Source organism: Megascapheus bottae, chromosome 13 (assembly GCF_031878675.1).
Source record: "Megascapheus bottae isolate mThoBot1 chromosome 13, mThoBot2.hap1, whole genome shotgun sequence".
Lineage (NCBI taxonomy): Eukaryota > Metazoa > Chordata > Mammalia > Rodentia > Geomyidae > Megascapheus > Megascapheus bottae.
The window spans coordinates 56,613,314-56,674,261 of NC_143521.1; the positions used below are offsets into that span (position 1 = coordinate 56,613,314).

Consider the following 60,948-nt stretch of genomic DNA (forward strand, 5'->3'; position numbering starts at 1 on the left):
TCAAGAAACCATGAATATGAGAACCAGGTGAAGATCTCAGTGGCCCAGGTCCCCCAGTGAGCCTTATACTTGTCCCTAGTGTCCAGTGAATAAAATGGAATACTTCCCCAGAGAATATATATGATCCCTTATCCAGGCCATTCCAAATGCTATGGCTTGGGAACACACACACACATACCTGTCAGGAAGAGTTGCCCTTGAAACAAAGTTACCTACGAAACAGCAGCATCTAGCAAATCAAGGTCAAAGCATGACTTCAGTCATGTGTCCACAAGAAACTCAGCTGATGGAGTAAACTACTGCCACACAGGGGGCAAAGTCAAAGCTGAACACTTCCTCGTGAATTTCAGAATGTTATTCTATATTCCTGGGTAGAATCTCTGGGATCAGCAAAACATGGGTTTCACATCTATGGCTGAGATTGGCCAAAAAGGAAAGGTGACAATCTTGAGAATAGTAAATGCAGCATGCTTTCCAGAATTCTCTGCAGTCCAGAACATGGAAGCAAAGAAGTTTCTCATTCACCAAAGACCACCCATGGTTAGTTCTTACAACAAAATGGCTTTTATCAGAGACCAAGGCCCAAGAACAGCCTTCATCTCATGTAAATTCTAAGCTCAACAAAATAAAGCTTATAGGAAATGGGATCCCAAAGACTTCATATCAAGATGACTAGCTGCATTTCATCTCTGCACATTTAGGTATTATACACATGTACATGTGTGGAATCTAAATCTCTATCATATCTGAATTGTTTCAAGTTAAATATAGTAGAAGAAATGTACAGCATACAATTTACAATGATTCCTTGTCATAAGTGGATCTAGTTTGACATCTCCAGATCACAATACCACCTACTTTTTGGGGTACTGATCTTAAGGCTTGAGATAAATACCTACAATGATAAATGGTTGGTCTACAAGTGGTGATTGAGGAAATTGGAGATGGGCACATGGCTGAGGTCAAGGGTGGAAAGTCATTTTCTTAATGCGGGGGTTGGGGGGTTGCTATAGTGAGCATGGAGCACTACTCCCTATTGAATATAGCCAGAAAGTTGGCCTTTGGTTAGAATTCTGGGCTTCCCCAGGCCACTGTCTCCATCTTCATTTGTAGAAGGAGAGAAGTTGTAGGCTGAGGCTGGAATAGGTGAGTACCAGAAAAATTTAACATGAGCTGCCAGGTCTGAGATGGAAGGGGTCCTAAGACTGAAGATAAGCCAAGAGGGTGGGTATGACAAGGAAAATGTTTTCTAGAGCCACTCAGTCATCAGGGTTCACATGGCACTTAGTGCCAGGAAATCCCACCAGGTAGAGCTAGTGCTTGAACCCAGAGGACACATTTTAGACACTCAAGAAAGGCACCAGAGTCTACAAAGTAGGGATATTGGACCACGCATCTCCTGAGCTCTGCTCAGAGAGTTCTATCCCTTTCAGGGTAGCTTCTGCTCTGGATCAGATGAGGCCATTCCTGACAGAGCTGGAAAGCCCTTGGCTCAGCCCGTGGTCTGTGCTCACCCAGTATTTCCTCCTGTGGAGACAGACATACGTCAAATGGCATCCAGAAGATTGAACTGGCCTCAGACCATATGCTAGAAACATCCGAACAGAGGCAACTCACAAGACCCTCTGGATTAAACGCTTTCACAGGACCAAAATAATTCCTCATTTGCATAATAAGAAATTATGCTCCTGAGTAAACATTGGTCCTGAATTTCCCGAAGGTTGTGTTTGCCAAAGTCCCACTGTAGTAATGTAGCCTGAAGCTCAGGGCTCAAAGCCATTCTCCTGCCTCAGGTTCCCAAGGACCTGGGACTGGATATCCCCAGCATCACACCCGGCAACCTGGCAGACCTTCATCTAAATTCACTTGAGCCATCAGAAGCCTCCCCCTCTAGCTACAGCTAAGGCTACTTTACAGCCATCAGGATTGTAAGGAATAGTTTTGTTAGAAAAATACACTCTAGTAGGCTTTGAATAGTCACTTCAAGCATTCCTGACCACTAAGACAATTAGAAAAACCCTGGTTTCTGAAATACTGAGAAGTATAACTCCAGAAGGCAGGCATGGCACAATGGCACTTGCCCATAGAGCAACACACAATAATATCCAAGTGGGAACTGCGCAAGCTGAGAAGTTGCCAGCAGCTTCTTCCACTACTGCCACATGGCGCATGACACTACCCTTGCCAGGTCAATAAGCCTCTTTCCGCATAGGAAATCTAGCCAAGTGTTCAAAAGTGTCCTAAGTTCCTTCGGGCTTCTCTCAAAACACTCACACACCTAAGGGGTGTCACATGCCCCCCTAAACACTACACCTAAGGGCGTCACATGTCCCTGTGTCAAGTCATGGGGAAAACTTCAAAGAAGCTGCCCTGAAGGCCAGCAGTGCAGAGTGAAAGCTCTTGCTTTGAGCTGAAGGTGAGCTTAGCTCACTGTCAGACATGAACCCAGACTCAAAAGAAAAAGAAAGCCACAGGGTTGTGGCCCTCAAGCCTTTCACTGGAAACCCAGGCACAGAAATCATGGACAAGTTGCCAGTTCCCCAGCCCATGATAGGCGGGATAAATATGACCTTGGGAAGTCACCATCGACAGTGCAAATATAGAGGAAATTATATGAAAGCTCATCCTGTGAGGTAAACATCCCCTACAAAAACTCAAGTATTCTTCGTTGAGCAAAAAAAAGGAGGTTAACTCTAGGAGCAGAAGCAAGGTTCCCTTTTAAAATCATATGAATTTGAGGCACATAGAAGGGAACACAGCCACCTCAAGTTCATGGGTACGGATGTAGACATCAGGGGACTTCTTGTCATCAAGGAAACAGTGATCACGGATTCAAATTGAAGGAGGCTTGAAAAAGCCAAAAACTACAGAAAAGTTATGCTACCACATTCCATGTTGAATTCTAGTCCACTGTGTTCTGTCACCCTGGGACCTGCAAGTCACCTTTCAGCCAGAAACTATTCTGACTGCACCAACACTAGAGGATAAGTTTATTGGTGCATTTTCAAAGCCTAACTGGCCTTTAGCTAGAAGAGGAAAAATTTCTAGACCCTCACAAACTTGGAAACCAGGTGTTTCCAACATGCACAAGTCACCTGCATAAGGGCAAGGATTCCCAGCTGCTGGGCACATACATTTATTCCCCCTAAACTGAAAAGGCAAACTATAAAAATTGGCATAGAGCCCTCATGCTCTCCAGGGTTTACCTAAACTCACTTCTATTTTCTTTGGGACTCCCCGGGCATCTGACCAAAGCTATATGGCTTTTTCTCATTACTCCATATAATTTTCCAATTATTCTATCATCCAAGTTCTTTTTTTCCATATATTCTTATTGTAATTAATACAAGGGTTACATTAGATTCACCAGATAGAAGGTACATTATTGACATAAGAAACGGTATCAGTATTTGTGATGGTCCCCATTTCCCTTCACCCCTCCCCCTGCACAACTTGATTTACCCCCTTCCGTCTATTTCAAATAACCAATTAACCATATATAAAATATATCATATTTTATCAATATGAGATAACCAACGTACAGTAAATGAGATGAGAGATAACATAGTACTTTAAGGACAACAATCATTATATGGTTTTTGTTTCTTTATCCTGAAGGTCCTTACAGTTAGTGTCATACCATATGGCCTTATTTATCTAGATTTGGTTGTAGTGTGAATCTCTGATCAAATGTTTCAAATGCCAGCTAATGGGAACAAGATAACAGCTTTACCTCTAGGAAAGCATCAATGCTGCTGTCCTACAACGAAATGGTTAGCCTCTTCCCACACACTGGCAAAGTTTTAGAGAGAACTGGAGTTACCATAGCATCTACATAATGGCATTCTATCAAGCCCAAACATTTGTAGCAGCTTCTTAAAGCATGGAGCCCAAAAAAGAATGTGGAGTCCAAGAATCTCAGTACTGGGATGGACAAACTGGTTCTTTTCAGTAAGAGTGGAATTGCCCAGTAAGAGTGGATTGTCTGTCCTGAGACCATGACAAATTTTAGGACTGAATTATTACATAATCATCTGGGAAGAGTATTAAATCCTACAACTCAATTCTGCAACCAGTGCTAGAACAGCAAGGTAAGGCATTCTGCCTGTCTCCACAACATCTACACAAAGTGTCCCAGAAGAACCTTCTGTGGTATACACTGCTGCCTTCAAGGATTCACAAATACAAAATCAGACTTGGTAATGAAAACTGCTCCCTGCTACATTCTGCAGCCCACACAGACCTCTGCGCCATCTAGAAATCAAACAGGGGACCAAGTCACTCATCTGTCAGAGGCTGGACCCAGATCTAAGCTCTGCTGATTCCCATTAGATGCATTTTCTGTGCTGAGATTTGTGTCTTATTGCCTCCCTCCCTGAACTGGTGGCAAACCAGTACTGACCAAGGCTTCTGTCTGTCATGGGGCTTGCTCTCAGGGCCTGAACACTGTCTCTGACCTCTGTGGGCTCAAAGCTAGCCCTCTTAACACATTGAGTCACAGCACCACTTCAACTATGGCTTCTTTAAGAGCATTTCAAACTCTAAGCTGAAGTAGACTCTGCAGTTTTCCTTATGCTCCACTGTACTTGGAAAATCATTTTCATGCTGGGTATCAATCCAATCAAGTACTGGGTCTTGTTATCTTGGCAGAAGGAGATACCTTTTACAACTCCCGATGGGTGCTTTCCTGTAAATCCTGTCAACATGCTGGATTTCAAAGATTAAACGGCCTCCTCAATCAGCCAACTTCACTGGCCAATACTGGTTCAGGATAACAAGACAGTTCCTTGCTACAAATTCAGAGAACCATGTCCTCTCCACTCAGGTTTGTATGAAATGGTCTTGAGCCACCCCAAAGCTGAATGGACTACCCCTACAAGGTGCAATTATCTTCTACCATACAGTAAGACATACCTCTTCCAACAGTAGTGGTCACAGACCTGTGAGTAGGACACTGAAGACCCCATGCCCATACTAGGATCCATCTTCAGCAAAAAACTGGAGCCTGACCAAGGCTTTGCTTTCCATGAAACATATCAGGGCCCAGAAACACCCAGAACACAAGTCTCCTCAGTTGTCCTCCATCCTTCAGTGGTGGTAGCTATTTTGCTTTTTAGTCCCATCACAATGTCAAGTCTCATGAGCTTCTGTGCCCAGCAATACTGAGAGCTAAAAGTTTGGAGTAGCAACCACATCAAGGGAAGTTCGGATGTCATCATGGCTGTGAACCTCCAAAGCAGACTGAGACCATAGATCCACCTGGGTAGTTTGGTCTGAGGAAGAGGCTGGCCTGATGATACAGCTGGCTAAGAGCTGGCTAAGATAATGTTCCCTGTTTCAAATATAGCCTACACCTAGAATGCTGGGTGAGTCCAATGGAGCCCATCACTGGCCCTGTGCTCAAAAAGCATCCACATGCTCAAAGACAGAAAGATACAGAAAGGTCCTAGATTTCAAACCTACAACCACATGTGACATGCAGAGTGGGGAAAAGAGCTCCAAGATATTCTGGATCCTAGAAACCCAGATTTGTATGAAGAATGAACCATGTTCTGCTTGGCAACATGGAGAACAGTTACAGCAAGCAGCCTAACAATCCACAAGCCAAGCCCTAACCCAGTGACAGGAAACTCAAGAAGCACACTGCAGCCTCAACAGAAGCAGCACAGAGAACAAACCTCGTAAGAGAAAGACATTCTAGCATTGACTGGCTCAATAGCAAACCACCAAGACAGCAAGAAATGAGCATGAATTTCACCCTTCTGAAAGGGCTGCTTTTACCTCAGCCATCTATAGCAAGTTACAGGACACGGCCAACTGTACCTAGAAACTGTGTCCTATCAGTTCAGTCCAACAGTCTGACAAATGACCAATGCACCCAAGCTTACACCTACAACCACCAGGTGATTACCTATTTCTCTTATTACCGGGCACGGTAGCTTATTCTGGTTCAAATTGGATGGAATTGTTCAGACCAGTATGTGTCGAAAACACTCAGGAACGTGCACAACTCTTGGCTTGTTGTAGGCCTCTAACAATGAGGCACAGACCCAAAGGCACGAAGGGAACCCTTCATAACATTTGAACTTCATGGCTCATTCTCATAGCCTGAGATCCAAATACATGCTCCTGTAGGGCGATTTAGGCCACACACCTTGCAGGGGCAGGGAGTATTATACTAGCTCCTGTAATAATTAAGCCCTTTCCAGCAATGAGTGCCCACACTGACCTGTTATGCAGCACCAAATGCTAACCAAGCAGTACTTCCCTCAGCATGGCTGAGGAAACAAAGACTTAGCCTATCTCCTGATGAACTAGGTGGCTAAAAATGGCCCACCACCATCTAATGCAGATCCCCGAAGCCGGTTGCCTGTGATATCTGCCCCTTGGCAAAATGCCAAACTCCAGAAGAGTTAGACTTGTGAAGCTGGCTTAGGCAAGGTAGTTAAAGAAAAGCTTTTTTTAACCAGTCCTGAGACTTGAACTCAGGACCAGAGTGCTATCCTTGGGCTTTCTCAAGGGTAGAGCTCTACCACTTGAGCCACAGAACCATTTCCAGCCTTTTTTTCCTATGTATGTGGTACCAAGGAATTGAATCTGGATCTTGGTGCATGCTAGACAAGAACTCTACCACTAGGCCAAACTCCTGGGCCAGAGAAGTTCCCTTTATTAAGAAGTTTTCATATAGCTGATTCAGACAATAAAGCACAATGTCTCCAGACAAAAGTATCTAGACATGAGCAAAATTAGCCCCTACAAGGATATGAAAGTCATGGGCATTCAGACTCCTGAGCATTCAGACCTGAGGACAAGTTTTTATCCATGTCCCACCCTGGAAACCATGACATTGAGTAACAAGTTTTAGGAGAAGTAGCAGTGAAGGGGAAACCAGAACCAGAAATGAGTCCCAGGCCCAGCTAGAGAACAGGATTTCCAAGGGACCAAAGCATCTTCTGTGGAAAAACTGGAACATCCTCTAGAATATTCTGCACCCTCCCCTTCCTAAAGTCATGGAGGAAATGCTTCCATTCTAGCACCCCATCAAGAGAGTAGAGCTGTGGCATATCTTACTACAGAGCTGCTCTGGAAGCTCACTCAGTTCTGACAACCTCCACCCCTTACCACTTAGATGTCTACAGACATGTTTTGTCACAATGGAATATACCTCCCTTCTGCAGAAGATGCTAATTCAACTCTAATGCTCAGCACAGGTCCCAGTGGTGGTGAAGGATCATGCAGCAGAAGACATCCCAACTAATGAGGTAGGTAGAAGGGTCCTGACACACTTTCTCAGAAAGCCAAATACTCTGAAGTCTTTGCTGTGTAGGGCCAAAGGCAATGCCTCCAGGTTTAAGAGGTCATTGTGGGTAGAGTTCTCTGGAAATAAAAGCCACATCTCTACCTTAGAACATTCAACTTCGGTCAAAGTTTTCTACACCCTGTAAAGACAACCTCCGTAAGTGCTATAGATTCCCTTGCCATGTCAAGAATGAGAATCGTCTGCCGAGTTCCCAACTCCTTTGTTTTGTGACTGTAAAAAGCTCAAGTAGCCTCTGCCAAGGAAGACTATCAGTCCTAACTTGAACCTGTTCCTAGGCCAAAGTCATTTAGTCATTTAGAGCAATCAGCTTTATTTCCTTAAAGCAGAGCTACTTTGAAACAACAGCAGCCATCAAGGGAGCTCACTCAGTTTGATGAAGCTGAATGCCCTCTTGGCTGACAGATTAAACTATAGACTGCTGTGCTCTGGACACTGCGATGTTGCTCCCCGTTCTCCTCCAAATGTATACAATGCAGTGTCCATACAGAGATGCTTTGAAAGCTAGGATGAAGGACCATCTTTCCCATCAAGATTTCCACCTGGGCTACACCTAAGTTAAGACAATACTCAGACCCTGGAATGCAAGCTCTGCAGTCTCTATTCCAACCTGACAGGTTTGTCCACAGATGAGAAACCCTTTGAATCAAGATGTTCTGTTCAACAGTGAGAAACTCTTATGCTTCATAGTTTAAGCACACAGGAAATTAAGGAATACTTCAGTGGTCATTTCCAAGGGAAACTATTTGATTGCTTTATAGAGAATTTCAAGAAGCTAACATGGTCATGAGACTCATACTGCAACACATTATACATTAGATGCTCGAGGATATCCTGAAAATACAATAGCCAGGGTGCCATCAGCAACTAGAAATCTTCATTCTGAGCCGAGGTCACTCGAGTCTGGAGGGCTGGTCAACCACATGCATGGAGTTTAGAAGTTGTAATAGAAGCATGTTTTCCTCTCCTGGAAAGAAAATAGAAAAGATTGCCAAAAGCCTCACCTCCCACTATAGAGAAATAGCAAGCCGTTTATAGAACGACAAGAGGTAGAAACAAACTGGATGACTTCCACCATGTAAGCATTGCTTTACTCTGCAAGTCAGCCAGCGCTTCCCCACTCCTTGACTGCTCATGAGTCTTCTGTTAACTTAAGACGAGAAATTGATTCTGTGCAAAATAAGGAAACTGAAGGGCAAAAACAGAGGTAGAAGTTATTAGCAAGTAACTTCCAGGGAGGAAGTGGGTATGCTCTCTGCTTAAAACAGCATGCCTTCTTACAAGCAGGTAACCATACCACAGCTGAACTACGTCCTCTTATGAAATCGTCTACTTCTTTAGTTGCCAAGTCACTGCACTTCTAAGTGTGACTGAGGACAGAGTGAAGAGGTTGGATCCCAAGACACAAAGTAATGTCCATACTCTGAGGAAGCAGTGCCATCAAGCCATTTCAAGAAATGTTCATTCACCAAATATGGTCATAACTTTACTAGGTACCTTCTGGAACACATTCATAAAACAAATTCACCAAGTACATGGAAAAATTACAGCCATCTCCCATGTCTTCTTCAATCCAGAAATGTTCCACTCTTCTGTCACGACCCTGCCTTAAAAGCCATTACAATGTCCTCAGGATACCCTTGCATCTTCCAACTGGTGACACCTCAGCTTCTATTACGGAGGTTCTGACTCATGGGAAAAAGTGAGCACCCTGCACAAAATCAGAAAGAACTGCTCCCTTCACTGCCATGGATCTTTGATAAACAGACTGAGAAACAGGACAGCATCCATGTGGGCCTCCTGCAGTGCAGAAGGCACTTGTAATGCAGAAAAATCTGATGAGGATTTGCTCACTCTAAGGGCATGAACAACTCGACAGGACACTGCTCTCTGGGCACAGCTGAACAGACTCAGTTCCACTGGAAGGATACTCTTCTTTAGGCCCAAGAAACCCATATGCTGCACAAAATGCTCCCGTTGGCAACATCAGACGCATGGAGATACACAAGAGCAAGGAGAAGTTCTGGTGCATTTTGTACTTCACATGAATGCCAGTCTGACCTTGTTGCTAACGACAATCTGAATCTCACAGAAATCATGGGTAATTCAGCTGTAGTATACAAGGACAATTTCCAGATGCCTAGCGTTTATGAAGAACCTGAAAAGAACCATGGCCTTCTCAAAACACCATACCCAAAGCAGAGTTCTCTAGCAGTCACTCAAGACCTAAGACCTCACAGAAACATTTCCTGACCTAAACCACAGAATCCAGCAGTTCCAAGAGCCAGTACTCCCATCTCTACTAGGGCAATGATCACGTCCATCTTTCCAGTCAGCCACAGTCAGCTCCCCCCCCCCCCCAGGATACAGAAAGGACATAGCCCTCTTGCCAGCCAGCTTCAGCACGAGAGTAAGTCCTTTGAAAATAAACAGAGGCCAGAGTATGCCTGGCTATGAGAAACCACTGCCTAGAATGCTTCATTAGAGAAGAGCCTGTATGATTATTTCTTAATGAATAGTGAAGCCCACAGATCTCTTTGGTGCTTGCATAGGCTTTCTGCTTTGATCCTTTCATGTGTGATCATGCCACAGTAATGGCTCAGCAGTTCAAGATATCCAGATAATCTTCTAGATAAGATCAGAGTCTAGATACACAGACCAAGTTATAAACCAATAGCCAGGCTTGACTCCTATTATCCTCAGTGGTACACACTGACCTACCATTGCTAATCAGAACATGGGCTGAACATAGGAAAGCTGAGTATCAGCTCCACATAATACCACATGCGGCAAGCATAGAAAATGCAGTTTCTAAAAAAGCATCTGTGTCTACACAGAATCTGTTTGACCAAGGATGGGCCTCACGGGCTCAGTACCCACTCAAAACCTAATGCTCAAGTCAAAACCACAAATGTCTGTTGTGAGACAAGCCACATCACTCGCCCAAACAATACAAAAATATCTGGAAGAACGATAATCTGGTAACTGCTATGGGTTTACTAGCTCTTTCAAGGGAAGGTAACAGGTTAATATTTACTTCCCAAAAGTAGGCAATGGAACTGTAAGAAGTAAATACAATTAATCCTGTGCTTTCTGATCACCTGCCACTTTCACTCTCACCTGAAGAAAGTCCTTGAAATCAGTGACCCGCCATCTCTGGTTCCCCTCTAATATCCTAATAAAGGTTTCTGCCTACAGCTCCTCATACACCACGGAAGCAATCAAACTATTTGTGTTCAAGAACAAAAATGTCCTGCTCCAAGTACTAGCTATTTGGTGGTAGCCTTTACTTCCTCCACCTCTTCACATTGCTTCAGGTAGTCATTACTGAAGGTCAGATTCTGAATCGAGAAACACTTGGTCTTGACTGAACTCATCTGTTAGATACCACCGGGTGAAATAAAGAACATGTGTTTGAACACCAAAATTTCCCTATTCAAGACCATGTGGCTTAGGGTATGAACCCAACTGAAGGAGCTCTGCAAGGAATATTGACAGCTTTGATGAGGGAAGTATCTTAGAATTCTAGGCAAGTTGGAAATACAGGGTCATGGGTAAAAACAGCAGCAAAGCATCCAAGTGCCAGTCATAAAAGTCAAACAGGCCCCTGAAACATCACTCAACTAGGCTCTGTGGCTTGTGACGCTCTTTATACCATACCAGGAAAGTAGAAACTGCCAGTATGTGAGGCGGTTTAGTTCACAGATGCTGATAAATGCCCTATAGTGCATGTAGAGGATACAGTACCATAATGAAGATCCAGCCCAAACACGTCAGTATATAAAAGAGCATCGAATCCTGCTAAGTTGGTATTTGCACCTTGTTCATATACATTGGAATGTTAGATGTGTGCATACTGAGTCTAAGTGGGGCCAGCTTGTCCTCAGTGCCATCTTGGTGGATGGAGTCTTTCTAGAAAACTCTGGAGGCTGATTTCCTCACCACAACCCCCAGGTGATAGCACCTGAATTCCTGGAGGTAGAGGGGACAGACTTTCACAATAGGATCCCAGAACTACCAGACCTCTGCTATGAGTTTGAAAGGCTCAATCTTCGACCTCTTAGTGATCTTGCTCCCTAACCATGACCCTCTTGAACCTCTCCATCCCTTCCACCTTTATGCCATGCCTCGAGTCTCCTGACTCCTCAGGTCACTGTGCATCCCTCTTCAACACTCCCTCAGAGTTCATCTGGCCTGCTGAGATTGTGTTCTTTTCTACCCCTTCCTCCCTTTTTGGCTCAGTTTCCTACCTTTTTGGATCAGTTTCCTCATAGTATTAAGTGCACTGGATGCTGCAAGTTCTTGGGGGACATGGGGGACATGTTGCTGGCTTTCTAATGAAGACACAGAACCTCTCAAAACGTGGGTTCTCTATCCCCAAATCCAATTTCCATGAAACAGAAGGATGAATAGAAATACAGCTAAGGATTTGTAAATTTCTTCATTTGGAAAACTCCCACCCCCACCCCTGCCACCATTAAAGTCATTCTCCACAGAGTGAACAAGTAGCTAAATACAGCCATTCTCCACAGTGAACAAGTAGCTAAAGTCAGCCATTTTACCAGTATTTTCTCATTCTTCCTGTGAATTATACACAATTTGCTCTGCTATCACAGGTGTGCAAGATTAGAGTATATGACTGCTGATGGCTACCCTGCAGTTGTCTCTGGAGCTTCCACCACATTCCACTCATTTGTATTAATTTCATTATACACCATCTCCCTACACATTCTAACTTTTAGCCTCCAAACAAAGGTACATTGCCGTGATTACTACCCGGTGAAATTGCCATAATTTACCATCTAGGCTTTTCCAATGCTTAAGGGAAAGGAGGATGCAGTGTTAATGAATTCACTCTTAGTAACACATTTACCTTTATCTTTGCCCAGGGGAAGTTTTTGAATCGTGGTTCCTATGCCAAGCTTTGAGTTAATACTTTGAGAATATTAAATTCTAGAGAAAATTGTTCTTAATGTCACAACTAATATCTGCTTAGTGCACACCACCAGTCTGGGGGTAGAGAGAAGCCCAAGTGATGGGTCCAAGATCCTGTGAGTCAACTGTCCTGCCTATTTATTACCCTTGTCTCCACGAGGAGACGGGAGTAGCCCACATTTCTGAAGGATCTCAGCTTAGTAAGAGGAACATGGTAGTTCACACTGGATCAAGACTACTGGAGGAAGGAAAAGCACATCAGGCAACACTTCCTAGGGTCATCCTCAAACCCATCCAAAAGAAAGTGCCCCAGAGCCCTTAGCCCATTGCTTTCTGGTTCCCAGCTTGGCATCTGGCCAAGGGAGCCCTTTGGTACCACCTGGTGGCCATGGGTAAAATACCAGCGAAGTAGACACTGGAGAAACACAGCTTACATCCTTCCCTATGAACCCATGTTCTCAAGTAAGCACATTTAGGAGGATCCTGTGGACAGACCGGAACTTCCTGAGGATCCAGCAGCAAGAGTCATCTGAACTCATTTGTATGCTCTTTGACAACTGCTTCCCAGACTGCGTAGGTGAAGCAGCTTTGGCAGTCTAAAAGCTAGTCTAATGTACCATGTGAAATCTATGCAATCTCTAGAAGAGATTGTCCCTCTCTGCTACAGCTTAACTTGATGCCTCCATCACGGTCTTCATGACTTGTTCCAATGTAGAAGAGATAAATTTCGGGGTACCCAGAATCCAAATTCCCAGGCCAGAAGCACTCAGATCTGATCACAACCTCCCTCATTGACCCAAAGAGCTGTATTAAGCATCAAGAGACCTCAATCTCGAAGTTAGCCTATAGCATCTAGTAGCAATTCAGATTTTAAGCTCTTTACAACCCAGTCTCCCAGAAAGGCAGGCACAGACAGTACCCCAATGAGAAGCAGCTGGACTGCGTGGGGCCATATACAAGATATTACATAGAAGCCAGGCCCCAACCTCTGAAAGCAGGTCCTCTCTGAAAGCATTGCCCTCTTCCCCATCTGCAGAAGTATGCATACAAGAAACAAAGCATCTGCTCATCACAACTGTTCCCACTGTCACTGAATATACTAACCACGTTATTCAGGTGACATTTCTGACAAAGCTTTTGTTAACTAGAGCTAAGCAAGTCAACAAGTGTATTGCACTACTTTACAGCATGTCTTTGTCTCCAAGAATTCCTCAGACTCTTAAAATGCATTGTGTCATGCCGACAACAGCAACCACTATGTTTCCTGGATAAAAGTCTGACTTAAACATGTGAAAGGGTATCAATGTATGTGAATTAATGCACCTTCTATCTGGCAAATATCATGTAACCCTTTTACTAATTACAATAAAAAAAATAAAATATAAAAAAAAAGTCTGACTTAAATAACAGGACTTGTGGAAGCACCGCCATTTTCGTGTTCATTCAAAGAATAAGACTGAGTAAAGTTCATCTGGTTTCACAACAAAGCTGACAGTATTCCAGGAATAGCTGGAATGCCCTTTTTACACACTAAAGTCTACCCACAATAAGAGAAGCAGGAAAATCTGAATGAAAAAACCAGTCACTTAAGGTGGTGAACGTGTCACATTCACTGCCATGTAGCATGAAATATAATTCAACAGACAAGGTTGTGCTGCTTAAAGGCCTACTACAGCTAAGCTGAAGGATTTCATGATGTATTCTTCAATCCTCATCCCACTCCTTGAAGTCCAGAGCAGCAGATCTGCACGACCACACATTGCCTTGATGAAGCTATGGAAAGCTCAGTGACCCTCAAGTTGATCCTGTAATTAAGTCCAAATAGAAGTTCTCATGAGTCTTAGTATGTGGCTGACAAGCAATGTAGAAGGCAGTCTACATCACGCTGGCATGTGACTACAGAAGTCTGCATGTTGAGCCAAGAACAAGAGGGTGTTCTACAGCCAAAATACATTCTATCAACTACCTGGACTGCCTGCCTTTCCCTTCTGGGGCTCACCTATTGGGGCCCCTGAAGACAACTCTTTGCACAGTTCTACCATACAGTGCTCCTGTTGGGAAGGGCTTATGCATCAGCTATGTAAGGGAAAGCAGTCACCGGTGACTGGAGGAACTCTTCAGAAGTGATAAGGGAACCACATAGAGAGGGCTCAGCAGCAAGTCGCAGGAACATCCCCACTTCTGCTCAGGCAAACCCTGTACCACAAACGAACTTCTCAAGGGCAGTCAGCTGAGCACAGTCCATTTTCCAGAGAGATTAAGGGAGCCTGGGGCTCCCTTCCTGATGTCCCCTGCGGTGTCAGAATCACCTTCCTCTCCCTATAGAATCCTGGGGTTTCTAGGAAGCACCCCATATACATGAGTTTTGAGATGGGGGCATCCCAGTGCCTCTCACCTGTAAACATTCATAAAATGATCTTAAGATAAACATTCCTAAGATGACCATAGTCCTCGACAGGAAGACAGGATACTTAATTTGTGTGGTTGGGCGTGCTTTTGGAATGACAGTCTACTGCCTTGAGCCCCTCACATAACAAGGACAACTTTGACATTGGCCAGGCGAGAAAAGAAGTTTGGGTTCATCGCACAAGGCACCTAAAACAGGAAATGGCCTTCACAGCCCAGGAGGTCCCCTCTTCCACAAGGAATACCCACAGCCCAGGGGAGCACTTTATGAGATTCTGTCTTCAGCATTGGGGTGGTTCACAGCCAGCGTACAACCACAACTCTACCTGCAACTCTGGATGAATTCTAGTGATTGATTTAAAGACTATCCAAAGAGTTCCAACAGAACTCCCAATTTGTTCAAAGCCACAAATGTTAGACATAAAACAATCTTTGTACTAAGTCCTTACTGGGTTAAAACCAAAGTTATCTTCTTCCGCCTACAGGACTTAAGTGATCACTGAAGCAAACAAGGAATTCAGTAGGGAGACTGTTTACCAACTGTCATGAGACAGTCATGATTGTTCCAAGAAAACAGGCCATGGATTTCTTCTAAGCAAATGTCTCACATGCAACACATCTGCTCAAAGATTCACTTCATAAACAAATCTACAACTGTTTTCTGATTACACCTGGATTTGTGGAGATCCACTCGGCAACAGTAACCCCTTCCCAATATGAAATATTCATCCCAGTTCCTCCATGGTCTTAGTCAGGGCCCTTGAGACTATGACTTTGAGTGAGCATACCCATCCTGTGGACTCCTCTCCTTCCCCCAGCTAAGGACACACAAGGCTGGATGCTGGCCTGCTGGCCTGCATATCCCAGTCTTTTTATCTATCTCCCTGAGCCACCAGCCACTCACACCAGTGCCTTCCAGCATCCCAGTGTTCCTCTTGTCTCCATTATTCCATCCATCCATCCATCCTACAATGATTTCTGTAGCAACTCTGATCATGTAAATCTTATCCACATCATGGTTGACATTCCAACACCTTTTCTCAGTGCCATGAGCAGTTCCCTTATGCTCTGCTTCAGCCATGCCCAGCCCCAATCCAATTTCTGCATGAGCATTCCTTCAGGCTAGCTTCATCTTTCTGCCAGTCACATCATGTCCTCAGTTCTTTTACTGCGCTCTTTCCTCAGCACTGAGATCTCTCCTTTGGAGTCGTGTCTCCCAGACAGCCGAGGGACATTCCCCATAGTTCCATAGCAGCTCCAGCATCCACACACACCCGTATCAAGAAAATACAGCATCTGAGTCTTACACCAGTATGCTAGAAGACAAACACTTTAACTCCTGTGCTAAACTAGCTTTACTCAGTGGAATGAAAGCCTGCCATAAAGCCTCCGAATCTTTCCTATTGCACCTGATCTTTTAGTGGATGAGAACACTTTTTGTCTAGAGGGTCCCCTCTGCTTAGTATGCTGAATTATGATGCTCTAACATGTTTAAATGGCACTTTGAGTGCTGCAAGAGGAGGATTCTTAATTCATGAATGAAATTCAGTGACAGAGTCTGCCATTCAACATCTATATGTCAGGTGGATGGAAGAATAGGACTGATTGCACACTCCATGCTGCCTCCAGAGCTTCTGGGCCAAGTGGGAGGGTGGACCCTCTCCAACAAGCCTGAGGCTCGAACTGCAGCCATCTCCTTTACTCCTCCAGGAGGCCATTCACCTGGAGAAACTTAGCTCTACCAAAAGGCCAACAGCAAGGATTCCAAGGAGACTGGCTTCATGCCTACACTGACGAAGCCAAGATCTTTGCTTTCTAAAGACACGTTGAGAAGGTTTTTGTGCTGGGCTTCACCTCAGGGCCTGGGAGTCTCCACTCCATTTCTGGCTTTTTCTTTTGTTTTTGGTATTAAGAGTCTGTCCGACTTTCCTGCTCCACGGGGCTGGCACTTCCTTCTTGGGATTTCATCCTCCTGAGCTGACGGGATCAGGGGCATAGACAGCCATGCCCTGATCTGAGGTCCTCCCCAGGGCACACCCTCCTGGAAGGAAGTTGAGGGTGGGTTCCTCTAGTCCTGTAGATAAAGAGCAGCAGCATCAGGACGGCATTCACTCTGTGCTGCCTGCTGGAGAAGGCGGCAAGGAGCCAGCAGGTGAGGCCAAGAGACGACCTAGACGAATACAGCCGGTCCTGTGGCCAGCAGTGGTGGACACGTATGGCGCCATAGTCCTGTCAGGGCCCAAGGATGCTACTTCCCGGATCCAGGGAGGATGAGCAGGGAGGACAAGAGGAGGAAGCTAGAGGTGGGGAGCAGCGCCAGCTGGGCAGCGCTCCTGCCACCCTAGATGGAGGGAAAGGACATTAACCCCACACCCCTCGGTCAATGTCCTCAGCCCTGTGGTGTCTTGACCCAGCCGGGAGGCCCACATGGGCAGCCTGAGCTGGCCTACAACGGGAAGAGGGATCGCTGGAATGGCCATGACCTGGACGAACACATCAAAACCACACACGAGGACCCTGTGTACACCTGTCCAGGCGGACACTGAAATCCCAGCAACTCCGAGAACTACTGGCCGTGGGGAACCTGAGGGACCAGCCCGCTCTCCCGAAGGCCGGGGATAAGGCGAGGCCCCAGTTCCCCTGGGCAGGACCAAGATCAAGCCGTGCAGGCCCTGGATGTACTTGACAGAGACTGGACTCCAGGAGAGCAGAAAGCAGGCCTTCTGCCCAGCATCTGGGGGTGCCTCCCCCAGTTGTTCCAGGACTGACAAGAACCACGTGGATTACCCAAGGATGGGGCAGTGACCAGCACCAGGTATGGACTGGAAAGGATCCACGCTCTCCTCCTGCACCTGCATGGGAGAGGCCAGGAGGACTGCCCACCCTGGGCAGGGTGTGATAAGCCTGGAGACTGTGGGAGAGCCAGCCAGGAAAGCACAGACGCTGGTGGAGATGCACCAAGGAGAACTGTAGGGGCATAAGGGCAGGAAGATAAAGCAAAAGCACCCTCAGAGAGCTCCCAACAGAGATGGAGAGAAGGCTTAGGAGACTCTGGAAAGGGCCCTGGCAGCTGTGCAGCCCTGCAAGTGCCAGCTCCAGGAGACCAGGCAGATGGAGGAGAGAAATTGGCCCTGCAACAGCATGGACCAAACTCCACAGCCCACAGCCATGGAGGAGGCAATGGAGGCCAGAAGACCTCATGGCCTTCTTCCTTGGACAGCAGTAACTTGTCACAGAAGGTCGTCCAGGATTCAGCATTCTCCCTCCCCTTCCCATAATTTTAAACATAGCAATGATCCGTATTTTAAACATTATGATCCATTCTTGCTGCTTATGAAAGCTTTTCAAAAATGTGTCATTTCACTCCTTTCCACAGTAAGAAACAAGGAATTGGAGGTGGTGTAGAAAGCAGGCTTGGGGTCCTATGGGTATCTTTTCAGAGTCGAGGGTAGTGATTCCTGCTTATCATCCCAGTACTACAGACCCTGAGGGAAGATTCAAAGTTCAAAGCCAGCCTGTGATTCATAGGAAGACTTCATCTCAAACTCAAAACAAATGTTTGTACTGATCAGCTACATTTCTGGCTTTCTATCCACTAGTAACATTCTGAAGGCAGATCAACCTTCCCTTTCAGTAGGGATTTTGCCCATCCTAGAGATGGAACTAAGGGCCTGGGCACTATCCTTGAGCTTTCTTAAGGCTAAAACTCTTACCACTTGAGCCACAGAACCACTTACAGCTTTTTTTTTTGTATGTGGTATCAGGAAATCAAGCCTATGGATTTGTGCATGAGAGGCAAACACTACCACTAGGCCACACGCTGGGCCCACATTCTTTAGTAATAACTAGTCATTTCCCAATTACTTAGTATTTTTACTGAGATTTTACTGTTCTGAAACTAAGTACACTTAGTCTTTCGTTCACCACAAGGAAGTTGATACAAGAGGCAAATAACATCTATCCTACAAATCTGAAATCCTAAGTCTAGTGTTCCTTTGGCTGCCAAATGCATTTCCTTTATCTTCATTCAGGAACTAAGTTAGCCTTGACTGGATAACCAGCTGTCTTTACCTTCAGTCAGTATTGCATGCAGCATTAACCCCACCGTATTACCCAGGTGCATAGACAACAGGTGAAACACCAGTTATGTGGGGACATGCTTGAAGCAGGTAAGGCAATCTCACCAAAGCCTGGCTGTAAACTTCTGGAATGCCCTCACCTTCCCAGACTTAATGGCATTTTCCATAACCTCAGGCTTCACAAGACAAACATCAATCCCCCCCCCCCCAGCAAAGATTGCTGCTTCAGGCCATTTCACAATAAAGACTACTTTCCTGGTGAGATGAGTCCTGTCTGTTCTTTCCCCTCTATTTTCCTGACTGGTAAACACTAGGTCTTTTTGATTTCTGTTGACTAGCTGAGAGGTAACATTGAAAAGTCTCCACACTATTAGAGAACTGTTTACTGGGAAAATTTGTGGGGTCATTAGGGCCTGAACTTGGCCTCGTGTTTACTGTGTTTACTATGCCAACCCCAATGGTTGCCTCCAACCCAAGAGGAGTTTCTCATCCCCTCCTCCTTTTGGAGTGTATGGTCAATTCATGTATACAGGGACATCAAGCTTTGGCTCCTCATCACTCTCTCCTCCCACATAGGAAGGTGTTTACAATACTATTGCTTTGTGATTGCCTTTCTGTAACTCCTGTTATCAAACTATTTCACAAAATTATACATTATCCAGTGCACCTCATCTCACAGCCAGCAGGTGTCACTTTGAAAATTTTACAAAGAACATTTTACAAAGGACAAAATAAGAGGTCCCTTGATCAAGTTACAGAGGTAGCTTCTAGGGAATTTGTCACTGGTTTTGTCATGATCCTCAAGCCTCTTCTCAGATCTTTGCAAGTATTGATGGAGTGTGATAAAGACACTAGCTTTAGCGACTTTGTCCTATCTGAGAGGAATCGCCAATGAACACGGCAGCCCCACTCCCCCTGCCTCATGATCATGAATCACTGGCTCTCAGGGTTCAGTACTTTCCATCTAGATGCCAATTCCAAAAACTTCCAAGCAGCCTAAAGCCTTTGCAGGATGCACAGATTCACATGCAATACCAGAGATTGCATGCCCAAGGCAGACAAGCAGTAACTGCTAAATTAAGGCTTGAAGCATCCAAGAGCTGAGACACTCAGTTGAGCAAACATTGGCAGGAATAGGTTCAACAACACCCTGTTCCCTGCTGACCAGTCCCACTTCATACATGGGAAGGTAAAAGTGTCCTGTGTCCATTTCCTACCTGAGGCACCTTTGAGGGTGGCCATTGCTCTACACCTTGCAAACAGATTGAGAAATCTACCTGTGCCCACATGTCAGCTTCCCTGGGGCCACCCTATGATTATGAAATACACCTTGCTCTGCTTAGTTGGCAGTTACTACACAAATTTCCTCGAAAATAAGCTTATCAGCATAGGAAAGAACTTTGCAGTATTAATTCACATTCTATTCCTTAATAGTCCCCCAAAACCATAATGGCATAGAAGTTGCCTTCAATAGCAAAGTGAGAAAACTTGCATCCTTGGGGATAAGGTATTGCGGAGTCTTCACCTTAGGATAGCGTAAGCCACCTTTGCAGTCTGTACACACTTGGTGGTGTCCTGAAAATGCTGTAGCAAGATGTCACTCAGTTCAATGTGCCACAGACTGTAGGCCAAATGGACAAAAGTCACCTGACTGAGGTCAGAGGAGCTACATGCTTAGTGTACAACTTCTCATCTGAATATTGTGACCTATTTTCGCTGTAAGGCACTTTGTTCCTAACTCATGACCAGTAGGCATGTTCCCCAACATGAAGAAAGTGAAAAGAAAATGCTGGACAATTCCAGGAAGAGAAATTATCCCCATTTTTTTTCTCCAGACTTTTTAAACTAGAGGTGAAGGAGTAAAGAGGAGCCTACTTCTTTGAGATGGATGAAGCCGTATCAGAGAGATCTCAGCCCAACAGCTCTGGGGGATCGTTTCTACAAAGCCTATCCTTCAAGTCATGGAGTTAGAGAACATGGGAAAATCTGATGGTACCAAATACAACCACTTGCCTAGTGGATCAAGCCACCCTTTGCTTCCCCTCAACATGGGGTTCAACAGAGGATCAAGAACACAAAGTCCCTTCAACATAAGGCACCTAGAGTATCAGGAGTCTATGAGGGGCCTTGGGCCAAGAAGAGGACAACCACCTGACATTCACCTATGAACTTCAACCGTGGAAAAAGCAACTCTCAACATGTGGTCCTCTGTTTTCCATTACCAGCATTTCTATGGTTCTTGCATTCAGCTTATAACTGCCACGCTGTGGTTTGGGGCCATGCAGTCTCTAGATCTGAGAAATCAGGAGCCCTGAGGGGCCTCTCAGAACTGAGCTCTTCCAGTAGCCAGGATGAAAAGCCACAACCTGGGGCAGCCTGCACATCCTCCAAGAAGGGGAAGAAGTGGGCTCGTCAGGACCGGCAGGCAGTCAGTTCAAAGGAGGCAGCAGGGCCTGGACTTCCATTCCTTGGCTCTGGTTTGTGGAGGTGGGTACCACGGAGCCAAGCAAGAGCAGATCTGCAGACAGAGGCCCCACAAAGGCAAGAGGAGACCGAGATTCCTGGGACAGACTTCCCAGCTTGCAGCAATAGAGGTGAGTCCTTCCAGGAACAGAGCGGTGATCGAGGCTGAGGTCCAGGGGTTCCAGCCTTTTGCTCAGAGGCAGTTGAGCAGCGAGACTTCCAAGGTAGAGGGGGTTCCACATTCTTCTCAGGCAGTGGTGAGTAGATGGGAATTCCTCCCGAGCACAGAGGGGTCCAAGGGTGAGGCCCAGAGGTTCCAGCCTTTTCTCAGGCAGTTTGAAGGTCAGGTGACCTCCCAGGAAAATAGGGGTCCTAGCCTCTCATCTCCATCCCAACTGCATGGAGATAGAGCAGCCTCCTATACATTTTGTACCACCAGCCTCTGGACACACAGTAGTTCAGTCCCACAGTCCAAGATCCAGCTCACTCCAAATGAAGGAAAAGGCTCTTTTGGCTATTTTAAAGCTTACCCATTGACTAAGGTGCTGTTCAAGCCTTCTACACATGTTCAAATGGCTACAGTGGGTGCTTAATAATTCTCTCCCTGTAAAATCAGGAATTTCAATGGAGGGTCATCCTGCAATGGCTCCTTTAGTGAACTTTTAGTTGCACAGTATAGCTCCCCAAAGACATTCTTTAGATATAATCTAAAGGTTCATATGGAACAAGAAAAGACCTAGAATAGCCAAAACAATTCTAGGCAAAAAGAGCAATGCTGGTGGTATTACAATACCAGACTTCAAACTCTACTGTAGAGCCATAGTAAGAAAAACCGCTTGGTATTGGCACAAGAACAGATCAGTGGAACAGAATAGAAGACCCAGAAATAGAACCACATACCTAGAGTCAACTTGTATTTGACAAAGGAGCCAAAAGATATACAGTGGAACAAACAGCCTATTCAATTATTGGTGCTGGCAAAACTGGGCAGCCACATGCACAAAACTAAAAGTTGACCCTAGCCTTTCGCCATGCACAAGCATTAACTCAAAGTGGATCGAAGACCTCAGTCAGACCAGAAACCGTGAAACTGCTACATGATAAAGTAGGAGAGACACTGGAACTCATAAGCATAGGCAAAAGATTCCTGAACAGAATCCCAGGGTCACTACAGATTGGAGACTCGATAAATGGGACTACCTAAAAATAAAAATTTCTGTACAGATAAAAACATAGTCGCAAAAGTAGAGAGACAGCCAACCAACTGGGAAAAGATATTCCCCAACAATCATCTGACAAATTCTTAATATCCAGTATCTACAGGGAACTCAAACTAATTCCCCCCAAACCCAATAAACCATTCACTAAATGGGCAAGAGAACAAGAGATTAAAACGGCAGAAAAGCATATGAGAAAATGTTCATCTATAGTCATAAAGGAAATGCAAATAAAAACCCTAAGATACCACCTTACCCCAACAAGAATGGATAAGATTTTGAACTCAATGACAGTTGCTGGTGGGGTTGTGGAGAAAAAGGAACCCTACTGCACTGCTGGTGGGAATGCAGACTAGTTCAGCCACTCTGGAAAGCAGAGTGGAGGTTTCTTAAAGAACTGAAAATAGACCTTCCCTACAATCCCGCCATACCACTTCTGGGCATCTATCCTGAACATCATGACCCAAGACATTATAAGGACACCTGCTCAGCTATGTTCATCTCTGCACTATTCACAATAACCAGGCGATGGAAACAACCCAGATGCCCTACTGCAGATGAATGGATACAGAAAATGTGGTATATATACACAATGGAATTCTACATAGCCAACAGACAAGATAAAATGGCATTCACAGGGAAATGGATGAATCTAGAGCGAATCATGTTGAGTGAGACAAGTCAAGACCTAAGGAACAAAAAGCGCATGGTATCCTTAATATATGGCTATTAAATCCAAAGACAAGAGCGAGGACTCAATAACTGCATACACAAAGCTATGGACTTGGTAATGGAAATACAAACTATATAGACATAAAACCCTATGACTCTATAGACATTTCTTAAACATGTTTCTATGACATAGAAACCCTTAGTATTTAGAACTTCAAAATTAGGCTAAGTCCCAGTGATTGTAAATAGAGATTCCCTCCTTGTAAAAAATCAAGTTTAACAAGTGTTCATCATAGTTTAAGTAACCTTAATTCTTTTAAAAAAAAAAAACCCTAGTGGTACAAGAGATTGAAGCAGTATAGAACACAGGCTTAGGTCTCAAAGTCTATCGAATAAGCTTTGTTAGCTTCAACCAGTTAGGTCTCCACTAAATCTTACTCTTCACATAATACTCAGCTGGCTATGAATGACAAGGTGAACTATAATCAGCTGTGCTTCCTCAACAGTGACAGTCTTGAATTGCCACTAAAGTTGTACTTTTACTGCAGTAAATGCACTTATCCTCAAAACCAACTTATGTGGGTGGCTCCTTAACCTTCAGAATTAGAAGTCTGTAGCACTGGTGGCAGGTGTTGGGAGATTCACTTGTTTTCATAAGCCAATTCCCTGGTGAGTTGCTTAACTGAAAAGGTTTACAGAGAAGCCCTGGGCGGGATTCAGCAAACACTTCCATCAGGCCTAAAAAACATTTCCACAAAGAGCTTGTTCAAGAGGAAAATGTTTTCTGCAGGATCTAGAATCAGAGAGGACATGAACAGAAATGGTAAGGGTGACCAGCAGGAGGAGCTCCCCTGAGGAGCAGCACTCACACCTTGTTCCCCATTCTGGCGGGGGAGTGGTGGGGAGAGCAGACCCTGCTATTTCTCCTTTTGGTTCCTCCCTGAAGCTTCCAAGACCACAGATCTGTCACACAATTCTCACCTATTCCGTTGGCATGAGCAACTAAGTCAGAGGACAAGTTAGGTTTCTGCAGACGACATCTGACAAAGCACTTGGGCATCTAAAGCAAACCTAGGAGATGCATGCATTGCCAATTGTCTCAAGATTCCAAATCAGCTTCAAATTGCCTATTTTGTGTTCAGTGTTGGAACACACGCGATTTTTTTGCTTTGGAATCAAGGCCTGAGAAAAGGGTCCTGCATTCCTCGCAACAAACATGTGACATACACTAAATTTAAGTGACTAGCTTTAGACTGGGGTATCAAGAATAGGCTGGGAAGGAAAAGCACAGGAGACACCAATCAGGAGTCAAGCTTTAGAGGCCTTCATGGTCAGACAGGAGCTCTGTAGCACAGCTGGAGACTTTAGGGTTCAGACCGCTCTGGCTATCAGGAGGGCCTGGTGGTGATGTAATTAAATTGGTCAGGACAATGAAGGTCAGAGGAGTTGGAGCTGGCAATGTCTGGGCTCAAACTAGATACCAAATGTGGGCTTTCAATGTGACTGGATTTGGCAAAGACTTGAACATCGGTGCAGTGTGGGGTAGAAGGCTAAATGCACAGACGAATCTTCTGATGAATATACAAATGGGCAATTCTACTGGTAAAACAACTTGATTGTCCACTTTCTATAATCCTAATTCTCCTGGTTTAAAGTCAGTTTTAAGTTGAAGGTAGCTACGTTTCTGGCCAGTTCAATTAGAAACAGACATTAAAATGGGACATCAAGGAAGTCAGCAGTAAGGGAGAAGATACTGTGTGGTTTCACTTGGCTGGCCTTAAGACAGCTAGTTACAAAAAAAAATGTCCATCAGTGGATTAAAGGATGTTGAAGTCAACTGACTGAGTTACATGGAGTCTAAAGAACTCAAGAGTAGGCTGGCTTCAGCCAGCTTCAAGCCCCACAGATGAGACCATTCAACTAAGACTGCCCCTCAGGACAGAGCCTGAGGAATAGGCTGGCAGACCTTCCACGAACTGTGACTGTTCTGCTAGCTGCCTTATTTGTTTTAGGTACAAGTGTTTTCTTTTAGGTATTTTACTTCTGACAGCTGTCTGCCCTTTTGACCCAAACACTAAGGTAGGAAGTTGAGCTGAAAGTTAAAGCCATAGGGAGTTGAGCTGAAAGTTAAAGCCATAATGCCCAGAATCCTGCCAAAGATTGAGAAACCTGTTTTGTCACTTCCGGTAGCTCCAACAAAGCTTGATGTACACCCATGAAGCTGGTGCCATATGGTTCCTTCCAAGTCCTGTCACAAGAACAAGTATAGTAGTAGCACTTTTCTCTAACAGTCTCACCAAGGCCAAAGTCCTTATTTGTCAGTGGTGGAAAATACATCCCTTCCCCTGCTACACTTGTATAACTCATTCTGTACAGCGATTTAAGCTTTTTGCTACTGTCCTCAGTTCATAGATCTTCATGTTATCTCTGGAATGGGTTGTGGTGTCATTCAATGCTCAGGGTAAAAGGGAAGTTCACTAAGAAAGTAGGAATGCTGATGTCTAGGGGTTTCTAATTTCAACTGTGAAGATGAGGAGAGATGACTGCCCAGTCTCATTGAGAAATAGGAAATAAAAACAGGTCAACTTTTTTTTATACTAGTAGGTAGGTAATTCAGAGGCTCTGAAGGCAGCAGCTGTGTGCAGCCCTTTCATGTTGGTAAGCCAGAATGAGAAAGGAGAGGTGATTCATGGAGGGCAGGCAAATTTGACCCAACACCTGGGACCTACCACATAGCTCAAGGATAGTCTAAGAACTAGTTTTACTTTGTTGAACACGTAGCTCATTTGGGTTTAAACTACAACCCACAGAAGACCACCAGGGCTTCCACTAAGTTAAATCATGCACCCTACAGGAATCACATGGTCCACACCCCAGCTGAGCCTAGGGAAAGGCAGAGGGAAAGCTTTCTTCTGCAGACTAGGTGACAGCCCAGGGAGCCAGTCACTCTTGACATGTCAGTTAGAATATGGAGTTAACAGAATATTCTAGGCCAGACAGTGGGAGAAGTTGAGGCTAAGCTCTCCCAGGCACCCCACACTCCAGGTTTCCCTCTTGGGTTTCAGGCAGCTTTTCAGGAAGCCTGCCACAGGCGTCTCAGGGCTCTCATCCCCTGCCTGCCTGGGTCCACTGGGGAAGGCCTTCCCACCCTGCCTAGCTTAGGAAGAAGCCCACTTCCCCCCGACACCCCGTTTTCTTAGCACCCCCATACCCTTTGCTTCTAGATTGCTTTTCTCCAGAAAAAAAAGAAGTTTAGAGAAAGACAGAAGACCTGGCACCTGGAAAAGCTTCTTTCTAACAGGTTTGCTTCCAAGGAAAGGAGGCTTCCGAGGTGGGGTGGAAGGAGCAGTACTTGTTTTTCGTAAAAATGCGAGGCCAAGGCCCGGGCCGACCCCGCTGGGTGGAAACCGGCTCCCGGAAACCTCGGAAAAGTCTCCCGCACCCCCTACACGGCAGCCGGGAGACGGGGAGACCGGGAGGCAGAGTGAGGGCGACTCGGGAAGGCAGCGCCGGAGTCCCGGGGCTGCGCGCGCGCCTTTTCACCGCGCGGGGATCCTCGTCACTTCCGGGGCGTGGCCGCTGCGGCGAGGGGGCGTGGCCGCGGCGACGGAGGGGGCGGGGCCGCGCCGGCGACGGGGGCGGGGCCGCGCAGGCTCGCGGGGCCGCAGCCGCCGAGCCCAGAGCTTGACTATATATGGTCAAAGCTGGGGGGCGAGCCGCGTCGGGGCCGCGCTTCCGGGTTCGAGCGTCCGCCGCGGCAGCGCGCGTCGGCGAGGCGCGAGCCGGCCTCCGAGCCCCGGCCTCGCACCGCCCCCCGCCCCCCCTCCGCCGCCCGGCACGCCCGGCGCCGTCTTCCGCGCAGTCCTCCCCCGCCCCCCAGTCCGCACCCTCCGGCTCGGCCTCAGCCAGGACTGTTGGGAGCGCGGCGCGGTAACAAGTGGGCGAGGATGCCGTACGAGATCAGTGAGTGTCCCGGGGGCCCGGGTGGGGGCAGTGGCCGGGATCGCCCGGCCCGGGGCCGCCCGGGCGTCGTGGGCGCTGCGGGCCGGGCCTGGCCGGGATGCGGATCAGGAAGTGGCGTCCGGGCCGGCGCTGCCACCGGAGGCAACAGGTGACCGGCCCGGGGTGGGGTGGGGGGCGGGGGCCCCGGGCGGCCGGGCTGGCGCTGCGCCTCACGCGCCCCCCGCCCCGGGCCGCGGTCGTGTCTCCGCAGAGAAGGTGTTCGCCAGCCTCCCCCAGGTGGAGAGGGGCGTCTCCAAGATCCTCGGCGGCGACCCCAAGGGCAACCATTTCCTCTACACCAACGGCAAATGCGTCATCCTGAGGAACATCGACGTGAGTACCCCCGCTCCTCGTCCAGGGGGGACCCCGACCACCCCGCGCCCCACGATCCGGGCGGCCTGGGAAGGGTGAGAAGCCCGCCCTGCGCCGCCCCCCTCTCCCCTCCGACACCTGGACAGTCGTCGTGTGGTCTCCACGTCCAGGCCTTCCTTTTTTTTTTTTTTTCCCTTGTGGGGAAACTGAGGCTTGAAGGAGTTGAGTCTCTAGATTTGGAGACACCAGACAGACCCGGTTCCGTGGCTGCTTGATCATGGGGTGAGAAGTGACTTGGGTTTCTCTGGAGATCACATTTCTCTGGGGGGTGGGGCGGGGAAGATGGTGAGGTGATGGCTTCCCCCCCCACACACACACACACCCCTACTTCCCCAGACCAAATGAATGAGTCGGTTGTCGTCAAGACCCCGCCATGCCTGGCATCTTATCTGTGGAGGCCTGGTGGGAAAACACTCGAGGCTCCGTCATATTAGTGCCTGAGATTTGCCTGTATGCGGGGCAGAGCCAGTTATGAACACACCCAGCACTCTGGACTCTAGCCCTGATCTTCCCCTATGGATCTGTGCCACAGAGCGGAAACGGGAACCGGTTTATTGCTTTGAATCATTCTCTACAGTCACTGTACCAGGCAGAAGCTTTCCAGAGCCAGCGTCTTGGGAAATCCCTGCCACTTCATGTTATTTACCCTGGAATGATTGAAATGACCCCCCCCACACACACACACACTTGATTGTCATTACCCTCTCCCCTTACCAGGATGGTTCTTGTTTTGTTGTTGTCATTGTCGTTTCCCTTTTTGAGGATAGGAGAGGGGCGGAAGCTGGAAGTGGCTGGACTGCTGGTGGGTGCTTCTGTACTGTGCTTGGGAAAGGGCTGGTATTCACATCCTCACAGGGATGCCTGCTTTGGTTCTAGTCTGCAAGAAGCGTTCTTGGGTTGAGATTCCTTCCTGGAATCCTCACAGCTGGTTGAGGGCATACAGGAGTGTTGGGACTCAATGTCCTTGTGTATAAAACGACAGATCCCACCCTGGTTTGTAGTTTTGTTAGCTCTGTTCCTGTGTCTGAGTAAGCTAGACATTTCTGGGGAAAAAGGACTGAATTTCTGCCCTGCCAAGAATTGACTGCTGGGCCCTTCACTTGGTGGGGAGACAGGTGCAAACCTCCTTGGTGGTGATAACTTGCTAGACACATGGATTCCTAGAAGGCTCATCCAGCAGCCTCCTACAACTGGGAAAACATCACTAAGGGCTTAAACAGTGGAGGACCTGGTTTTTCCCTGACAAGGTCTCCTGCCATTGCAGTCTCCATTGGCTTCCAGCTGGAGGCACTGCATGGAGTACCTGTTCTGTCTGGTGTGGTGCCAGCTTCTTCCACCACAGTGGCCTGATACTCTCAGGGGACCCTTGTTCATCATGGTGAAGGGGACTGGTTTCACCAGTAGACATGCATCCCTTTGCAGAAAATACTAGCTGACTCATGGAGCTCAATCTGCTCTCTTTTGAGCTCTCCATTCTTGCTTGCTCTTTCCTCAGACCCAGGCACACATGCTTCCCTGAAGCTCCACCCTGCCACATAGCCCTCCTAGGACCTGTTGTGTCCTTCCGTAGATACTCTTTCCTCAAGTGTCTGCAAGGCTTGCTCCTTTTCTTCAGATACCACCTTATTAGAGGGGTTTCTGCTAAATGAATAGCCTAGCCCTTTTGGTTGCATAGTGCTAATTGAATGAAAAACAAGCTGACATGCATGCGGCTGCCATTCCAAGTATGCACTAGTTCTGCCTTTTCTTCCTAGCTGGACATTGGTCAGCTCCATTTAAAGCAAACTTTCCCCTAGGTCATTCCCCGCTTGTCTTCATGCAAGAAGGAGGCCTGGCATGTGTTAGCTACTTGAGATGTGGATCACAATGCCACTAAGGTTATACTGCCTGAGGAAAGAAGATGTAGAATGCATAGAATGAAGCTTCTTCCATGTAGCCCAGGCTAGCCTGGAATTCATGGTCCACTTGTGTCACTTCGTTGAGTTTGGGGATTATAGGTCTGCCCCACTTTGCTGCACGTAAATTTTACATTACGCACTGTTAAATTCACTGAAGTACATTCTTACAACTTCCTTTTGGGAGATACCTGTGTCATATATTTCGCTGACTTGGATGTTTTGTGAACTCGGCAGAAAAGCAACTTGTAAGCTTATAGCAAAGGGATGTTTCTTTCCTTTTCCCGTCAGGACATTGCACTTCCCGTTGCTTCTCTAAAAGAGGAAATTGTCTATAGGTCATGCATGCGATGGAGGCCATTGCAGACTAGTCCAGGAAAAAGCATCAGGAGTAAAACTGTGTGTGGTTGCTTCAGGGAAGTTAACCTTGGGCAGAGTTCCTGCATGCAGGGGCATATGGAAAATACCCAGGTCCTAGATCATGGAGCTAAAACTTAGATTTGGGAACCTTAGGTCTACAAAATTGAATTTCAGGGACTAAAAAAACTTACTTTTTTTGATTGTAGGGCATGAACTCAGGGCTCGTGCCCACTGTCCCTGAACTTTTTTTGCTCGAGCCTAGTGCTCTGCCAGTTTGAGCCACAGCATCACTTCGGGGGTTTTTTGTTTTGTTTGCTGGTGGTTAATTGGGGATGTGAGTCTTATGACCTTTTCTGTTGGGGTTAGCTTTGAACTGTGGTCCTCAGATCTGTCTCCTGAGCAGGTAGGGTTACAGGCATGAGCTACGATCACCCTCTAAGGGATAAAATATGTTTTATCTGTTTGATGTTGCCAAATATGTACAGGTGTATACTTGGATTTTGCGGGTGGCTCACCTATAATCCTAGTGAGATTTGAGGATTGGGACTCTCAAAGCCAGTCTGGACAGGAAAGGTCCATGAGACTCTTATTTTCAATTAACTACTCACAAAAACCTGGAAGTGGTTGCTGTATAATTCAACTGGAAGAGTACTAGCCTTGAGTACAAAGAGGCTCAAGGATAGCACCTAGGCCCTGAGTTAAAGGCCCAGGATTGGCCAAAATAAAAGGAGGGGTGGGGGTGGGGGAGAGAGGGGGAATTTGACTCTGAACAGAGAGTAGACCAGTTCAGAGAAGATAACACCAATTCTCATGTGGTACTGTCTGCTGCCAGCCTCAAGTGCAAAGATCCCTTCTACATCCCTGCAGGTGGACATGGAAGTTGGGGGCAGGGCTTGAGGCCTACTGAGGTATTTATTCTAGCCTGGTAAATCCTTGCTCCCATGTCCAGCCTGTAGATACTGGTTAAGAGGCCCTACTGCATGGATGGAGTTCACTGCCGTGGTGATACAAACTGCACACCAGAAGGGCATGGTGTACTGGATCAGCTGGACAGTCAGAAGCCCACACCCTTCAGCCTGACCACAGTGCACATGAGGGGGAAGTAGAGGGGCCATAGTAGCCTTTATCACAGGACAATCAGTGACTAGGAGGGTCAGAGAAAGAGCAGCAGTAAGGTAGTAGTGGCTGAGGCCTTGTGGATGAGGCATGAGTGTGTGGCCCAGGCAGCCCTGCGGGGCTCTGATCTGGTCTCCCTGGCCACTGGTAGGTAGACAACCCTATAGCATTCGAGATTTGAGTCCAGGAAGTCAATTAGGAAACTACTTGGAGATGAATGCCTCTCATCGGTTGGTACAGTCATTCCTTGGTTCTGGATGTGTCCAGCACACATCCATTAAGCCAAGATCTTCTGAACTATACTCGGAAGCCACAGGGCCAAGACGTCCATCTTGGTGGGGAGGGTTGCCCCCACCCTTAAAACCCCTGCAGGATACTGACCATGCTTGAAGATGTATTACTAGTATCTAGTGGAGAGAAGCCAGAGATGTGGCGTAGCACATCCAGTGACATAATTATCCAGCCCAAATGTCACTAGTGCTGGCTTTGGGAATTCTGGTAAATAACCTTGTGCATTGGATTGAGTACTTTCAAGAATATCCTGGGTGTTTGGGGAACAAGGAGAGAACCGTATGTCCTGCAAAAGGGAAGCAGTGGTACATTTCCACACCACTAGACCATGTAGAGTGGTATTCTGATCCACCCTACACTCAATACAGTGTGGTCTTGGGGGATGTGTCATTCCCCAGGACACGGCAGATGTGATGGGAGTCCAGACAGGAAACAGCCCTGGGTTCTTCTCAGCCCTGCTGTTGATGTACTGGGAGGCTTTGATGTACTTCTTCCTTCCCCTGTTAGGAGAGATGAGGGAAGGTTATCTGCTCTCTGTGAGCTTGAGGCCAGTAGAAGAGATGGTCCTGCCTCCACACACCTAGGGTTCTTGGGGTTTGGGATAGGTCTGCTTTGCTGATCCATGCATGAATCCCAGCAGGCGTTCACTGGTGGACCCCCAGGGCAAGCTGTGGGTGGCTGAAGGCCTCTGGGTTTAGCAAGCATGTAAGCTCTGGTCTGGAAGAGCTCCCTGGGGTCTTGACGGGGGGGGGGGGGGGGGGGGATTGGCGCTAGTCACCAGTGAACAGAAGGACCTTGCCTGCTGTGCACTGGCTCAGCCATCCCAGAATCTCCTCTGGCACCCCTGTACTTGGAAGCAGTGTCCTACACAGATAGACAGTGGGGAGCACTTCTCTGCTACCAGGGGAGCCTCTGCAACTAAAGTGCACACGACCTCCCACCCCCACCCCCTAGCAGCACCACATTAGCTGCCAAAACATTCGGTTTGAGCACCTCGCAACTTTCTAGCATGTTCCAACATGTTCACTCAGGGCTAGGAGCTGAGGTAAGAAGGCTAAATCCCAGACTGTCATAGATAGCCTAGGACCTGACCTCACCCCTTCCTTACCTGGAAGGGTAGAGAGCATGGCGCTGCAGCGGCATTTGCACACCGCCCTGGGTGGTGTAGGTGTGTAGCTCCTTGGCCGGAAGCCTTTTTGCAGATGTTGGTCTCCTCTCTGGCAGGACATACCTCCTCTCAGGGAGGGGGGTGTTTGTTGAGCTCTCCTGTGTGACAAAGCTCCCACAAGAGAGTACTGGTTCCTGGGTGCACAAGACAAGAGTGGCGGGGTGTCATGTGTAAACGATGGTGGTATGATGGAGGGATTGGTTTGGTGATGATGGCTGTCCCCGTTGCAAAGGTGGTGGGTGGAAGATGGGCAGGCCAGAGGGGAGAGAGCCAGGGCTTCCTGCTTTCAGCCTGGAGACCTCCTCTGCCTGAGCTGGACCTGCCTGCAACAGCGCCGGAAGTGGGGGAAGGGGGGAGAAAAGCCTCCTGCCTGGATGACCCTGCTGTTTTGAATGGTGGAGTGCAGTTGGGCCCTTCCCTCTGCAGTAACTACCCTTGTGCTACTCCTGAAATTGGTTCCTTCCGGTCTCTTTCTCCTCATTCCAGAGCTCTTCCTTAAGATAGTGAGGGAGCGGCCAGGAGAGGGCCCCACGGGGGATGTGATGTCAGCAGGTCTGGGAGATAAGGCGCCCGGACTGCCCAGGGCTCCACTGGGCCAGACAGGCTTCTCATATTCCTAGTGGAGTAGCAGCTCCCGCCTGTCTGAGTGGAGTGGGGAGGAGCTACGCTGACTCAGATGTAAGTCATTATCTGTAATTTGGAGTCTCTCACCCGATGGCTGACCTAGTTGTATTTAGAGTACAAACGAGAGTGAGAGAGAGTGATTCATCCATCCCAGCACAGGATTTGCCCTTCTGGGCTTTACACACTGCTTACAGATCCCTGACCATGTAGGGGAAGGAATTTCAGGGGCAGCATTTCCTCCCTTGTCCTGCCCGGTCATTTTCCATCCTGGGGTCACTTCTGCAGACTCGCTTGCCTCTGGGAAGGCAACGTGACCTCTGGGAGGTGGTTACCTTCCTTCAGAGCCAGTGAGGTCCAGTGGGGTGGGTGTCAGTTGCAGGATAGGGCTGGCTTGCCCAGGGTGTGTGAATGCAGGGCTCTCAACCAGCTTCCGGGCAGTACTTGTTGTGTGTCTGTGTCTGCCGGTCCACCTGGTACTGTGAGGGAACTTGACCATGTCAGAACCTCTCAGTGAAGGGTGGGTTGGCTTCAGTGGGTATGACTTGGATACAGCTATATAACTTGGATTTTTTTTTTTTACATTTTAAAAAATGTTTTAACTTTATAATCTTGTGTCTTTTTTATTTTATTTTAATATATAGAGGGGTTACAGTTACACTCGCCAGATAGAAGGTACATTCTTTCTCACACATTGACACCCTTTCTCATGTTTTTGTTCCCATTTCCCTCCCTCCAATCTTTTTCCCCTCCTATTTCAAATAAACATATATTATGGGTGTGTGTGTGTGTGTGTGTGTGTGTGTGTGTGTGTATATATATTATACCAGGTAACAAAGTCAGATGCTGTAACAATATGTGATTAATCAAAGGGCAGCACAAGAGAAGAGGGGGGAAAAACATAGTACATTAAGAACAACAGTCACTCATAATTAAGCTCCTCTTTCCATTTCCTTGAGGTCCATTAATTTGGCCTCATCCTATATGGCCTTAGGTCTCCAGGGTTTGAGCTACTGTAATCCTCTGCTAGGAGAGTCCTAGGTTTGTACTAATTATTACCAGTAAAGGAAACCATTGAGCCTATGTTCCTTTGGGTTTGGCTTACTTCACTTAATATGATTTTTTTCTAAGTGATGTCATTCTTTCTGATGGCAGCATAGAATTCCATTGTGTATAAATACCACATCTTTTGATCCAATCATCTACTGAGGCTCATTTTGATTGGTTCTATATCTTTGCTATGGTAAATAGTGCTGCCATGAACATCGTTGCGCTAGTGGCTTTAGTATGTCCTTGTTTCTGAACCATTGGGTAAATGCCAAGTAGTGGAATTGCTGGGTCATAGGGAAGCTCTATGTTTAGTCTTTTGAGGAACTGCCATACTGCTTTCCATAGTGGTTGAACGAGTTTGCACTCCCACCAACAGTGTAGTAGTGATCCCTCCTGGCCACATCCCCTCCAGCATCTGTTGTTATTGGATTTCTTGATCATGGCCATTCTAACTGGAGTGAGGTGGAATCTTAAGAGTTGTTATGATTTACATTTCTTTTAGGGCCAGAGATGTTAAGCATTTCTTCATGTGTCTATAGGCCATTTTTGTTTCTTCTTTAGAGAAGACTCTGTTTAAGTCTTTGGCCCATCTTTTAATGGAATGGTTGTTTCTCTGAAGATTTGTTTTGGAGAGATTCGATTTTTTGAGCTATAGATGTATTTTAGATATGAGGCCTTGGTCTGTATATGCTTAGTGAAAATCTTCTCCCACTCTGTAGGCTTTCTATTTAACGTGCTAGCTATGTCCTTTGCCCAGAAGCTCTGCAATTCAGTGCAGCCCCATTTGTCCAAACTCTCTTTAATTCGTTGTGTTTCTGGGTCTTTATTAAGAAAGTTTCGACCTGGAAGAAGGGAAAACCAAGACGGGTGGGGGGGTGGGAGGGGGGTAATGGGTACCAAGACATGTGAAAGAGTATCAATGTATGTGAATTAATGCACCTTCTATCTGGCAAATATCATGTAACCCTTTTATTAATTACAATAAAAAATTTAAAAAAAAAGAAAGTTTCGACCTGTGCCAAGGAGGCCTAGTGTATCTCCTATTCCTTCTTGTAAAGTTTTTAGGCTGTCTGATTTTACCTCCAGGTCTTTGATCCATTTGGAATTAATCTTGGTGCAGGGTGATATAGAAGGATCCAACTTTAGTTTTCTGTAGGTGCTTAACCAGCTCTGCCAGCACCACTTGTTGAAGAGGCTATCTTCCTTCCATTCTGGGTTTTTGGGTTTTTTTTGTTTTTTTTTGGCTCCCTGATCAAATATTAGGTGGCCATAGGTCTGTGGATTGATTTCTGGGTCTTCAGTTCTATTCCATTGACACTCAGGCCTATTCTTGTGCCAGTGCCAAGCTGTTTTAGTTACGGTAGCTTTGTAATAGAGTCTAAAGTTTGGTATTGAAATTCCTCCTGGGCTGTTCTTTCTGCTAAGAATTGTTTTTGCTATCCGGGGTCTTTTATTATTCCATATGAAACTTTGGATTGCCTCTTCTATTTCCTTAAAGAATGACATTGGGATATTGATGGGTATTGCATTGAATTTGTAGATAGCTCTTGGCAAGATTGTCATTTTCATGATGTTAATTCTTCCAATCCAGGAGCACAGGAGGTTTTTCCATTTCTTCAGTTCTGCTTTAATTTCCTTTTTCAGGTTTTTAAAGTTTTCATCATTCTATAAGTTGGATTTTTGAAACTATACCTATGTCATAACCGTGGGTACAATTCTGGCAAAATTCCCTTGAGTCCAGACGGCCCTTAGGCCATCAGCAGGCGTGCTGCCTCTCTGCACCAGGCCACAACAGCTACTGATCTGTCACCGAGGTCCTCTTCTCTAGAACTTAAGGGAGCCACGCAGTGTGCTCTTTCCAGTGCTTTTGCATGATGACCCAGAGCTTTTGAGATTCATTCTTGTTGCCTATTTGCAGTTTGTTCTTGTTGCTGAGTAGGTAGGTGTACTCTCCTTGTCCAGTTTCTCTGTTCCCACAGTTGATGGCTTGGTGCTATCCTGGATTCAAGCCTCCTTGTGGCCCCTTGTGGACTAGCTTTCATGTCTCCGGGAGGTACCTGGCAATGGGATCCTTCTTGACACCTGTGTTCACCTTTGACATAACCGATGATTGTTTCCAGCTCTCCCCGTGTCACATTTGTGCCGCACAAGGCAGGCATCTCTGCATCCTCCATCCTTTACCAACACACTAGTGCTGTCACTCTTTCTGTGACTCTCAGCCCGCATGGTTTTGATTTACATTTTCCTAAAGCTAAATGTTGCTGAGTGCTGTGCAGAGGGTTATTTGTCATTTTATAATGTCTATTTTGCATACTCCATCTTCCTAATTTTTTAGCCATTTTTTCAAGATAAGTTAATGTGTAAATCACATATGATAATATTGTGTTAATTCTTCGAGATGAAAGACTGGAGAATTTTTCCTTCCCCTAAACCATTTATTGAGCACTTTGCTGGCTGGAGAGATGAGTTCACAGAAGCAGGAGGTAGACAAGAATTTGAGGGACTGCATTTGCCACTGGATGCTGTGGCTGCCTGAGAAACACAATAAATAACTCCTTAGAATGGTCCTGTGAGGCTCCAGTGCTGGTGGATAGATCAGAGGACTTAGGACAGGTTGGCGAAAGGAGCAGCGTGCAGACAGGCTGCACAGGCCATGCCATGAGCTAGCTAACGTTGATGGGTCTTAGTCTGTGGAAGGAGGGCAGCCTAGATCCTCTGAAAATTCCCGCTGGTTCAGAGGGAGACAAGGGGCTGCAAGCAGCCTGTGCAGGGTGGGGTTCTGGAAAGCTGAGCAGCCCTCCCACACCCCCCTGCTGTGTCCTAACCCTGAGCCTGAGCGCCTCCGCCTAATGAAAGCTGACAGCAGGAACACGAGAATAGACAGTCGCATCTGTATTTCTTCCCAAAAGAAAGCTTGACTGTGGGGACCATTGAATGTGGAGGCAGTGCGGGGGGAGGCGGGGTTTCCACTTTTAGTAAATGACAAGCACAGTCCTCACTGCTGAGGGACGAGGTGATCCTAGTTCCAAAAGCAGCTCCATTCTTGCCACAAAGGCCCCTCATCCTCCTGGCCTTTGATCTGTGTGTTTCTGACAAGCCCCCGGCCCTTGCCTGCTCTGTTCATGAGCCTCAGAGCTGCCTGGGGGAGCCAGCTCTGGAGGAGACACAGCTGAGACACACACAGGAGGAAAGGAATTTCGTGGCTTTTTTTTAAGTCAGTCTTTTGGTTCCTCTGTATCTTCCACAAATAACACGAGCCCTGTCGTGTGGAAAATGCAAGAAGGCAGACAAAGAGAAGGTTGGTGAAAGTCTACCATCCAGGGGAAGGGATGGAGACAGAAGAGGGCATGGATCCTCTGACAATTCGCTGAAGCATTGGTGTGCTCCGTTTCTCCCCTGCTGTGGATTGGGGACGGGCAGCAGGTTGCCGCCTATTCACTGTGCGCTCTTTTTCACCCCCCGCAGAACCCAGCCATTGCGGACATCTACACAGAGCACGCCCATCAGGTGGTGGTGGCCAAGTATGCGCCCAGTGGATTCTACGTCGCTTCTGGAGGTACCTAAGTGAGCCCCGCTCCAGGACTTGTGTGGTGTGGGGCCCAAGTGGCCTCAGGGGTGGGCCCAGCTGGGCTCTGCTAGCTTAGAAAGATGGGGGGGGGGTGGCAGGTTGGGAGCAAGGAGAATTCAGATCTTTAGTTGGAGCTGACAAGGGAAATAGAAGCCACCAGAATGCCTCATTGCAGGCCTAGCTAGCCTTCATTCCGGAAAGTACACTTTTCAGTTTACATGTTCCAGAAGGTTCCAACTTGCAGGTCAGCAAGAATGTCCTGTGAGGCTAGCCAGAGCCTCCAGTGGCTGAACCTTGGTGGGGGGGGGGGTGTTTGTGTGCATGTGGGCAAGCTTGCTGTGTTTTGTGTCACCCGTATTTTGCTGCTCCTTTCCTGCCTGGATCGTATTGTGCATGAGCACTGGCCTTTGCCCCCAGCCCAGGCTTTCTGTGTGGCTCAGCGGGAAGTGGGGGCCAGGGAGGGTGTGTGAGGTTCTGTAGATTTGTAGGAGCAGTATTCACACAGCTCTCAGAGGTAGAATTTAGCTGTTTACAGATGAGAAAAAGAAGCATAGGAGGTAGAGTGATGCATATGCATCTCATTCGCTTGTTCAATCATTTATTCATGCACACACTCAAAGAGTATCTGTGGTCTGCCTCAGTCCTGTCTCCAGGCCCAGGGAAGGTGGTGTGAATGGGCTGATGTGACCTCGGCATCTCCAGAGGAAACAGGGACTGGATGCTGGAGAACTGCTCAGCAGGAGGAAAAGCATCTTTATCTCTGTGTCCCCATCTCTGTCTGCACCAGGGTTTGCTCCCTGGGGCTGTAGGTCTGGAAATTAGTGGACCTAGTCCAGCTCAAAAGAGCTCACCCCTTCCTAGTTGTCCTCTTCTGCAAACCAAGACTTCCTGCACCTCCCTTACGGGGACCGGGGAGGGACCGATGAAGGGATGTATCTGCAGTGCCCAGCAGGACTTGACACTAAACGACCCTGTTATTAGTCACAAATGAGAGAGGAGCCCTGTGCTAATGGATCCAGAATAGTGGCTACACCGGGACACCACACCACGGCTGGCAGCCAACCACGGATGTGAGGGCTGGGCCGGAATGCAGCACATAGTAGGCAGTTAGTGGTGATTGTGCTTAGATTTGCTCCAGATGCATATGTGAAACTTGCTCGTATCCCATGATTTGTTTTAGCCCTGTGATTTGGGTTGCTTCTTTGCCCCCACTTAACCAACAAAAGGTCTCTTCATTAAGGCTCCAAGATTTGATCCAGGTGTGTTTCTAAACTGCTTAAAACAGAGCTGGTCACTCTGAGAATTGTCTTCTCAAGAGAGCGAGTGGCTGGCAGGGGCATCCCTCAGCCTGGCATTGCTCCTTGCCTACCAGCCTGGCTGAGAGCCTAAGGCCCAGGCCTGGCACCTCTATCTCCAGGGGACCGTTGAACAGGACAGAAATCGATGGCCTTCAGTTCTGGTGCATAAATAAGGGACCGTCCGTATGACGTTTTCCTCTCAGAAGCACCCTGATTCTGGAGCTCGTGGGTGGAGATCACATTTTCACATTTCTATTCCATTTCTTTGAGGAGAGCAAAGTGATTATTAAGGGTTACAATGGAACATTGCTCTGGAGATAAAAGCCCTGGGCTAAAAATAGTATGGAGGGTAGTGTCTGGAGTGAGGAAAAGGAGGGGAGAAGAGGCTTGTGACTGCCTAGCGGGGCAAGGGTCCCTGTGTCCTCGGGAGCTCTCCACCGTGATCCGCCTCTCCCCAGGGTTCTGGGGTGACAGCTCCTGAAGGACAGAACCGTGTGGCTGGGAGATGTCTAATCTCAGTGTGAACACGTGGGAGGTTGGGAGTGACCTCAGTTCAGAGGTCATTTCCAGGGCACCTCGGTTCTCTTTCAGCAATATTGGTGTTGAGCTCATCTGCCCACTCGGTCCCTTGGGCCCACGGCAGGGACTCCCGGATGCCTTAGGGACACATCAGGAGCTAAGGGGTAGGCAGAACTCCTGATCTGGCTGTGCAGCCAGCGGAGGCTTCATCGTGGAAGGGCTATTAGTGCCCAGAGATGAAGGCTAGAAGGCTCCTGGGCCGGTCAGGATGACACAGCAGTCGGGTATGAGCCTAGGTCTCCTCTCTCTGCTTTGTCCCATGGTGTTCACTGAGCAGCTGTGTGTGCCCTACTTGTGTGGGGGGAAGCAGACACGGAATGGCTGCTTCCATGTGGTAGTAGATGGGAGCTTCCCAGGAGGGAGCCCCTCCCCTCATCACTATCCCAGCACTGCAGAAGTTCTCTTCAGCTGCTGTGCCTCAACAGATCATTGAAGATGTCTTTCTTTGTCTGCTTCCCCACTCTGCTTGATAGGTGCTTGGTCCCACCCTGAAGCTTGGCACCCAGTGGGTGGGCCTAGGGTTAATGTTGGCAAATGCCACAGGACTTGACTGATCAGATCAGGTTGAGGCTTCGTTGCTAGTCCCCAGACCTCTGTATCATTCCTGTCCCACCTTCTGGGAAAAAAAATAGTAATAATCCAGTGGGCTGGATGGAGGAGACTGATGGTCTGGTAGTCAGAGAAGATTAAAAACAAGTGGATGCCAATCTAAGAATGGTGGTGGAAATGACACAGTAACAGTGGGTCAGTGAGCCAGAGGGGCTGGCAAATCTGGTCCCTACCTTTGTCTAAGAAGGTAGGCAGTCTCCACTTTGCCCCGTGTGCCTTGTTGGCTTCTCCGCGTGGTGGGGCCTGGGCACTGATGGACCTCATGACAGTGGGTTTGCGTGCATGAGCACATGTGAGGTGTCTGTGCTGGGGGCTCGTCCTGCACATGGTGCCCTTCTCTGACACTGCACCCCCTTGCTGGCCTCTGTCTGGAGAGGAGACCTAAGTGGCATGGATGTCTGGAACACACGTTGGCAGCATGTCAGACCATCTTCCTGGACTTCACCCAGAGTTGACAGGGGCCGTTCCCCACCCAGGTGGTGCTGTTCATGGGGTCCCCTCCAGCCAGGACAATCACGGGAGCAGTCCTTATGCACCCCGCTCTGTCTAGACCCTGTTTGCACAGGGAAAGGGGGCTGTAGCTTCAAGTGCTTACTGTGCATGGGACTAGCCTGTGCCTTTGCCCATGTGACTCCGTTCTGTCCCCAGAGCAGCATGCTGTGATGGCACTATTCTTTCGCCTTTCACAGGGTTAAGCCACATGAGGCTACATGGCTTTTTGGAGGTCCTCAAAGGCCAGGTTTGGCCCCTGGCCACCTCCTCCTGATCCTAGTTGTGGCTGCACTGCCCCCACCTCTGTCCTCTCTTGGTCCTGTTCTGCTCTGCCCAGAAAATGAAAGGTACTTTTGGCTGCCACCCGTTACTGGCTTTGTCCAGTGCTGAGTGAAGTGGCCCAGGGTCTTCTGGAGAAGCTCTGTGGCTCTGCTTAGGGCGGGCAGAGCTTTCAGTCCGTAGAACCCAGGAGAAATCCTCCCTGTTACTCCCACAGGCACAGCTAGTTTGGCAGGGGTGTGTAGAGGCTGTACTTGCTGGCAGGATCTGGCGGGGAGGCCCCATCCCCGTCTTGACAGTTGGTTGGCAGTGCTCCAGCAAGAACAGAAAAGGACTGCCATGTTCGGTTTCTGCTCTTCCTTCGCAACACCCACCCCATCACCTCCCAAGAGCATCTTACTCAGCCGGCTGTGTGTGCGGAACCACGTGTGGCGTGTGACGCCGAGCGCTGCCTGATGGCAGTAGCTATACAGGACCCAGGTCTGCAGAGTGCAGGTGGCTGTCGCAGCTTCTCCAGAGGCCACTCCTGATAAGTGGGCTCTGTACCACTGTCCCCACCTCCCCACACACAGACACACACAAGTGAGAGTTAAGGAGGTGGCCCAAGACCCACATACCATGTCACTGTCCTGCAAGTCATAAAACAAGATTGCTTTATAGCCTCTTGGGACTTGGCCATCGCTTGTTCCGGGCTTTTCCAGTGCCTGTCCAGTGTGCAGGTGAGATGCAGGGCCCCATAGCAGCTCTGGTTTAAAACTGGCTGAGGGTTGACCTACCCTCCTGAATGCCAGGAAGCCACTGCTAAAGGGTCCGTCGTACTGCCCTGGCCCCATCAAGATAGGCGGCTTTTCCTAACATCGTGTGTCGTGTCCCATAGATATTTCTGGGAAGCTGAGGATCTGGGATACCACGCAGAAGGAACACCTTTTAAAATATGAGTATCAGCCTTTCGCCGGGAAGATCAAGGACATTGCCTGGACTGAGGACAGTAAAAGAATTGCCGTGGTCGGGGAAGGACGGGAAAAGTGAGTTGCCTTAGCCCCTCCCTATCCTGGCTCCCTCCCGGGTGGGAGGGGGCTGCAGTGACACCCATGCTTGCTTACACTGGTGGGCACGAGACCACCCTTCCCAGATGTGTGGCTAGCTGGAGCTTGGTCCTTGCACAGCCACATATGTGGCCCTGGGCCACATGTGAAGGAGATGCCACATCACAGTGAGACATTTCTCTTTTCCTGAGTTTCTCTCTTGGAATTCCTACTGTCATGCCCACACCCCAGGTGTCAGGAATGGGGCAAGAGAAGTGAATGTCCCTAGCTGGACCATCTTCCAAGGTCCCTTAACTCAGCATAGAGGCCCAGGGATACCGAGCAGTCAGCAGGAAGGATAGCTGCCCTCGGGCTGATGAGCATCAGGTCAGCACTGCGTGGGCAGAGTTCCTGCCACAGCCACCCGCCCCTAAGCACTTGAACTTAACAGCTTGTCTATTTCTCTTATTCAGAGATTCTTACTAGCTGGCTTTTTGAGTCCTCAGCGCTTAATTTCTTTCTTTTTTTCCTTCCTCTCCCCCCACCCCCAGTAGGAAACACTAACTGGAACAAAAGGGTTTCATTGAGTGCCAGCTGAGAGCAAGGTAGCTCCTTACAAGTAAGAGACAGCAACTGGCATATTTCCTGGTCCCTCCCTACGGAACAGTGGGGAAGTGATAAAGCCATAAAGAAACTCCTCCAGTGGCGGCTTCCTGGGGCGCCTTTGTGTGGGAGGCCTTCTGGCAGCAGGCCTCGCAGACTTGGACTTCTAGTTCTTCCCCTTCCCCAAGGCACTTGAGTTGCTCTACCCAGCATCACTCACTTTCAAACATGTTTGTTCAGCGTCCTGATTCAGGCTACACGGACACCGCACCTATTCTTAGCGCTCCTGGAAGCTTGGCCATCACCACCTCCTTGACCTTCTGGGACTGACTAACTTTCTCCTTGATTCCTCACTGGTAAAGGTTTGGAGCTGTCTTCCTCTGGGACAGTGGCTCTTCGGTGGGTGAGATCACAGGACACAACAAAGTCATCAACAGCGTGGACATCAAGCAGAGCAGGCCATACCGGCTGGCAACGGGCAGTGATGATAACTGCGCGGCGTTCTTCGAGGGGCCCCCCTTCAAATTCAAGTTTACAATTGGCGTAAGTGGGCTTGACTCTTCCTGTGATTTTGGAGTGAGCTTTGGTCTGCATGTGAGAATAGTAGTTAGCCAGATCTTAGCTGTGTGGAGGGTCTGTCAGAAGGGGAGAGCCCCAGACACTGGCAGCGAGCCGCTTCCTTCCTGGGTCATCCTCAGGTCTGCTGAATCCCCAAACAGGCTTGCTTGACATCAGGATCATTATGAGTTTCCTCCCCTGCAGAGGATGGGAAAGCAGACCATCTGCAAAGTGGCTTGTGACTACAGGAAGCAGAAGCACTCTGTTTGGAAGAATCATGACCAAATGTCCTGTAGGGTATTACAGGCTTTGCTATAAATGGCGCAGCATTGTATTCTCACTTTGTACATATCTCAACTTGGCCTGGTGCTGGCATTTCAGCTTTATACTTCCCTTTTGTTGTAGAGTGGTGGTATGTGAGAGCCCTTAATGTCCAAGAATCTTAACTGTTGACTTTGAGCTGTACACAGCTGCCCTGAGGCACCTCTGCCTGCCCAGAGCTTACAGTCTGTGTGCGGGCTGACATGCAGGAGCAAGGGCACTGGAGGGCAGAGAGCTCAGCATGGTCCTGGGATTCTGTTTCTGTTCTGGCTTTAGTGTTTGCCTATTCGTACCTACACCCAGTGGAGAAAACCACAGGCAGTGCTGATGGAAAAGAGAAAAAGGTGGGATGATGATGTTTTACCATGAAGAATGTGTCTTATGGCTCTTAGGTCCCTCGGAGGTAGTTGAGTTTGGGGCTCATCCTCCCCCCCCCCCCCCCCGCATTAGATGAGCTAATGTCTTTAAAGTGGCTTGCTGTGGAGGCTTTGGATTTTAATGACAACACAGTGAGTCATCAAGAGAGCCTTGAACAGTGTCCTTGGAAGGGCAAGGACGGGACTAGGGATCTGGCTTAGAGTACCAGTGGTTGTCCAAGAATTCCCTTTTGGTGGTGAGGCTGGGTCATTTTGTCCTTGGACCTTAGCCTGAACAGTATTGGGGTGGCTGATGGGCCTTAGCAAAGAAGTGCAGTGGGGTTTAGCAGGGTGTGTGGCTCCAAGGCCTCTCCAACCTCCTGTGGTTGGATGTCAGAGCCTCTCTCCTGTGGCTTCTGCTTAATTGACAGGTAGTAGAGTTGGCTATTTGGGGAGCTTTGTTGAAGGCATGACTCAAGGTCAGGGTTTCCTAAGTGGTATAGAGGCATGTGGACCATGGGGTGAGCAGTGCTCAGACAATGAAATCATCTGGATATGAACCCGGGGGAAGAAGGAAGAGGGCAGCCGGAGGCTGCCTAGCTGTTCCCAGTGGTGACCCTCTTCTGAGGCTCCCACGAGTTCTTTTTTGGATTTATTCGGTAGTAGTCTGGGCTGTTGGTAGGTGAGGACTCTTCCCCACCCCAGGAAGGACCCTTTCTTTTGCAGATATGGATCAAATGCAGCATAGGGCTGCTTAAGGGTTCATAATGGAACAAGGTTTTGGCTCCTGCAGGGCAGCCTCAGCCGAGGCCCCCCATCACCTGTCTCCTCCTCCACCATCCTCTCTCGTCCATCATGCCGACCCTCTGTGTGCTCACACAAGGCTTGGGCACAGCATTCTCTCCCCTTTTCCTCTCTAATCCCAGGACACAGCTCTTAGCTCAAACCCCAGCCCAGAACTGTTAGGTATGAATGTGTGCCCAGCTGGTCCTGTCCCTAGGTGGGTAGCACCTCACCACCTGTGCTTCAAGTCTTCCTAGGAGCTCCCCTCAAACGTTTTGTCTGGGGACCTAGGAGAGAAGAAAGAGTTGGAACCGAGAGTCAGAGGCACTGGATGGCTCTTGGATCTTGGCTGAGCTGGCTGGCTTTGAGATCTTCAGGTCAAGCACAGCTGCTCTAGGACTCCCACTCCTGGGAAATAAGATAATGTCTCTCCTCTGTGGAGCCCGTGGCCTGATGAACACGCCTGTTACCCAGGGATGGTGCAGGAGTCCATCTAAAACTTCTCAGAACTGGGCTAGCCTAACATTTAAAAATGACATTTCTCTTCATAGAAATTTCTTTTTACTTGGAAATCCAAGCAACATATGTTGCCCCCAAATTGTTCAGTCTAACCCCTCCCTAGCTCCTACCTCCCTAGCTCTGCAGGTCAATAGCCTGGCATTTCTGCCCTGTGATTGCCCATTGGTTCCCACGCCTCTTCTCCCTGCCCCCTGCCCTGTCTTGGCCAGGGACCAGAACTCACTGGGGCCTAGGGTGTGGGCCTGGTTGGTGACATCATAAAGCTGTCCCAGGCTCTGGGCTGGAACGATGGGGTTGGAAAGGCTCAGGGATTGATTATAGGCTGCTGCCTTGCAAAGAACTAAGTTTGAAATTACAGTGCATGCTAAAATAGCTATGACAGTGACCCAATAACAAGGAAAGCATCAACTCAGAGAAAAACCAGCATAATCTTCTTCAGAGAGGGGCCCCACAGTCACCTCTTAACCTCACTTGCCCAAGCTTGGTCATGTTGCCTTGGTTTTGTTCTTGTCCATGAGCTTGTTGGGCAGTACAGGCAGAGACTCCACTCCTCTGAACTGAAGTTCTGATTCTCTGCTAGCCCAGACTATCATTCCCAGCCTCTCGATCTCCAGGTGGAAAGCAGGGGCTGTGACGCCCAGTTCAGGGTCCTTCATGAGGAGTGTGGAAGATGGATCCATGTGGAACATATATCTGCTCTCCTCAGACTCCCACTCAAGCTGGGCAGGTGATCCCAGCCTGCCGGGGCCTACCGGCAGCAAATTGGGGTTCCTGAAATAGGGGGCAGGGACTGGAAAAAATAGAAGAGAGACAAACACATCGGGTCCGGGAGGTCTGCAGCCCAGGCAAAAACTGCAGCCCCATTTATTATCAACTCAAAGCTTATATCCCTTCTTGAGACCAGGGTACTGCCAGGTGTTACATCCAGATGGTTAATCAGGGAACTGTTGGGGGTTACATTCATATGGTAAATCTCAGATCAATTGAACAGGAGAAGGCCAAAAAACAATAAGACAATCAAGCAGTTATCTGATGCAAATCAAAGTACAGTTTGATTCCACTCTGGCTCCCAACACCAGCCCCACATCTCATGCTGATGATACCTCTGATGGATACAAACTGTTCCATCCATTTAGCATCAGTGCCTTAGAACCACAATTCTGGAAGTCCTGATTATTTCAGGCAGCCTGTGCTCACCTACAAAATAAGAAAGGCCAGAGAGGCAGAGAATTCCCAGGGCTGGCCTTACCCACCAGGTCCAAGGATCCATAGCTGGCTTTGCCTGCATCGGGGGATGGATGAGTATGCCCAGGCACCGTTCCCTCCCCAGCCATGCGCACTTTACATGTACCGGGTGATGGAGTTGTGGAGGGCCTTCGTTTGCGGTGTTTTTTACTCTGTGGCTTGGCGCTGCCATCCCCCTATCATCTGGACATGTTGGGACTCTGAGGGGAGCGTATGTATGTATGTACCCTCCATAGGAACCAGCTTTCCATTCACATGGAGATTGAGAAGCTGGGAGTGGTGGCCTGGGCTAATAGCCAAGTGTTGTCTTCCTAGAGCTCTGAGTACCCAAGGCAGAGTGGTGATGGGGTTTTTCTTTTTCTAGTTTCTTTCCTCATAGCCGGGCAGAAAGCAGGCATTTTAAGTCCTTTTGAGTGTCATTCCCCTGAGCCAGCAACCAGGTGCCCTGCCTTGTCCTGTTTCTTGCTCACTGAGGTCTCCCTGGGAGGTCAGCAAGGCTAGCCTCTTCCACCTTGGACTCCTAGAGCCCTGGGACTGACAGCAAGCACAGTCTACCAGCCTGGGGAGGCCTAAGGTGGATGGGAGTGAACATGCTGTCGGTTTGCCTGATCTCATCCTGATGCCGGCATGTCCAGGATGTCCGGAGAGTAACGTAGAGGTGGGTTGGAGCTCCTGTGGACTTCCTAGCCAAGCTGAGGCGGTGAGGGGCAGGGTGCTGCCCCTCTGGCTGGAGGAAGTTAAGAAATACTACTGAGCCTGAGAAAGAAGCCCTCCCCCTGGAGGACAACCAGCCACAGGACCATAGTATGCTTAGGCTTGTATGGGAGAGGCTGAGCGCACAGTTGGTCCTGTGTACAGTAGCAGCTAGCACTGGTGGGCTTCTGAGAAGGGCTGCAGGGCTGTATGGAACCCCAGGGCATGAGGCCTTTCTCAGTGACTTGGTCTGGGGTTACTTGTGACCTGAGTGCCCCAGGACTTTGGTGGGGAAGACTTACTATAGCCCACGCCAAGGCTCAGTGGACGTGGCTACCGGGAGGCTGGGGAGGGGGTAGAAAACAGCAGGCACAGTGACATTGGGCATCCATACAGCGATGGCCAGAAGTTGAACCTATGGGGTATGTGTGTGTGTAGAGGGATCTGCACTGCCTTCAGGGATAGGATAGAAGATGGCCATCAAGCCCTTTGTGTGTGTGTCTGTGTCTGTGTCTGTGTCTGTGTCTGTGTCTGTGTGTAGAGAGATCTGCACTGCCTTCAGGGATAGGATAGAAAATGGCCACCAAGCCCTTTACCAAGCCCTTTTGACTGTCTTTGATGTCTCCCCACAAGCGCCCCCATACTACCTGTCCTCCCTGTGGGAAGTACTGTTTTCAGACCTAGCTTTTTTCAGCTGCTCCCTGCCTGAAAGGGGCTGTGTCAGGAGCAGGCCTGTCTCCTGTCCGGTGGATGCTTGGTGCCTGGCTGATGAGCTCTAAAGCAGAGGCTCTGGGTTCCTGTGAGCTCGCCCGGGTGATCCATGGGGCTCTGCTTCCTTGACCCAGAAGTGACGACCCTTTCAGCTGGCTCATCTCCAGGCCACAGGACACCTTCCCTGATGAGCCATACGCACCGTTGGTGGTCACAGGGCCTGGACACCCAGTGCTGCTCTTCAGGAGCGTGCTACCTCTCTGCCTTGGGGTTAGAACAGGACTGCCTTGTGTCTGACCCCAGGAGACCGGTGAAATTGGAATCTTTACAGGGTAAAAGTAAACAGTGGCTGAATGTTTTTCTCAAACTCATGGCCTATTCCTTACACGAATCTAAAGCAGTCAGCAGCCCCGGGCCATCCTCTTCCCAGACTCTGCTCCACTGGAATGAGCACTACTGGTCTCCCAATTTTGTGCCCTGCTGTCCACTCCAGACAAAGCAGCCCAGGGGCAAGTGTCTTTGTCCCCTTCACCGAGGAAATAGCACACACCATTGTGAGGCCCAAGAGGAGAGTTGGGCATATGTGCTCACTGAAGAAAGGAATCAGGCCGGGAGCCAGCTGATGGTCTGGGCCAGTCATGGTTACCTTGATTACTCTGGGTGGTTCTACTACAGCTAGTGGTTGCAGGGGGCTGGTCTATATGACTGCTCCCCTTCCTTCATGTGTGAGGGTGGGACAGCCCTCAGAATGTACTGGCAGTGGAGGACAGAATGGTGGCAGTTAGCAATCTGACCCCTGGCATGGCTCCTGGCCAGAGCATGCCTGGGCTTGCCTGGCACTTGTTAGGGCCCAAGAACCAGTGCACTTCGGATGGCTGTGGACAAGAAACTGGATCCTGGATTCTTACAACTGACTGAGCTTGAATTACTACCCAGCCTCTGTGGGTTTGGTGTTCTTTGCCTAGAGGCTCGCGCTAGCCAGTGACAGGTCATGATTGTGGCAGAAGCGGCTGGGAGGGCCTTCGAAACCCCAATTTGGGAAGATATGGACTATAATACAGTTTAGTGGGCCATGCTTACTAAGAAGCTACATTTAAGCAGAGAAAGGTCAGTTGTAAAAATAGGATACAAGAATGAAAGGAAATAAAAAGCTAAACATAGCTGAGCTAAGGTGCAAGGTCAGCACTAACTTCGGGGCTCTGTACTACCTGAAGATCGCTGTAAACCACATACACGGCACCCCTCAATCCCTCCTGAAGATCGCTGTAAGCCACATACACGGCACCCGTCAATCCCTCCTGAAGATCGCTGTAAACCACATACACGGCACCCGTCAATCCCTCCTGAAGATCGCTGTAAACCACATACACGGCACCCCTCAATCCCTCCTGAAGATCGCTGTAAACCACATACACGGCACCCCTCAATCCCTCCTGACAGTTCCCAGTTGGGAATTAACCACTGTTTAATTTCTCTTAAAAGACATTTGTTTGCCATTACCCTCACAGCTGGACTGAAGGAGGGGCCTCCTGGTCCTGGCTGTGGCAAGGCCTAGGGGTTTAGGAGTCTAGCTGTCTGGTGGACGGCAGGGAAGGGAGCAGGGCACAGGGCTGTGATGGGCAGGGCAGCTTGACCTTGCAAGCAGAGCCACCAGCAGACCGGGGTAAGAGAGGCTGAGCTGACCTCCACGAGAGACTGCTTTGGACTTCTGTCTTAGCGCGGCGGCCTTCCTATGTAAGAATCCCACTGTGATGGCAGCTAATGTTGGGGTCCTACCATGTGTTCGTAGGGGACTTCCCTGACCTCCTTCAGATGGTAACAGTCGTCTTTCCCACAGGACCATAGCCGCTTTGTCAACTGTGTGCGCTTCTCTCCAGATGGGAACAGATTTGCCACAGCCAGTGCCGACGGCCAGGTAAGGACGAGGGTGGAGCTCTCCCTCCTCCCACTTCCCAGCCGGCGTCACCCACGCTTAGCACTCGTGGCTCCCTCCCAAAAGACAGAAGCGGTGCTCTAACTGCAGCGGGTGCTCACACACCCAGACCTGTGATCCCTGTGTGTCTTTATTTCTTGGAAGATTTACATCTATGACGGGAAGACGGGAGAGAAAGTTTGTGCGCTTGGAGGCAGCAAAGCACATGATGGAGGAATTTATGCTGTGAGTATGGATTTGTGTCCCACTTGAAGTTAGGAAGAAAAAAAAACCCGGTGTGAGAGGCTCAGAGTGTGGTAGTGGTGTGTTTCAGGGTCGCCCGGGGAGTGGGGCGGGGAGCCTTATCTCCCTGGGACTGTGCACAGGTAACCAATCTTTCATCTTGAGTAGATTAGTTGGAGTCCTGATAGCACCCATTTGCTTTCTGCCTCTGGAGACAAAACCTCAAAGATCTGGGACGTTGGCGTGAACTCCATCGTCAGCACGTTTCCCATGGGCTCCAACGTCCTGGACCAGCAGCTGGGCTGCCTGTGGCAGAAGGACCACCTCCTCAGCATCTCCCTGTCCGGGTACATCAACTACCTGGACAGGAACAACCCCAGCAAGCCCCTGCGGGTCATCAAGGTGAGGCTTACACTGGGCATGGCTCTGCCAGGCCATGGGAAGAGCGGGGACTGGCACTGAAGGGGGGCCAAGCGGGAGCTAAGAGAATTCAGCAGAAGGGCAAGACAAGAACAGGAGCTCAGTGGAGGTTAGAGGCATATGGCAAACCTCTGTGGGAGTTTGCTGTTTGGTGCCTGGGGGTTCTGGTGGCAGAGACCTTGACCCGCTCCTATTGGGAACCATTAATTGGTTGGGTTTGGCTGTTCAAAGTTCACAGGCTGTGCCTCACACACACGCAAGGTAAGATCCAAGGACATATTAAGCTCCAGGCTGATGATTGTATCTTCAGGATGAGATGTGAGACCATGAGTGGAGATACAGGAGTCCATAGCTGGCCTTGGATATGGCCTGGGGGTTGGGGGAGGGGGGAATGGATGTGTGTGTGGTGGTCCTGGGTTTTCTTGAGCTTTTTTTGTTCAGGCTAGGGCTCTACCATTTGAACCACACCTCCACTTCCAGCTTTTTGACTGAAAAGCTCCTGGGAGAAAGTTCTGAGTATGAAGCATGTCATCTGCTTGTTGAGTGCCCGTCGAAAGCCTGGCAGGGGACACTGCACCTCAGCAGTTTGTTGGGTGATGTTAGCAGCAAAAGGAGGTGAAAGCCCTTCTGGAGGCAGAGGCTTGGTGTGGTCAAATCCTGAGTGTGCACATAGGCCCCTCCATTGCCAGCAGTTGGGGAAGTGGGGTCCGCTGTGCTGAGGTCCCAGGACCACTTCAGATTAATCCCCTCAGCTGCCTCCATCCAGGACTTCCTCCAGGTGCCTTGAGGTTAGGTACCAGTCTTGTGACTGTACCTCAGGTGCTCTGATCTCTGGTTGAGACAGGAAGGAAGGAGGGGACACTAATAGAAGATTCTCATTTCAGAGGTGGCAGATGTTGGTGGGCAGTGGGACCATCAGGTCCCAGCGCACCTCACCACCCACGGATTTCCGTCTCCTTCCTCTCACTTAGATGGGGCTGACAAGCAGCAGAGAGCGGGACAGGCGTCCTCAGCTCACCCTGTCCCACTTGTCTCCTCCACAGGGTCACAGTAAGTCGATACAGTGTCTGACTGTGCACAAGAATGGCGGCAAGTCCTACATCTACTCTGGGAGCCATGATGGACATATTAATATCCTTTGACTCGGGGAGCTGGCTGGAGCTACTGGCAGAACAGGGAATGTTCTTGTTCCCACGGTGCAAGTCGGGAGGCCAGCCAGGTGGCACAGGCCCCAGCTGTGTTCCCGAGACTGCGCTGGTCTCTAGTGTGAATGTCTGCTCTGGCTGGGGAAGCGCAGCCTTGGCAGGACCTGACCCCTCAGGCCTCTGGACAAGCCCAGAGAGATAAACTATTCCCCCAAAGCCACATAGAGCTCATTGGCAGCAGAGCTGGAGCCAGAACTCCGCAGGCTCTCGGAGGGTCCCTGGGGAACTCTGGTTCCCTAGAGTGGGGTGCACCCCCTCACAAACTCCCCCATCTGGGGCTTCTCTGACGGTGGAGGTTTCCAGCATGCGTTTCCTGTGCCTCGAGGCCCGGGAGGACCAAGGCCCACCTAGGACTGTGGCTCCTGGTGCTGCCATGTAGAGGAGCCAGGCCCTAGGCCTGCACCCCTTGTTGAGCCATCGGATACTATGCCATTGCTTTGTGTTCTGTAGGTTGCCCTCAGGTTGATGTTCTCGTGTGTGCATGCTGTTGTCCTTCTAGAAGAAGGCTGTCCAGGACCCCACGCTTCCCACCTCTGATCTCTTTAGGGCTCTGGGGTTTCACCACGACCCAGGCAGGTTCCTTCTCACCTAAGGAGGAAGGTGGCTAAGTCACTGCCCCAACTAGGAAAAGCACAGCTGATGGCAGAGAGGCCAGGACCAGGATCTCTGCTGTAGGCACTACTGTTTGCACTCCATCCCAGCATACCCATGCCCCTGTCTGATGGCTGTTCATACTTGGGGCGTGTCTGCTCTGTCCATGCCCAGATTTTCTATCCCAAGGTTATGTTATCCTTAGAATGCACCTGTAGCTTCCCAAAGAAACAGTGAAAGGTTCTCATTTGTTGATATAAAAGAGCAATCTCATTATATAAGCCACACCTTATACCTTGGATCAGAGCCCCAGCAATGGTGGATCACCCTGGGCTCGATTCATGGCTCTGGGGCAGCTGTCAGCTGAGCCGTGGACACGGTTTCCTGAAGATCGGTATATGGATGGCTATTATAGAAAAGACAAAATGAATCTTGCATATTGAAGTCTTGATAGACAGCACCCACCAGTGATCCCCAGTCACTGAGGATTTCACCTAGATTGCTCTCAAAGTTGTCACGCTGAAGAGCGCACAACATAAAACGCTCCTTACCCAAAAGGTTTGAGATCAGGGTATTGTGGATTTGAGAGTTTTTTCACATACAGACTCAAGTTGCTCAAAACCCAAAACTACATGAAATCCAAGGTGCCCTTTCCCCAAAGGTTTATTACACAGCATTCTGTATGCCTGATTTTATAATGACCACCTGGACTCCTGCAGAATATTTCTTCCACTTTTGTGGTATCTCAAAATAGGTTGTATAGCATTTTACAAGAGGTTTAAGCCTGTATCAGCAGTCACATACTAGTGTGATTCCAGTGAACTGGTTTTACTTGGCTCTGTTGCAAGGAAAGTGGATTGGGCTGTCCTGTCCCTCTGACTGGCAGCCTGGTTATCTTACTGCTTCTGAACTTGCTTGGCTTCCTGAAATTCTGAGCTTGGGCACACTCGAGGATCCTGCTGCCCCCTGTAGTGTCTTTCTGGACTGTCTGGATAAGGTGTTGGGCAGTGCTCCCCGGAGTGGCAGGTGCCCCCCTCCCCCAGGCCAGGCTTCTCCTTAACCACACCCCACATTACTGGGATTCTGAGACAGGGGAAAACGACTCCTTCTCTGGGAAAGGCCACACAAATCAGGTGTCCAGGATGGCAGTGGATGAGTCTGGGCAGCTGGTCAGCTGCAGCATGGATGATACTGTACGATATACCAACCTCACACTGCGGGACTACAGGTAAGAGCTGCCCATGGGAACTGGCTAGTAGCCAGCAGGTTCTAGAGGGGCCCCAGGCCAATGACTGTCACTCTGACCACAGTGCTCTGTCTGTTCTTAGTTCTTAGCCTGACTCTGTTGCCAGGCCCTGGCTCTAGTGTCTAGGTGACCATGCCTGTAGATGATAAGGTATACATAGGCTCTGCCTTGGGTGCAGATCTCAGGTCACAGCCCCTAGTCGGATGATCCCCAGTGTGGCAGGTGCTGGGGACGAGAGTCAGGCACACAGGCACTGTGATGCACAGGGGTCACTGTTTAGTTTTGCCCTGGTGCCCTCAGTCTGCAACCATTGGAACTTGGTTTGCGGCTGGGGACAAGTAGGGATGCTCAGCATGTAGGCAAAGGGAAACTGGGGAGTGTTCCGGATCTCAAACGGGAGGCAGACTTTCAGTCCCCACCGTCCCCAGACCCAGGACCAGCCACCCTGCACAGCGCTGGTACTGCTATCTGCATGCCACCACGACTCTCCCCTCCACCTGGGGCCTGTCCCACCTGGGGATGGTCGATCTCCACAAATCATCACGCCGAGCTTGCAGCAGATGTGCAGCTGCTCCCTGTGCATCTTGCGTGCCATGACTGCATGCTCTGAGAGGACTGGTTGGCCCAGTTACATGGAACTTTGCTTATGTCCAAAAGCATGTGTGCATGAATTGTTCTAGAGTGAGTCAGTAGTGTTAGCCAGGACAAGTGGTAGCAAATGATTTCTGTCTGTTCAGGCTGATAGATTGCTTTGTTTTTCTTTGGGTAATGAGTTCTTAGAGTACCTCTGGTGGGAGAAATATAGAAGATAATTTAGTCAAGGGGAACAGAGCTCAGTTTCTTCTGTACCCAGGAAACTCCCATCTTTGGCCAAAAGACATGGGCTGGAGGGATTAGGTAACAGGTACTGGAGAAAACAGACTATTCTGTTTGCTTCCTCTTGCCTCCTGCTGTTCCCCGCCCACCATTACCCCAGAGCCCTGGGTCATATTGTTCCTGCCCTCGCACATTCAAAATCAATGGCTCCTTCAGTTTAGATCACATCCAACTTTCTTTTTTTTTTTTTTTCACTGTTGATTTTATTTTTTTTTATTGTAATTAGTAAAAGGGTTACATGATATTTGCCAGATAGAAGGTGCATTAATTCACATACATTGATACCCTTTCACATGTCTTGGTCCCCATTTCCCTCCCCCCCACACCCCCCACCCGTCTTGGTTTTCCCCCCTTCCCTATCAAATTTCAAATATCCAAATACAAATAAATTCAATATATCAGATAACAAAGTGAGATACTATACCAATATGAGATAACCAAGGGACAGCAAAGGAGATGAGAGACAACATAGAACATTAAGGACAACATTCATTATACACCATCCAGCTCTCTTTCCCCCACATAGCCAAGTTGCTGTGGGTTGACAGTCAGTACGCACTCTTTGCAACTGAGTGTGTATCTGCACCTGCACTGAGCCCCTTGTGGAAGTAACGTGCGTTTTGTCTTTTTCCTCTCACAGTGGACAAGGAGTTGTGAAACTGGATGTTCAACCAAAGTGTGTGGCTGTCGGCCCTAGGGGCTACACCGTGGTCGTGTGCATTGGGCAGGTATGTGTTGGCTGAATTTTGTCTAGGAGGGGAATAAAGGATTGGCTGCTATTGTGTCCCCTGGGCTGTAGCTGTACCAGCATTTTTATGGTGCATTTGTGTGACTGGGAACCAGGGCATCACATGTATTCATTCTTGAATGGAGCCTCAACTCCGTTTCTCCACTGTGTGTGTGACCAGGTAGGCCCCTATTTTCAGGAACAGGTTGAAGCCCCCAGTCTCAGGGATAAAGGGCTAGAGTGTGTCTCCAAGCACACTGCAAAGTCAGCCTGTGAGGCCTGAGGAATACAGCCAGCTCTGCCATGGCTGTGCTCAACTCCCAGGTCTCCTAGTTTGGTGGCATTTCTCATGCCATGTGAGGGCAAGGTGCACCTGGGCCTAGTTGAGTTCTGGCTCTACAAGCTGTGTTTTCAGTGCCATGCTAAAGCCCACCACACTGTTTCTAATGGAATGTGTGGGATCAAATGCCCTTGACTGAATGCACAGTTGACCCACTTGACACACAATTCAGCTTTGCCTCACATGTCACCTGTCAGCAGTCCTCGGCACCCTAGACAGAGGAAGGCAGGTGGCAGCCGAGGCCCTGTTGGCATGAGCAGCCAACCTTACTGAAGGAAGCCACCATTCAGGACCCGCCTGGTCCCCCTCCCTCTCAGGAATCTAATTGCTTCAGGGAGAATGGATGCTGTGTGTCCTAGATAACAAGAACTCCCTGCCAAGTAATTATTGTGCACAGCTTAGATGGCCACAGGGGTGCAAAACGAATGCAGGATCTTCCAGCCTTGTATTAGAACAACTTTGTAGTCCTTGTGGGGAGCAGATGGGAAGGGTGGGGGCAGTCTTTTCTGTGACTGGGGCTTCAGACAGTTCCTTTCCCAGGCTTTTTTCTCAATGTTTTAGTGGTCATAGGCTGGCCCTGCCACTTTCCAGCAGGTCCTGGTCTGCCATGACTTGTCAGGTTTCTGGAGAGGTCAGGAACTGTAAAGGGCTTGTTACTACCACAGCCACTATGCTGTGTGTGGCAGAGCGAGGTATGTCTACCCTGGCAGCCAAGGGCAGCGATTCTAGACAGATGGATGGGAGGCCCAGCCCATAGAGAGCTGAGGTGCCCTGGTGATCTTGCTTCCCACTCACTAGTACTGGATTTACTCAGAATCTAGATCCTGCTGGCAACGGGACCATTTGTGCAGTTCCTGGTCAGGCCACAGTGTGACTACATTGTCAGTACATTCTGTGGATGTATCGTTAGCTAGGGCTCGGAGACGCCCGTGCCGAGGCTGTGCCCGTGTAGCATTCTAAGAGCAGCAGGGACCAGTATGGCTTATGTACTGTGCAGGTCTCTGAGCTGTGGTCCAGAGTAGCTCACGACCCTTGCCACAGTGCCTCAGCCTCCTCTTCCTTCCAGCTGATGATGCTCAGATGGTAGAACTCCACTGCTGACAAGACTAGAGCCCTTGGCACAAAATGACCAATGTCCTCTAGTGTGGACCCAGAGAATGGGATGAAGGGTGTTGGCCTGACCAAAACCTTGCAGGTCCCAGTCTCGCTCGCCACGGCTGGTCGTGATGTGTTTGTTGCTCCTCAAAGAAAACTACTTAGTGTTATGTAGTCCCTGTGCCCATGGTCTCAAGTTGAGGATACACTGGTCTTGCAGAAATGGTCCCTTTGGCTTCCAACAATGTCGTCTAGGTGTCGGCCTCCAGCTCTTGGCACTGGCTGACCAGGGCTTGGCAGTGCCCCACTGAACCCCTGAGGCTGGTTGAGGCTGCCCCTGGGCTGTGGCTTGGAGTCCAGGGTACCTCTCAGTATGCACCCCTCCTGCTAAGAACAGTTTCACCCAGCTTTGTTGTGCTCACTGGTGTGTCCGTCCCTCAGATTGTCTTGTTGAAGGACCAGAAGAAGTGCTTCAGCATCGACAACCCTGGCTATGAGCCCGAAGTCGTGGCAGTCCACCCTGGCGGGGAAACAGTGGCTGTTGGGGGCTCGGTAAGGCCCTTTCCTTTTCCTGTGCCCCCGGACCTTCCTACTTGTGCTGGTATCTGGGGAGCAAGTGAGCTGTGTTGAGCTCCAGAGCAGGTGTGGAGGAGATAGTGTCCCAGTGCAAGGAGCATGCTCTGAGTCCAGCAAGTGTGTCACACCAACAAGTGTGTGGGTCCACTGCCCCCAGCTCAGGACACCTGGCACGTCAGAAGAGAGGTGTTGGCCTGTGGTCAGTCATTCTGTCCACTGACTCATAACCAGTGTGTGCCAAGAGCCTAGTACATGCCGGGCAGTAACAAGGCGCAGGTATTCCGGTCCCGGCAGTCTTGGGAGGGACAGCAGCACATGAGCCAGGGGGCAGACTGCACATTTGGGGCCGATCCTGGCATCTCCCTTGAAGGCCACATCACTGCTGCTAGAGTGGGGGCGGAGGGGCCTTCAGACAGTAACGTGAAGGAACTTAGGCTGGGTGGGACCTAGGTACCTTAACTTTGGCTCCAGGAAAGGGGTATTGTGTGTGCATTGCTGGTGACCCCTCTCCCGCCTGCAGGATGGCAATGTGCGCGTGTACTCCATTCTGGGTTCCACGCTGAAGGAGGAGGACAAGCTCCTGGAGGCCAAGGGCCCTGTGACAGACGTGGCCTATTCCCATGACGGCGCCTTCCTCGCTGTATGCGACTCCAGCAAGGTCATCACGGTGTTCAGCGTGGCCGATGGCTACGCGGTGAGTGGGCTGCGGGCTGGGCTGGGCTGCACAGGGGGCTGCCGGAGGCTTCCGTGTCCCGGGTTGCCTGGCATGCAGGAGTGGTGGGAGCACGGCCCTCACCAGCCAGTGTGAGGGAAGCAGAAGTGACATGTGCTTTCTCCACCTTCAACCCTGACCTTACCTCTGTTCCATCTACCACTAGGAGAACAACATCTTTTATGGGCATCACGCAAAAATAGTGTGCCTGGCTTGGTCACCCGACAATGAACACTTTGCTTCTGGCGGCATGGACATGATGGTGTATGTCTGGACCCTGAGCGACCCAGAAACCAGAGTCAAGATCCAAGGTGACGCCCACCCCTCCCCCAGGCTGACTGTCCCTGGCGCGGCTCTTCAGGCCATGCCACAGGCTGTCTCCAGGGCCCGTGTCCCTTGTCTGTGATGCGGTAGAGACCTAGCTCTTGTGCTCTCCTGGCCCATGCCCTTGGTCCCGGGATACCCTTCCCCATGGGAGCTTGTGACCTTACGTGGGGGCTACGTAAGGAAGGAAGGGCTCCTGGCGTCTTCCCCTCTCCTGTCCTCACCAGGGTCTCACCCCGCCGTTATGCTGTCCCATAGAAGGATAACTGATGCCACGGATGTCTGACAACTTTTCCAAGTAGCCACATTTTCTAAAGAAACAGGTTTAAGCCAGGCACCAGTGGCTCCTGCCTGTAATCCTAGCCTCTCAGGAGGCTGAGACCTGAGGAGCAAGGTTCAGAGCCAGCCCAGATAGGAGAGTCCATGAGTCTCTGGAAGTGGAGCTGTGACTCACGTAGAGAAGCTCAATGACAGTGCCCACCCCCTGAGCCCCAAAACTGGCATATGCCCCCCCAAAGAAAGGGGGGACAGGTTTGGTTGTTTTTAATAGTACATTTGATCTAATCCAGCATCTTACTGTTTCCTCCCTTGCTACTATAGTGACTCATTTCAGAGGCTCCAATTCCACGTGGCTGTGCTCTGTGCTCCCTCCCTCAGTTCTTAAGTCCTCCCGGCTGCTCAAGTGCCGCCTGGTCCACTTGCCACACAGAAGGTTACCCTTCTATATTCAGCACAGCTGGGGTTCCCGCCCATTAACTGGGACCTTGGGGAGGGAGCATTGGTGTCCTACAGTCAGCCTCCCCCCCTCTCCCCCCGAGGCTCTCAAGCCCCTTTTGTATAGCGTAGTGATTGCTTAGAACCTGTGCACATCCTCACGTGTGTGCATGTAGGTGTGTGTATGTACGTACACTCCCACCCTCCAGTGTCTCGCTCAGCACATGCGACATAAACAGTCACTTGACTGTGTCCTTGGAGAATAATAAGAAAAGGCGCTTGTCACACAGGCCTGCCTGCATTTCCATCCTTGGCTGGCCGACTTGCATGCTTTCTACATGAAAGGCTCTCAGCGCCCGGGTGGAGGGATGTGTGGTGTTGGAGAGGAGCCACTGGCGTGGTGGGCAGAGGCCGGGGCATTGCTCCTGGAAGATTTAGCAAGTGCAAGGCTGAGCCCCCCCCTCTCTCCAGCGAGGGCATTCGAGCCAGGTGGTTAGTTTCTGGGGCTCCTGGTAACGTCATTCCCAGGGCCCCCTCTTCCTGATGGGAGGCGTACATGGAGGCAGAGGCGACTCGTTTTCCTTAACCCCACACCCCCGCCCTCTCTCCCCAGATGCACACCGGCTGCACCATGTCAGCAGCCTGGCCTGGCTAGACGAGCACACGCTGGTCACCACTTCCCACGATGCCTCTGTCAAGGAGTGGACCATCACCTACTGAGGACACCCGCCCACCCTAAAGGACCGAATCAGGGACTAGAGTTGAACTGCCGCGAACATTCTTCTCTAACTATTTCTGTACCGTGCCGCCCGCTGTCCGCCCTCCCCACCCCCGCCCCAATGCGGGGAGGGCTGGTGGCCGCCCTCATCTCTGCAGGTGTTCGTGTCTGTATGCTACCTTCCGAAAGCTTTAGACAGTAACCGTTTGCACATGACAAATAAAGCGAGCACTTAAACAAAGTGTGGCTCGTAACTAACCCCCCACAGTTCAAGCAGACCTTGAGAACGCGCGGAACATTCCAGAGGCAGCTGCCTCCAAAGCACAGGGATCTGGCTCCAAGGCTCCTGCTGTCAGAAGGAGGCCGGCCAAGGGGAGCCGCCACCCCCTTTCCTGCGCAGGACGCCTCTGCACTAGAGAGGGGCGGCGGTGCCGTGAGCACGAGGCGTTCTGTAGAACAAGTGCTCAGGCCACGTGGTCGCCCCCAGAGAGCCTTCCCGGATCTCACGGGAGTATACATAACCTTGTCAGCTTTTGTGCTTGGTTTTAAGAATGAAATTGTGGGATTTTTTTTTTTAAGTGTATCTTAACTGTTGCCCGTCCTTGTCCTCAGGCTGGCACGCTGACAGCCCAGTGTCTAGGCTTGAGGAGCCCTTGTTAGCCAGGCAGAGGTGTCCTGGCTACCACCATCACCCTGTTTGATGTGTCCCTGTCCCCCACGTCTGCCTCCCAAGACAGGGATGAGGGCAAAGATGAAATCATTGTAATCTGTCTTCGTTTTTACCTTGCTTTTCTTTTTCAGTGCAGAAATTAAAAGTAAGTATAAAGCACCGTGATTTGGAGTTTCTTTGCGTGTGTCGGAATCACTGGTAAATGTTGGCTGAGAACAATCCCACCCCCTTGCACTTGTGAAAAACACTTTGAGCGCTTTAAGAGATTAGACTGAGAAATAATTAAATATCTTTTCTCTTGATTGTGGATCACTGGCTCTGTGTGGTGGGGCGTGAAGGGATGGGACAGTTTGGGGAAGGTGCATGACCAGCCTGTGGCTCAGGAAGGGGCTACAGTGTGAAGGGACAACAGTGGAGGAACCAGCGGCTCCTGGTCCCGTCCCCCTCATCCCCACTGCCACATCACTGTGGCACTTGTCTGCCCTGCAGCCCTTTCCAGCCTCGGCTGCAGTGAGCTGTGGATGGGGTGGTGTCTCCATTTGTCCCGTTCAAATCGCCATCTGCAGCCTTCCCGTCAGCTGTCTTCCAGTAGGAAAAGCACACCTGGAGATTTCTGCCTGTGAAAGTTGCTGTTGCCAATTGAAAAAATGGCATGGAGTTGTGTGTAGATCTGTAATCCCAGAAATAAACCTTGTAAGGCAGCAATCAGAAAGCTGTAGACGTCAGGGGAAGAAAAAACGTTAGTGCCCAAGCCGAGGCTGCCATGGAGCAAAGTAGTAATAGAACACCCTTTCCCCTTCCTGCCTGCCAGTTCCTTGGTAGGCAAGGTGATAGCTGAGCATACCAAGTTCAATTTGCAGAGCAGCTCTGGCTGCTGGAAATAGGAAGGATTCTGAGACCTGGGGCTGACCTGGAGCACATAGCAGTATCTGGCATGGACCTCTGGAGGCCGAGAGGATAGCTTAGGGCTGCCAG

The 60,948-nt window shown here is 49.2% G+C and overlaps 1 protein-coding gene across 1 annotated transcript; it reads left to right on the top strand.

Moving 5' to 3' along the window:
* The first annotated feature begins 26,903 nt into the window (after positions 1–26,903).
* Positions 26,904–60,133, top strand: Wdr1 (WD repeat domain 1). The gene is made up of 15 exons (XM_090343833.1): positions 26,904–27,053; positions 27,304–27,425; positions 37,431–37,521; positions 41,668–41,815; positions 42,781–42,961; positions 49,442–49,519; positions 49,682–49,762; positions 49,928–50,161; positions 51,223–51,310; positions 53,047–53,203; positions 54,738–54,825; positions 56,701–56,811; positions 57,356–57,529; positions 57,714–57,858; positions 59,199–60,133. Exons 1-15 carry the CDS (start codon positions 27,038–27,040, stop codon positions 59,303–59,305), a joined length of 1,821 nt encoding a protein of 606 aa, XP_090199959.1. The 5' UTR covers positions 26,904–27,037; the 3' UTR covers positions 59,306–60,133.
* The last annotated feature ends 815 nt before the right edge of the window (positions 60,134–60,948 follow it).

Excerpts from the sequence above, each read along its gene's own strand:
- Wdr1 (XM_090343833.1), top strand. Across the intron at positions 49,763-49,927 it reads ATGATGGAGGAATTTATGCT|ATTAGTTGGAGTCCTGATAG; the intron begins GTGAGTATGGAT and ends CATCTTGAGTAG. Across the intron at positions 57,530-57,713 it reads GCGTGGCCGATGGCTACGCG|GAGAACAACATCTTTTATGG; the intron begins GTGAGTGGGCTG and ends ATCTACCACTAG.